Genomic DNA, 65,558 nt, shown 5'->3' with positions numbered 1-65,558 from the left:
CCTCTCACTGCCGTGGACTCTCCCACCGCGGAGCACGGGCTTCGGACGCGCAGGCTCAGCGACCATGGCTCACGGGACCAGCCGCTCCGCAGCATGTGGGATCTTCCCGGACCGGGGCATGAACCCGTGTACCCTGCATCGGCAGGCGGACTCTTAACCACTGCGCCACCAGGGAAGCCCTGTTTGTTTGTTTTTATACACTTATTTGGCAAACTAAAAGGTAGTGAAAGCTATGAGTCCTCCCAAATCATTTATTTTATGTAAGAATTTTATTTGGCAGGCAAATAAGTAGTCTAAGTAATAGTCTAATCTAATAGTCTATGAATCCCTGATCTACAGATTTTTCTTTTCTTCCTAAAACTATAACTCAATAATTCTGTTCTGGAAAAAAAAAAGCTGAAGAAATCATTTAATTATTTAATTAAATTATGTTAGCCCTTGCCTTGGCGCAGACAGCTGTGCATTAACTTAAAGTAAAATGTAAGTTTCATGGGGGAGGAGATTTTATGTTTTGTTCACTGCTAGCTTTAGGGTACCTACCATAGTGCCTGGCACACAGTAGGCAATAAATATTTGTTGACGGAATGGTACTAGACATTATCTGTGTATTTAATTAGTGATAAATGTTTTACCCTATGTTGATATAAATCAATATTTTCAACAGTTTACATCTCTTTATTCTCAAAACAAGATCACAAGACATTCGTTATAAGTTACTGGGTAGATTAGTTCTTAAAGTAGTTATAGATACCTCCCCTTCTGCCTTTGGGAACTGCCTCCTTTGGGAGGAAGGCACCCCACCCAGTGAAGGCTGGAAGACTGGTTACATTGTACTGATTAAGCAAAGGATAGGGACCTGATCCAAGGTAGGCCAATCAGGTTCTCCCAAGATTTTGCTCTTGAAACAGAGACAATGAGTCCCTGCTTGTGGCTGGACTTGCAGTGAACTCAGAAGCTGTAGGAAAGCCATCAATTACCATGTCAATTCAGGAGCTGAGAAAGCTAGTCTGTGTAGAAGGAGAGAAGGGTGAAGCAGATGTGCTAGAAAGCAGAAGAGGACAAAAAGAATAGCATATGGGATTCTTGTGCGTTTCCCGGTTCCTATTCTCAACTCTTCTTAAAGCAGGACTGCACTCCTGTCTGTGGGTTCCCTTAGATACCCCCAGAATCCTTAGAATAAATGTTTTTTGTTTTTTGCGGTACGCAGGCCTCTGACTGTTGTGGCCTCTCCCGTTGCAGAGCACAGGCTCCAGACGCGCAGGCTCAGCGGCCATGGCTCACGGGCCCAGCCGCTCCGCGGCATATGGGATCTTCCCGGACCGGGACACGAACCCGTATCCCTTGCATTGGCAGGCGGCCTCTCAACCACTGCGCCACGAGGGAAGTCCCTTAGCTTTTAATTAATGGAAATAAACTTGAACTACTTTAAGCAAACATGCACACAAACAAAACATCATCAACGACAAAACAAAACAAAACAAAAAGACAGGGCTTCCCTGGTGGCGCAGTGGTTGAGAGTCCGCCTGCCAGTGCTAAGGGATACGGGTTCGTGCCCCGGTCCGGGAAGATCCCACATGCCGCGGAGCGGCTGGGCCCGTGAGCTATGGCCGCTGAGCCTGCGCGGCCAAAGCCCGTGCTCCGCAACGGAAGAGGCTACAACAGTCAGAGGCCCGCGTACCGCAAAAAAAAAAAAGCTAAGAACACTAGGACCAAAGAGTTCTAACGAAATAAACAAGAGTTATTTTAATTTTGTAGTAATGGTAATTTTATCCAACTTAATAACTCTTCAGTTATAGCTTTTGTGCAGAGAGATTTTCTTTCTTCCTTTATTTTTCTTTTTTAAAGATATTCATAGAGGTATGCTCACTGACATTTAAGCAGTGGGTTAAAGTGAGGAAAGCTCTTTACCTTGCAAATATATAGTTGTTGTAAGTAAAGAGAGACAGGTATCTCCATCCAGAGCAGGTAAATGGTCCTCTTAAAAATGTTAGAAAATTTCTATATTCTTTGTCTCAAACTGCATTTAGCCATTGTATCTAATTCAGTAAGATTATCTTTTCAGTCAAACCATGATTATTGATGGGATCCAGATTTAAAAGTCAGACTTTTAAAAGTTAAAAAAAATTTTTTTTTGCCATATTAGTATCCCCAGTGGAAAGCCACTCAACTTTTATAAATGTATTGGCAATTCAACTGTAATGGCTATTCCTTACATTTTCTGAAATGACAGTTTCTTCAACAAAAAGAAAGAAATTTCTCTTCATCGAAATTTAGAGTAACATAAAAGTAAACGATGTTTTATTTCCTTGCATGGAAATACTGAATTTATTCAGTATTTTTAAAATACATCTTCTACTTAGACCGGGTAATTCTATTATCATCCATTCATTCAACAATACTTATTGAGCATCTGCTATGGTCTGGGCACTATGCTAGGCAATAGGAATCAATATGAACAAGGCAGATGTGTTGTTATAATGAACAAGAAAGGTGTGTTCTTTCGCCTTCTGGATCTTTAGTCAGGTGCTGAAGACAGATAATAAAACACGTAAAAAGCCAAAAATTTATTACAATTGCAGTTAATATTATGAAGTCAATAGGATATTATAATGCAAAAACCACAGATATAAAATCATAAATTTCAATTTGATTCATTTTTTTCTTTTGTGCCAATGGCCATTTAATTATTTATTTTAAAAGATTTGTTTATTATTTACTTAATTTATTTTTGGCTGAATCAGGTCTTAGTTGCGGCACGCGGGATCTTTCGTTGAGGCGCGTGGGCTCTTCGTTGTAGTGCTCGGCCTTCTCTCTAGTTGTGGTGCACGGGTTCCAAAGCGCGTGGGCTCTGCAGTTCGCGGCACCCGGGCTCTAGTTGAGGTTCGTGAGCTTAGTTGCCCCGCAGCATGTAGGATCTTATTTCCCCAACCAGGGATCGAACCCTCGTCCCTGCATTGGCAGGTGGCTTCTTTACCACTGGACCACCAGGGAAGTCCCTGGCCGTTTAAATACCTTCATCATTAGTAAATATGGAAAGATTTCTGAGATTGTGCAGAGCATTTTCCTTCAAGATGATTACAATTAGTAGCTCCAGGATGTCTCTTTTAGTAAACTTTTCTTTGAATATTTCATGCAAAATGAGGAGCAGCTGAAATCATTTTATCTGTTTAGTATTTTATACCTTCTAGTGTTAAAATGTAAAAGAGGGGCTTCCCTGGTGGCACAGTGGTAGAGAGTCCGCCTGCCGATGCAGGGGACGCGGGTTCGTGCCCCGGTCCGGGAGGATCCCACATGTCGCGGAGCGGCTGGGCCCGTGAGCCATAGCCGCTGAGCCTGCGCGTCCGGAGCCTGTGCTCCACAACGGGAGAGGCCACAACAGTGAGAGGCCCGCGTACCGCAAAAAAAAAAAAGTAAAAGAGTATATAATTCATAATCATAGTACCTATATGATATTTATATTACATTCACAATGGACACTTTATGAATACATCTAAGAACTATACAACCAATGCAAAAGCAAAAATAGTGATGCCTCCTTTATGAGAGAACTCACTTAGCTCTGTTGGCTCAATATCATTTGTACAGTACTGTCTTTCCTTCTTGGGGAAAAAGTCAAAAGCAGATACGTTATTAAAGACAACAGAGTTGGGGACTTTCCTGACGCTCCAGTGGGTAAGACTCCACGCTCCCAATGCAGGGGGCCCGGGTTTGATCCCTGGTCAGTGAACTAGATCCCACATGCATGCCACAACTAAGAGTCCCCATGTTGCAACTAAGAAGCCCACATGCTGCAACTAAAAACAAAAACAAAAAGATCCTGCATGCCACAATGAAAATCCCGTGTTCCCCAACTACGACCTGGTGCAGCCAAAATAAATAAATTTAAAAAAAAGACAACAGGGCTTCCCTGGTGGCGCAGTGGTTGAGAGTCCGCCTGCCGATGCAGGGGACACGGGTTCGTGCCCCGGTCCGGGAAGATCCCACATGCCGCGGAGCGGCTGTGCCCGTGAGCCATGGCCGCTGAGCCTGCGCGTCCGGAGCTTGTGCTCCGCAACCGGAGAGGCCACAACAGTGAGAGGCCTGCATACCGAAAAAAAAAAAAAAAAAAAAAAAGAGACAACAGAGTTATAAGTATCTCTTCTGGGTATAAAGACAAAAGAATGTTTTTTTTTTCTGTGTTATTTAGTTTTACTCTAGGGCAGCAAAACTATACAATAAATACACAGTAACATTATAGTATGATTACAGAGGGAAGCATCAAATCAAGCTTTGAATTTTATTTTTAATATTTATTTATTTATCTTTTGGCTGCATTGGGTCTTCGTTGCGGTGCACGGGCTTCTCATTGCGGTGGCTTCTCTTATTGCGGAGCACGGGCTCTAGGCACGTGGGCTCAGTAGTTGTGGCTCTCGGGCTCTAGAGCGCAGGCTCTAGTTGTGGCGTGTGGCCTTAGTTGCTCCGCGGCATGTGGGATCTTTCCGGACCAGGGCTCGAACCTGTATCCCCTGCATTGGCAGGCGGATTCTTAACCACTGCGCCACCAGGAAAGCCCAAGCTTTGGATTTTGGAAAAAACTAAGTTGACTTTAAAAAATAACCTTTGTCTGATTTTAAGAGTACTACCTGTGTTACTACATTTTAGAAATTTAGAAAATGTAGAACAATACAAAGAAGAAAATAAGGATCACTTATAATCTTAACAGTTAATTTTTGGTGAATTTCTTTCCAGAATTGTTTTATGAACATTCACTCATTCATTCTTAGTGGCTTCAACATTCCAGTGCAATATCTACTTGGAGTTAGTTCTCTAACCTCCTGACTCTAGTCCTCCTATCATAATCATTGCATCTTGGACCTCCTCCAAGTTACTAGTGAGTTACAGGGAGTCTTCCCCAGTGAAAGCTTCACTTCCATCCTTCTAGTCTGCTTACTCTACCTCCAGTCCAATGAACCCATGACTTTTCACTGCCCATCCTCTTGCTTCTGCCTTTGTTTCCTTCCTTATCCAGATTGGATTTCATGGGGACAAGATTATAGTCACTCCCTTGCAACAACTTCAACTCCCTTTCCGCCTCCTGCTCTGTTGTACTCACCCAGCAAAACCCTAGTCATAGTTGAGCCAGACTGTGGCCTTCTCTTTATCTGTCCCTGAGTGGCTAATTTTTCCTATTTTCTCTTAAATTAACTACAGACTTCAAATGGACACTAAATACATTATTTTTCTTAGTAATACATTATTTGAATATGCTTCTCAGTTTCAATCAGGCAGATGACGTAGTCAAATAATGTATACGTTTATATGGGATTTTAATAATATAATCAGTGAGCTCAAATACATAGATAGATAGAATTTTATACTCTCCAAACAGAGTCCATTTAATCACCTACATCATCTGTGAGACATTTATAAATATCAGTCATTAACCTGGCTACCAAAAAAAAAAAAAAACCTGAACAAATTCTTCAAAATAGAGATTTTTATAGGGCACGTTTTCCAACAAGAGAAAAAGTTAAATGACAAACCAAATTCAAGAAGTTGAGTGACACTTCCTAATTAAAAAAAAAAAAAAAAGCCTTAACTACTTTGGAATTAATAAACCATCTTCTAAATCTCTGAATCAAAGAGGAAATAAAATATACATTATCTAAAACTCTAGAAATTAATAAAAATGGTATTTCCATATGAACATATATGGTACATAGCTAAAGGGGTACACAGAGAATAATGTATAACTTTAAGTTTATAATTACCAAAGTGAAAACAGAAATAAAGTATTCAGCCTCAGAAATGACAAAGGAAAGAAAAACCCAGCAAAACAATTCAAGAATGTGTGGAGTAGGAATAGTCAAAGATAAAACAGTAATTAATAAATCAGAAAATAATAAAATAAATCCCAGGGCTTCCCTGGTGCCGCAGTGGTTGAGAGTCCGCCTGGCAATGCAGGGGACGCGGGTTCATGCCCCGGTCCGGGAAGATCCCACATGCCGTGGGGCGGCTGGGCCCGTGAGCCATGGCCGCTGAGCCTGCGCGTCCGGAGCCTGTGCTCCGCAACGGGAGAGGCCACAACAGTGAGAGGCCCGCGTACTGCGCAAGAAAAATAAAAAATAAAGAAAATAAATCCCCAAACATAGGAATTACAAGGAAAAACCCAAGCTTAATTAAGGAAGAATACAGAACACACATACATATCCCCACAACTTTACATATAACCAGACACGAGGAAGAGCCGAATTAATTATAAGAAAATGTGCTACGGAGCCCAGTGACAATACATTTGAAATTCTACAGAAAATGTGTATTCTAGCAAAATACAAATTTCACAACTGACTTAAGAAGAACCTAATAGCTCTTAGCAAACCAATAAGCAAAGAAGAAGCAGGAAAGACTTTAAGAGGTAAATCGACTTTGAATTAAAGATGTGGGAATAACCATAGGTTTTTATCATTTCCTTCTCCCATCACTCCAACGAAACAATGGCAAAGGCTTAAAATGTGTAAACATATGGCAATGAAGAGAACATGAGAGAGTCATCTGCAACTTAGGGATTTCAACAAATTTATCTATCTAGTATTTTTAATGTTCCCTTGGTCAGTTTGCTTTCCCATACCAGGAGATTATTATGTACCTGTTCTCAAGCCCTTCATGCTATCCCCAACTAATAACTACATAATTCTTTACTGAAAAGAGAGAATCATCAGAGGGAACCACATCTACAAACCAACTTGTATCTGTACTCCTCTTCCTTGCCTCCACTCATGAAAATGAAAAACGTGGCCTTCTCCCTATCAAAGATGAGTTCATCAACTTGTGCTCAGAATTCTATCCCCTTAAAGCCTTCACTCTTTTGGCCTTCCTGTCTTCTGCCTCATCAACACTTTGTACTGTGTCATGTCCACCAGCATGCCCACTATATTAGTAAGTCCATCCTAAAATTTCTTTTGATCACTCTTTCCAACCACTGCTCTGTTTCTCTGGTCTCCTTCACAGCCAGACTTCTCCATACATATACCTTCACTAACTCCAGCCCTTTTTCATGTCCCATTCATTCCTCAAACCTCTCCAATCTGACTTCTGTCCTTACAACTTCACTAACACTTCCATTATTGAGGTCACCAATGACTTACCTCTTGCAAAGCCAGAGGACCCTCCTATGTTCACCTTATTTGACCCATCAACAGCCTTCAACAGAACTGACCCCACTGTCCTACTTAAAACACTGTCCTCTCTATGGTGTGCTAGGGCTGGCTCGTCTAGCTTACAGAGCTGATTCTGCACATCTCCCAACTTCAAGTTCAGTGATGCCACATTGTAGCTTGAAATTGGCCATGGTAGGAGTATTTACACCATGGAAACCAGCAAATGCCTCAAATTGGACTTCTTTTTCCTTGAGAGCTGATTATTAAACGTTTACCAGAACACCATTCCTTCAAAAACACCCCAGCTCATGTTATTTCCTTCCTCACTAACCTTGTCAACCCTTTATTGGCTCTCCTCTAAGTGGTCCCTAAGTATTCAGGTGCTTTATTGTTTGATCCTGGGCCCTCTTTTTCACTCTCTTGTTAGGTGACCAAACTAAGTCCTGTGGCTTTAAATACTCTTATAGTAAGGATAATCTTAGGCCTGTGACCAGTATGTATCAGGTAATAAGCTGAAGTTGAATTCAATTAAATGACAAATAAGTATTCTCCTTTTGAGAAATTGCTCCTGGCTTGAGTAAGCCCTAATAGAGATTGAATATTTAACCATGGGACACCAAGTGACCGTATGATCTTAGCTGCCCCAAATAAACTGAAGTTATCTGATCTGCTAAAAATATAATGATGGGCATGAAAACAGCCCTCTATACATGACTGGAAGTCATATATATGTGACTGGATGCTAGTGGTCTTGAAGACACAAGCAAGTTGAAAGAGTACTTACCTGTTCCCTGTGCTTTGTTGCTCTTACTCTTTTTTTTTTTTTTTTGCGGTATGCAGGCCTCTCACTGTTGTGGCCTCTCCCGTTGCGGAGCACAGGCTCCGGACGCGCAGGCTCAGCGGCCATGGCTCACGGGCCCAGCCGCTCCGCGGCACGTGGGATCTTCCCGGACCGGGGCACGAACCCATGTCCCCTGCATCGGCAGGCGGACTCTCAACCACTGCGCCACCAGGGAAGCCCCGCTCTTACTCTTGATGCATTGCTCACTGTCCCTTGAGCCATACCTATGGCCAACTGATTAAGGAAGAAAAAGTTCAAGTCTAGAGCACATATGGTTCCACACAATGTGCTGGCATCATCTGAAGTGGGCTCAGTAGCATTATAGCCCCAATCGGGCATAGGCATGAGGGAAATAGTGAAGGGAAACCTTCCCAGCAGAAGAACACCAAGCAGTGCATCTGGTTGTCTGCTTTGCCTGGAAAGAACATGGGTAGAACTACAGATCTATTCTGACTCATTAGTAGTAATTAATGGCTTGGCTGGATCACCACTTCTCAACTGGGGTTCCTAGAGACAATTAGCCTTAATGTCCTAAGGTATCCATTTTACGTAATAAATTAACTTATCTTGTATGCATCTAGGCATGTTCCATCTTGGGAGAGTTGAGAGAATCATCATTCAAATCATTTTCTATCTGATTTACTTCTCTCACAAAACCCAGAGGAAGAAAGGCTGGGGTGAATGTTACAGGACTTGGAAGGAATAAGACAAGGAGATGTGGGGAAGAGTTACAAGGACAGACTCAGAATAAGCACAGGTAAGAGGACGTTTGTGTCTATGTGAATACTCCAAAGTGCCCCCACGAAAAAGGGTGCTCACAATATAAGGTGGATGAGATGACTCATTCTATAGATACCAGTCTACCTCTTTCCCTAGCTATTCCTGTGCTTACCCAATGGGCTCATGAACAAAGTAGCCACGGTGTCAGGGGTGAAGGTTCTGTATGGATTCAAATGGACTTCTGATCTGTTTAGCATCCAACCTTGATCCCCCAATATGGAACACTCCCTGGGAGGATGAGCCAGTTTCATTATACTAGACCCTTTCCCTCATGAAGGGGACAGCAGTTTGTTCTCACTAGATAAAACGGACGCTTATTCTACGGAGTTGCCTTTTCCTGTTTGTGCCAGTTAATTTTATGTGTCAACTTGACTGGGCCAAGTGATGCTCAGACAGCTGATAAAACATTATTTCTGGGTGTGTCTGTGAGGGTGTCTGGTAGAGATAAGATCACCCTCACCAGTGCGGATGGGCATCATCCAATCCTTTGAGGGCCTGAATATAACCAAAAGTCAGAGAAAGAGAAATTTACTCTCTATGCTCGAGCTGAGACGTCTATCTTCTCCTGCCCCTTTTTTTGTCCATGCCGCACAGCATGCAGGATCTTAGTTCCCCAACCAGGAATCAAACCCGCACCCCATGCAGTGGAAGCACGGGAGTCTTAACCACTGGACCACCAGGAAAGTCCCATTCTCCTGTCTTTTATAGCTGTTGGTTTTTCCCCAATTCAGGATCCAATGAAGATTGCACGTTATATTTAGTTGTCATGACTGGTTAGTCTCCTTCATTCTAGAACAGCTCATCCCTTTTTTTAAACTTTCATGACACTGATATTTTTGCAAAGTCCAGGCCAGTTTTTTTGGTTTGCTTATTTGTTGGTTTGCTTATTTGCTTATCCTCAATTTGGATTTGGGTTAGATGCAGGTTTAACATTTTAGGCAAGAATACTTCATAGTTAATGTGTCCTTCTCAGGTGTATCACATCAGGCAGCCCATGATGCCAATTTGTCCCATTAAGTTCAGTCACTCATTTAGGGACCTTTCTCCATCATAAAGGTACCATTTGTGGTTTACAAATACTCTGCAGGATGATAATACTTTTAGACATATTTCATCCAATCATTTTAGCATCCATTAATGATTCTTTTCAGAATTAATTATTATGGTGGTGTTTGCAAAATGGTGATTTTGTATTTCTATTACTCCTTCTATATGTATTTGTTGCCATTCTTCTGTAAAGTAGTACTTTCCCTTCCCCATTCCCACTTCTTTCTTTTTCTCCCTCCCTCCCTCTCTCCCTCCCTCCCTCCCTCCCTCCCTCCCTCCCTCCCTCCCTCCCTCCCTTCCTTCCTTCCTTCCTTCCTTCCTTCCTTCCTTTGTTTTGACAGTACTAACTCATGGAATTTTTTTCAAGTCAATATGCTAAAATCCACTCTGGTAATTGATCATATTGATGCTCAGATGGTCCCTTTGTGACCGGTGGAATTCTTTAAGCTGACTTCTATATTTTTTTATATGTCCCCATCAATTTATTGAGCTTTTCTTACTTTCTGTCACATTAAGATGTTCCAGGCTCACCCTTAAATTTTTGCTGCCCTAGCCCTGTGCAATCAGTTATTTCTTCAAGGCCCTATTCTCTTTTTAAAAATTTTTATTTATTTATTTATTTAGGCTGTACCAGGTCTTAGTTGCGGCCTGCGGGATCTTTTAGTTGTGGTATGCAGACTTAGTTGCAGCATGCGGGATCTAGTTCTCCGACCACAGATCGAACACGGGCTCCCTGCGTTGAAGTCCCGGGGTCCTATTTTCTTTGTTGTTGTTGTTTTGTTTGTTTTAATGCGGAATGGTTTTGAGGAACCAAAATGTAGGTATCGATGTGCTTTTTGCTACAGGAGTGTCGTTGCTTCTTGGCCCTCTCAGTGGATAAAGCTAAGAAATATGTCTTTAAAATGTCTTTTAAAACACTACATATCAGGGTTTTACTTATTGTTTTGTTGAGTGTGATGGGAAAAATGTTAACAGTGCAGACTAAACGTAAAAATGTATCATGTCTGTAGCCCTTACATTGTGACTAGTCCCCTAAATTGAGGAAAATTTCCTCCAGTATTTGCAACCAATTATTTGATTCAGCAAAGAAGTTGCTTACATCATTGACTAACAAGTGGCATTCCCACATACATCTTTATTGTTTAACTTTCCTCTTACTCCTAACATAAATGAAAATATCAACCAACACTTACGCCAGAATTATACTTGCTCATCAATTGGCGCCCTAGGTTGGCTTTGGATACAAGATTTTGGCAAAAATCAACTAAAGCATTCTTTGAGAGTTAATTGCGTACAGAGTTTATAATAAAGAGCATTACACGTTTTATTATCATTCGTAAATTGTGTGTTACACATCCTTTCTATCAATAAAATTTATAATAAACGTAGGCACATTTATATCTACACACAGACTTTTGGTGGGAGAGCTGACGGTTAAACTTTCCCTAGCACACCACTGATCAGAGGCAACAAATGGCTAGTCCCAGACTCCACGGGGACCACTGACGTAGTTTGACCCACACAGTGGTATTTAAAGCAACAAACAAAAAAGCAGAATAATGTGCCAACGTTTACAAATCACCTGGAGTTCCTAATTCCCTTGAAGGATCAGGTCTGGCCCTGCTGTATTCTCCCATGGCAGTGACACTCAGCCAGCTTGCATTGCTGTGGACCCTTCAGGTGGATGTGCATGCCCAGCTCGCCACAATCCCCACCGCTCCCTATTGTCCTCCCAACCCTGTGACTGAGCGCCAGATGCCATGTTTCCCCATGTATATGCCTATTTGTCCTCTGTCAGCACAACCTGAACCGCATTTCAGTCTAGAAACCTGGCAACCTCAGGCTTGATTTATAACTTAATTAGCTTTCCTCCTCTATTGATTTAAGTCCCATTGACCCACAATTATTTCTTATAAGAATCACTTAAAACACATGTGAAAGGGCTCTGAAACTATTAAAAGCCACCAAATGGAAGATATGCACATTAAGATGCTCATAATGTCTAACATCAGTTAAGTTTATACTTTATTAATAAAAATCTATTAAAATTCAATTTGTTACATTTTCAGTAACTAATGATAGTAAATATATTTATTATTAATCTTTTCACTTGTATCCTTCTTGCCAGTTTTTCTCCCTCTTTTTTTCTTCTTTGTCTTTTTCCATCACTTTAATCTTACCTCTCAAATACAATGTCAGTAATGAGGTCATTACATTTTTCTATTAAAATTCATATTTTGGTCTTAGTTTTGGCCTAATTTAAACACTGACATTATAGATGCATGCTAATTAGCCCTAATGGCCAAATCCCCCACCAATTACGCAAATGTAGACATTTCAGGTTATTTCAGTCACCCTGTGTTAAGGTTAAGAGAAAAATGTGATGAATGTGATATAAAGTCATCAATTCCAAGACAGCCTGTCATTTCATAATAGAACTATTTCTTATTATGATATCATAAATTCAGTAATGTTTCAAATTCTTTGCACTCTGAATTTAGACATTTATACCATAATTGCCACAGATTCTTTATATTCCACTTTAATGGTAAGTTGGGTCTCTGGGAGAGAAGATTTTCTTCGTACAATGATGAGTCAGTTTAATTAATTAATTTTTAAATGTATTTATTTATTTATTTTTTGGCTGTGCCACATGGCTTGCAGGATCCTACTTCCCCAACCAGGGATTGAACCCGGGCCCTCAGGCGTGAGACTGCGGCATCCTGACCTGGACCACCAGGGAATCCCCAAGTCAATTTAATTAAAAAAGAAATATGTTGTGTTAGTTCCTTGTATCAATGCACATAAAACCATTTTGTGTTAACCCCATGAAACAAAGTATCTTGACTTTCGTTAAGTTCTTTCGTTAATTATTAGTTATTATCTATTAGTAATCTGGGCATATTTACCCATGGGAGTAATGTTATAAGGGACTGTTACATTCCCAGGCTAGTCCCTAGTGTAGTCAAACATAGTTCTCCTAGTATTAATCTAAGTTCCGATTTCTGGAGCAGGAGAAGGAGGTGGGGGATGAAGACAATGAGAGGAGAAAGGGGGAAGTGGTACAGCGGGGCCGAAGATAGTAGGCAAGACAAGAGAGGGACATGAAGGGCTAGAAGAGGAAAACTTTCCCTGGGTTTAGGCCTTGCTCTAAGGAAAAAACCCAATGCAGTTGGCCTTTGTGACTTCCAATTTTGATTTCTGTATCCCTTCCTCAGGACCCTAGTGCCCTCATTCAGTCCTAAGGTCCCACCCTATCCTCCAAGCTTCAAACCTCCCTCACTAAACACACTCACAAGATTCCCCTTTCTCAATGTGAATATTCTTAAGATATTTGGAAAATACCAGTCTAAGAGAGCCTAATCATTCTGTGGCAATCACAGTCTCAAAATGCTGAAGTCTATCATTCTCTACTTAGGGGAATTCCAACCTATCTAACAAAATGTAGCAAAAAAAAAAAAAAAAAAATTAAGGCAATGTTTTGAAGGAAGGCGCCTTTCTTGGGGGTCACCCCCTCTGCTGAGCTCCACTAAGCAGTTCCTGGGGTGCACTGGTCTCTCCATTTCTGATCTGACATTTCTCCACCTGCCCCCAGTAGCAAGGACCTAGCCTCTAGTTGGCCCTCAAGGCTCGTTTCTGGACTGAATCAAGTAGGTTTTTTGGCTCTTTTTATTTTGTTTTACCATGGATGGGCATGGGCAGAGCAGAGGGGGCCGGCAGAATGGGGGCTGGGGGTGAAGTGAAGTTGAGGATAGGAATACCCATGACCTTGTTCACAGATTCCTTGTTGAAATGATCCATAATGTGCCCGAGGTCCCAAAGGTTGGACACAGCTACAATGTTAGTAAATGAATGTGACAACATAGCTTTTGTTGCTTAGAACTGGGAAGGTTTTAAAGTAGGAAAAGTAGGGGAAGTTGCTGGCCATGCTGGCAGAGTTTGCAATACTGTATGATTTTAAGGATGACTCCCTGTTGAAAAGTGCCATGTCTAAGAAGGAGATATACATACAGGTTTGCCAGCCTTGGTGTAACAACATGGGCTTCTCTCTGGATTCTCTCTCCCCACCATCGTGGATGAGTAAACTCTGCTCTGGGGAGGGATGCTTGGCCTCGGTGCTGATGCGAAGCCTCTTCAGACCGCAAATAGCCAGGTACTCAGTGGGGAGAACGTTGGCACTGCACAGAGAAAGCTTCAGGTCCCGGACCAGCGTGAAGTTCAACAGGGGTCCCAGTGCAGATGTGTCTGTGAACCAGATGGTCAGATGGTCATTGTAGCTGGTTTGCTCGACTGCAAAAGGCAGGACGGTTTTACAGCTGCACATCAGGTTGGCCAAACTGTAGTCACAGTCCCGGATGTCTGCAGAGCAGCTGCACTTCCGAATGGTGTTTTCCTTCGTGAAAATTAGCGTGCCGTTCTTCTGAGCTCTCGCGAAGCAGCCAAGTGCAAAGACGCCCAGTGCACCGAGCACAAGGAGGCTGCACCCAGAGGGTGGTACCATTCTTGTCTCAGGGTGGACCAGCGAGCTTCCCCTTCATGAGCCGATTCACTGGAACTCACCTGAAAGACAATGTGCAGCTCTGCGATCACAGCCTCTCATTAGAAACGTGCAGCTTCCGGAAAAGGAGCCCCCTACATAACCCGTCTTAAACTTTCTCTCTTGCAGTTTCTAGCAAAGGCAGGCAATGCTAGGAGCCCAAGTGCAGGCAACGCTCTTTTCTCAGAACCTCCTGGGAGGCCTCAGCCAATCCCATGAACTCTGCTCACCTGAGGGGTAAAACTCCCCGTGATGTCTGTTGGTAGTGAGACCAACATGCCAACAAGTAAGCAAGAGCAGATGCCGGACAGGAGACCTACCGCAGCCTGTCTGTGGGCAGGGATTTGGAGTGTTCTAAGCGCGTACTTCCAAACTTCCTCCAAACTTCCCGTTGCCAGTACTGAATACCTGACTACTCTCTAAACAGGCACATATCCCCACCCCCCCTCAATATCTGACTTCCTGGAATTCAGGAGACAAACAGTTCCTTGTCGGAATCAGCTACCCACGTGCTACCTGTTAACACAGCATGAATACCGGTGAAACATTTAGTTAATGGTAAACTTCAATTTCTAACTAGACAAACATGCTCCCCTCGATCATATTAATCTGTTTGTAGGACCATTCATACTTTTCCTGGTCTCCTAGTCCAGAATTAGAATCCACTTTAACTGTGTTACTCGACAATGAAAAGATTAATCACACACCAGTTAATCACAATGATCCTGATTTATCTACTCCTTTCCCCGAACAAATTTTATAAATTGACTTTATTCAATAACTTACTATAGGGCTCCAAAAGGAAGCAATGTATAAGCACTGTTAAATGACCTAAATAAGGTAGGAATGCTTGTTTAATTTAAAGAGCAACCCTGATGTCCAATTTGGGGGCAAATGCCTTGCAGTGCCTGGCGTATAATAGACCTATGGTCTTCTTTTATGGTGTGCTTGGAATAAGACATTACGAAATAGGGCACCAGATTTCAGTTTTGCAAAACTAAGGAAATTTCTCCTGAGTTAGCTGATGACTGAACAGACAGACCAAACAATACAGTTCAGTGCATCTATACCTATGGTGGTAGGCATGGCAAGATGCTGGGGATAAGACCTCTGAATAGGAGAGTCCAGAGCTAGTGATGGCCCCCTGCAGGAAGCGTGGCAAGGAAGGATTGATGGAAGGTCACTCCAGGGAGTTACACATGTGTTCAAAGAGGATGGTGACAGCAGGAAAGAAGCTAGGCAGACCTGCATCCCTCGGGGAGTAAGATGAGGCTACAAGATGGCAGAGTAAGTCAATGTGAAATCTAAGGTGGGGGGCAGAGCTAAAAACGCTGGGGTCAGGTACACAGGCAGGCAGCACAAGTCCATCAACAGGTTGGTGGCGTGAGTGCTGGGAGATTAAAAATCAGCTCAGTCAAGTAAACTTGAATGGATGGTAAGACATTGGTTCACAGCAATCCTAATACATCCATTCATTCAACAAATGCCCATTGGGAGTTTACTAGGTGGCAGGTACTTTGCTAGCCCAGGGGATACAGCCCAGAATAAGACAATGAGCTTATGTTCTAAAGGACTTGATTCTGCTTCCAGAGCCCAAGGTGGGTCAGGCCTACGTGTGAGGACCAGAGGCTATGAGAGTAGGGAAGGGAAGGGAGGCAAAGGCAGGAGTCAGGTAAGGCCAAGCAGAAGAAACAAAAATGGGCAAGAGCCGGACCCTGCCCCAAGGGCTCATCTGCAAAAGAGGAAGACCAGGAAGGCTGAACCGAGAAAGCTCTCCTGAATGTACACACAAATAGAGGATCATAGGAGAGAGGTAGGCTAAAATCCAGTCGGGAGACTGGATAAGGCGTCTGATAGTGTTTGTGTTTATCTTGAAGTTGGCACAGGGTTTTCTTCTTTTTTTTTTTTTTAAGTATAAGTAGTGTTTTTATTCTTTCTAAAAATGGATTTTTCAAATAGCTTTTTAAATTAATTTTTATTGGAGTATAGTTGATTTACAATGTTGTGTTAGTTTCAGGTGTACAGCAAAGTGAATCAGTTATACATATACATATATCCACTCTTTTTGAGATTCTATTCCCATATGGGTCATTACAGAGTACTGAGTAGAGTTCCCTGCGCTATGCAGTAGGTTCTTATTAGTTATCTATTTTACATATAGTAGTGTGTATACATCAATCCCAATCTCCCACTTTATCCCTCCCCCACCTTTCCCCTTGGTAACTGTAAGTTTGTTTTCTACATCCGTAACTCTATTTCTGTTTTGTAAATAGGTTCATTTGTACCATTTTTTTAGATTCCACATACGAGCGATATCATATGATATTTGTCTTTCTGTGTCTGACTTACTTCACTCAGTATGACAATTTCTAGGTCCATGGCACAGGGTTTTCTTAAAGGATTTATTCATTAGTTCATTTTGTAGTAAAAGAAAGGGCTTTGAGAAACATGTAGATCCAGAATTCTCCCTGAACGAGAGGCTTAACAGTTTTAAATTGTGTTAGAATGTGGTGGCAAATACCCCACTTAGTAAGGAACAGTGCATAATTTACTAAATACAGATAATTTTAGATGATCACCTGTCCCAGATTCCACAGGAGGTTTCTAGGACTTCATGTCCCAGTAACCCCAGCATCCCAGAACTAGGAATGCTGTCATCGTATCAATGGCCTGCTCTGACCCCAGCCTTAGAGGGAAAGGGAGGGATGGGCATCTATACATCAGCTGGAACCTGGTGACCAAAGTGTCTACCTCATTCTTTTAGGTGCTGTTACCATTCAGAGGCGTGCATGGAAGAAGACAAGCGGTAAGAAGGGAAAAAGATATGGATTTCCTGGAGCTCTCCAGTGGAGCTGGAGATCCCCAAAGGGATTTGTGAGCAACTTCCTAGCAGTCAAGGCCCTGGCTGGGCCTCAGCAGTGAGGGCGCTGCCTTCCGGACATCAGGGAACTTGAAGGCCAGAACAAGGAGGCCAGATGCCTGAAGCCTCATGAAGGGTTACAGAGGGGGACAAGTATCCCTGGTAACCAATTGATGGGGTTTCCACAGAGATGCTAGTTGGCCATTTTTCTCCTTCAGTTTTTTTTTTTTAATTTTTATTGGAGTATAGTTGATTTACAATGTTGTGTTAGTTTCAGGTATACAGCAAACTGAATCAGCTATACATATACATATATCCACTCTTTTTTTAGATTCTTTTCCCATATAGACCATTACAGAGTATTGAGTAGAGTTCCCTGTGCTATACAGTAGGTTCTTATTAGTCATCTATTTTATATATAGTAGTGTGTATATGTCAATCCCAAACTTCCAATTTATCCCCCCCCCCGCTTATCCCCTGGTAACCGTAAGTTTATTTTCTATATCTGTGACTCTACTTCTGTTTTGTAAATAAGTTCATTTGTACCCTTTTTTTTAGATTCCACATATAAGTGATATCATATGCTATTTGTCTTTGTCTGACTTACTTTACTCAGTATGACAATCTCTAGGTCCATCCATGTTCCTGCAAATGGCATTACTTCGTTCTTTTTTATGGCTGAGTAATGTTCCATTGTATATATGTACCACATCTTCTTTATCCACTCCTCTGTCAATGGACATTTAGGTTACTTCTATGTCCTGGCTATTGTAAATAGTGCTGCAGTGAACATTGGGGTGCATGTATCTTTTCGAATTATGGTTTTCTCCAGATATATGCCTAGGAGTGGGATTGCTGGATCATACAGTAGCTTTATTTTTAGTTGTTTTTTTTTTTTTTTTTGTGGTACGCGGGCCTCTCACTGTTGTGGCCTCTCCCTTTGCAGAGCACAGGCTCCGGACGCGCAGGCTCAGCGGCCATGGCTCACGGGCCCAGCTGCTCCGCAGCATGTGGGATCTTCCCGGACCGGGGCACGAACCCGTGTCCCCTGCATCGGCAGGCGGACTCTCAACCACTGCGCCACCAGGGAAGCCCTATTTTTAGTTTTTTAAGGATCTCCTTCAGCTTTATCATGGATTTCTTTCTTTAGGTTTGTTGAACGTGGATTATGAACACCCTACTTTCACTATGTATCTCTTCATCTGTGGGCAAATTCCAGCCTGGCATAAGCAGAGCGAGCACAGATACATCACATTGCCCCCGCCCCTTGACCTGCTCCTGCCCATGGTAGCGGGGGCACTGTTGGGAAAGACACTCTTTTCTCTGGGGGTTGCTCAGCTTGTAGAAGGGAAATACGAATCTATCGGTAACTGCCTTGTGTCCAGAATGGGTGAGCTTGAGAATGAAGCCAACACAGAGGAAAACAGAGACAAGAAGTAGAGAGACATTCCTAACAGTCTTTTTCTCAGTGCCCAGATCAAGCCACGCCTGACATTCTTCCTTGATTTTTTTTTTTTATTTCTTCCTTGATTTTTTAAAAATATATGAGCCAAGTTGTTTTCCCTACTCAAGCCAATCTGAACTGGGATATCTATAAGAAGCGATTAAAAGTGTCTTGGTACGCTGACATTTGGCGAACTATGATTTTTCAGTCACTCGGTAAACATTTGTTGAGCGCTTGCTTTGTGCTAGGCACTGTGCTAGAAGATAAAGCTAGTAGGAGCTTCGTCAAGGGCTTATACCCCAGTCAAAGACACACTGGAACCAATGATCACACAGTAATGTGGTAATAATTATAATAACAATTTGTATGGGATATTAAGTCTGTACCTAGGACTGCCTGGGAGTGGCTAAGTTCATAATATCTGCTTAGAGAAATATTTCTTGAGTGAGAAACATAAAAGGAAAATTACCTACGTAATTAGCATAGAGTGACCAGAATTTTTCAAATCAAAAGTAGGATAGAGAGATTGACAGGATATGAGGTTGGCAGAGGTGGTAGTGGGAAGGGGCAGTCGAGGGGTCCTGTGGGGCTGGAATCCTCTGACTTCCTCTGACAGATCATTTCTCAGCATCCCAGTTTTTTGTGGGCTCCATCATTGAGATTTACAGACTGTGTCCTAATATAAGCCCCCTCCACACCCCTAGGGTTGGGGCATAGGGAGGGCCAGGGGCATAGGGAGGGGCAGGGGGCGTGGGTTTTATGTGTGGCCATTCTGCTTATGTCATGCTGGAGTCTGCCCACTAATGAACAAATGCACAGTGAAACTAGGGCAAAGGTTCATTCCTCCCTTACATACAGCCTAATGCCATTAAAGGGGGGTGGAGGTAGGGAGGGTGTGCTCCGCTCCACAGTCATTCAGCGACTCAGGCTTTATGTATGTATGTATGTATGTATGTATTTAGGCCAACTTCTAGGGCCCTCAGCTCCTCCACAGTATTTTTTTTCTTTTTTTTTTGGCCGTACTGTGCGGCATGCGGGATCTTAGTTTCCTGACCAGGGATCGAACCTGCGCACTCTGCAGGGGAAGCGGGGAGTCTTAACCACTGGATTAGCAGGGGAGTCCCCTCCACAGTATTTTCTGCCCACATTTCATGGGCCGGAACTCAGCCACATGGCACCACGTGGCTGCAAGCAGCTTGGAAATGAAGCCCAGCACTTTGCCAGGAGAGGAGAGGAGAATGTGGGTATTGGTGGGCACTAGAAGTTTCTGACGTACCTAGGTTGTGAGATACAATGAACAGCTTTATGCAACCATGACAAAAGAAGCTCAGGTGGTGTGAGTCCACCTAAAGTTTTCAGGCAAGATGCTGAAAACCATGTATGGCCGTTAAATCTTTGATCATTGAATCACTGAACATGTTTAGAAACCAGAGTTCCTATTCAGACTCATTTGAAATATTTTTATATCTCAGTTGGAGAAATCCTGAGAGCAATTAATACTAGCAGCTAGCTGCATGAAAGCAAAGACTCCTGAATTGAGCAGATACAGACATCAGTTACTTCAAAACAAATTCCACACAGATTCCTTCTCAATCTAGGATTACACCCCAAATGTAGATAATGTTTATACTTGGCTCCAAAAGGAATGTTTCAAACTGGACTAGTTTTGTTTATAAGAAGGTATTACTAGTAAGGAGATATTGTGTCAGCGGGAGGATAGCATTTGGACCATTTGCCTGAAACTGATTTGAAATGTCATGAAGAATGATCCTTTGAATTCGATAGTCTTAACACAAAAGACAAGACATAACGATTGTGGGAAAATAGAGCGACACTCTCCAAATCCTTACAGCAATCAAAAATTGAGTGATTTCAAATTTTAATTCAGATGTAAGTTGAATTTGAAATTAGAAGTGATTTGTTTTTAAGTGCAAAGACAATTAAGGGAAAGACTCAATTGAAGAAACTGGAGAAGAGAAGCAGACGCGGATGAGATGCTCCAGCAAGAAGCAGACAGTCTGAAATATAAATCTGAACGCAGCACGGGGAAGAAAGGGAGAAGAAATCCAGCGTCTGGGCATCCCAAGAAACCCACTTTGAAGCAGGACTTGCGGAGCTAAGTGAGGATGTCTCTCGCAAATGTAATCCCCAGAGTGTGTCCCTGCAAAAATCCTTAAAGATTTGGAGGTGCTGAAAATGAGAGGAATTCCTGAAAAGGAGACAATTTGGAATCTTAGGTGTACCCACAAAGTGAGATGCGTATCCATACTCTTGGAGTGTATTTTGTCAAAAGGGCACACACTGCCTGCTGACATGGACAGCAGTTAAGATGGCCTCGCTCACTGCTGGAGTCTAATGGGTTGCTCAAGGAACATCGCATGTACTCTGGGAACAAACAACTGGGCAACCAACTCTAAGGTGATGTGCATGGTGAGTGCTTATTAAAGACACAGACCAAGTGTTGGGCAGGGAGAAATGGGAAAGACTCCCAGAGATGGTGCTATGGGACTGAGGAGAGAGGGGATGGGGTGAGGAAAGCTGAGGTGCTGCATATAGAGGACTTGCTTGAGCAAAATCTCAAACTAGAGTACTTGGCATGTCTTGGGGCCATGAGGCTGGGACTGTGCCAGCCAAGCTAAGCGGTTTGATGTCCAAACGCTTCTGATCTTCACCCCACCAATAGAACCCCTCCCCAGTAGATATAATTTTTAATTTAAAGGTATTAGAAATACCGTAATTATACTGTACACGAAGAGTAGAATTTTAAATACTTCAGATGAAAAATAAAAATGGAAGTTTGAGTATTGTCAGCTCTACCCCACTGGCTCGTGTACCCCCTTTGATGTACACCCTCCCTTTGGAGGCCCCTGCTAGAGGCAAAAGTGAGGCGCTGAAGGCTTGTAAGCAGGGGAGACCCGTGTAGATCTGTGCTTAAGGAAGTTCATGCAGATGCCAGGTGGAGATTGAATCAGAGGGGCAGAGACCAGAAAACAATGAGTTCTAAGTGAGAAAATGCTTTTCTTTTGTATTTTCTTTGAACGTTTATCTCTCTCCACTTGCTGACTCCTAACTCCAGGCTCTCCAGATAAACTTATTTCACTATCTGGAATCCTTGAGGGGGTAGAGGGCACAAGAGAGTGGGATTGAGGAGGTGGGAATGAGGTCGAGGCTCCTGCCCTGCTGTCCCCTTGCTGTGCCTTCCTCTTAATTCCTTGGTCATCCCCTCATCCACTCTTTTCAGATGCCTGGTGCTAAAAGCCCACTCATACAGGGGTCTAATATCACGTGGTTAAGCCTTAGTACAGACTTAAGTAAACACATTCTTGCCCAAGGGGATTGCGCTTTAAGCCTTATCCCTACCTTGCCCCTTGTTAGAGGGATAGCGAGGGTTAAATAGAAATACAGGAGAAGTGTGGGGTGAGACTCCTTTCTAGGACCCAGAATTGTGTGGCCACCTGTTCTCAGGCCCAGTTCCCACTCATTTGTGGCTGTGCAATCACCCTTCCCATGGAGGTCAGGGAGGAAATGTTGGCTACTCTGTTCTGTGGGTGAGGAGCTCGCAGAGCTGCTGGATGAAGGCTTTAGGTGGAGGATCTTGAGAAGGATTTCTTGAAAAAAAAAGATTTTTAGCGTTTTCTTTTTCCTTGGCTCTGCTCCACAAGGGCACTTCAGGGGACAGTTTAGAGAGAAGCACGACATAAGATGATATTGGAAAGAGGAATAATGTTCTTATTGCTTAATATTTCAAAGCTTATAATGTTGAAAGCGAATTTGGGTTTCTCCCCCATGTTTTCTTACTAGGATAAGTGTTGTCTTTTCTTTCTTCTTCACATTCCACAACGGCACACTCCCCATCCCTGGTACGAGCCACTGAATTTTCACACACCCTTCCAAGTCATTCTGAAGTCACCACCTTGTAAAGTCTCTGTCGACAAAAATCACTTCCCCTTCATCGAAGTTCACATGGTTCATCATGAGAGGCAGGAAACGGGGTTTGCTGTGATTCTGATGGGATCAATTTCTCATTTGATTTATACAGTAAGACCTACACTATTTGCTATCATCTGATAGATTTCCTCATCTAGAAAAAGAGGAGATACAAGTTCATGTCTCCATAAGTTGGAATTTAGGCCAAATTAGCTTCAAGCATCCAATTTGGGTCTTCAGGGGACACAATTTAAAGCATTTTTGTGATTGTTAAACTCACTGAATATTTTTGGGCCAAAGAGCTTTTCTGAGTCATTTTTCTCAATATGGCATGGGAATGATAATACCTACCACACAAGGTTATAATAAGAGTAAAGCAAGGTGCATGTCATAATATATAGTCTATTAATGCTGTTCGTAAGTACTATTACCACTACTCATAAGCAACTATAATACACAGAGTACTATAGTACTATTCATAAACTACGGCATTTTGTAATGTCAGCATTATAGTGATAATAGGAATATATATATATTTGGGATATTAGAACATCCCAAAAGCCACCTTCCCCAAAATCCAAAGTAATGCTTAATTTAATGCACTGCTTGCATTGAAAATTTGAACAGAGAACAGGCTCAGCATAAAACAAAAAGATCTTCCTGTATCATTTTTTCTTGAACGTAATTTACAAATGCCCTCTTGTAAATTCTGAGGAATACGAGGCCTTGAAATTATTAGTAAGCAAGTCTGGTAAATGGAAATAACTGTCCAATTCCCATTTCTACTCATTTAAATGTGTGTAAAATGTTTACAGAGACAGCAAGAGCATGGGATATGATCAAAACACTTTCTTTCTGGTCTTCTACTGTGTTTGCTGGATATTGTGGTGTCTGAATAGCAGCCCCTAAAGATATCCATGTCCTTATTTATCCTTAGAACCTGTGAATATTACCTTACAAAGCAAGGAGGATTTTACATACGTGATTGAGTTAAAGATCTTGAGATGGGGAAATTATCCTGGATTATCTGGGTAGGCCCAACGAAATCACAAAGGTCCTTCTAAGAGGGATACAGGAAGAGAGAGAGAAGAAAAAGTGACAACAGAAGCAGAGACTGGAGTGATGTGGCCATAATCCAAGGAATGCCAGCAGCCTCTAGAAGCTGGGAGAGGCAAGAAATGGATTCTCCTTTGGAGTCTCCAGAAGGATTAGCCCTGCCAGTACCTTGAATTTAGCGGAGTCAGACTGATTTTGGACCTCTGACCTCCAGAAATGTGAAAGAATAAATTTGTGTTGTTTTAAGCCACTAAGTTTGTGGGAATTTGTTAGAATGGTGATAGGAAAGGAATATGGAAATTATGAGGAAACAAAACCACCCAATCAAACCACTTTTGGATCAAGCACACTAGCTCCTCTTTATTCACAGCCCTGCAGTATTCACTAGTTGTGTCATGTGTCTTATTACTCTCACTAGACTGGATCATAAGCTCTTAGGGTAACAATGTCCTAAACTCTTTTCCATTCTTCTGTAGTGCCAAGCTCGGAGCTGTCATAGAGTAGCCGCCCTGTATTGGACCCAGCCCAGTCTGAACAGATGCATCTGGACACGTCTCATGAGTTCAGAGGGTGACCGTATCCAGGTGGTTATTTGTATATGTGGAATTGTTGAGAAAAAAGAAGGAAGAGTAAAGATGATGTGTGAGGGTCTGGGGCAGGACTGGGTGGAGGGACGGGACAGCACTTGCCTCTTCTTAACCCAGACTAATTAAAGCCTTGGGCTGAGTCCAGTGGAGTTGTAGGCAGATACTGTATGGACGGCTCTCAAGAACTCGGAGATTCGGGGCACAGTGGCCCCTGCCCAGGTGAGAAAGTGTGACACTGAGCAGGGGACAGAGTCATTCTCCCCACTTCTGCACTGAGGGCAGCTCAGCTCTGAAACAGCGAGGGATAAGGGGCAGATAGCATCATTTGGCCTCTCCTGGAGGACAGACTGGGATGTCCCCAGACACTGCTCTCCGGGCAACAAGTTAACAGGGAGCCCCATGGCAGTGGCATGGGGGGGCAGTCGACATCCAATGGTGGCTGGGGACAGAGGCACATGAAAGGATCGTTTGTGAATACAGGTGAGGCACTCCTGGGGACCCCAAGAAATGATTAGAGGAGACTCTATTGTGTAGACATGGGGGTGGGAAGGAGGCAAGGACCTGTATCAGGTAGATGGGAGCACAAACCAACCAGATACAAGCGATTAGTGTTAATTAAACCTTATTTGTGTCCACTGGTTGGTGAAGCCAGGATCTCTTCAAGTATCAATTGGATTACTGCTTTCAGATTAAACGTAGTTAATGATAGAAATGAACTAAAGTGTTCAAAAGCGTCTAGACTAAGATAATTAAGAACTAACTGGGGACTTTCCTGGTGGTCCAGTGGTAAAGAATCCGCCTTCCAATGCAGGGGACGCAGGTTCGATTCCTGGCTGGGGAACTAAGATCCCACATGCTGCAGGGCACCTAAGCCCTCGCGCCACAGCTACTGAGTTCGTGTGCCACAACTAGAGAGAAACCCGAGCACCACAACAAAGATCCCGCGTGCCACAACTCAGACCTGATGCAGCCAAGAAAATAGTTTTTAAAAATAGCTATATATATATATATATAAAGCTATTTTTTAAAAGAACGAACTGAAAAGCAGACGTTTTATGTTTTGAAAGCATTCAGCTTAATTGAATGTTGATTTCACCCACGAGTTTGTCTATTGGATGCTGGAACAATTGCTGCTGGTATGCTGTGTCAGCCAGATTTCTATTGTGACAGACCCCTGGTCTTCAAGTTGACCATGGTTTCCCCAGTCCTTAGCGCCTGACTCATAGAAGCACTCCGTAAATATTTATATTATCCAAATAAATCCCTATATTAGCTAAGTCAGAGAGACATGTTATTGATCCTTTACTTCCTCTTTTACCTTTTACCTCCTGGAATTGTGGAGTGTATCATATCAAATTAGCAAGCAAAATCTATCTTCTTCTTTAGCAGGAATTTCAGCGTGTGGTTCAGCCATGACAGAAGAAGTATAAGGAGATTTTGTGTACTGGTGAGAGGGTGGCAATTTAAACTCAACATCTTACGCCTTGCTTGTGAGTCTCCTTGAAGGTCACCGAATGACATCTGGCAAAAGACCCATGAGGCATCCGCAACCTCTTGTGACTTTACCAGTGAGCATCGACTAAGTTTGCAGTTGCCTTGGAACTTTTCTGTGAATCTGATGGGGACAAAGGGTGAAACACACTCACCTAGGATAGGGACCATGAGACCCGAGTCAGGACCCCAGATCACCGTCCTTCTACCTCACTCCACGTGGCTTCCCCAGGCTTCAGGGAGGCATGAGTTGAGTTAGTATATATTGATCTCACAGATATTTGTGGGCATCAGAAGCCATTGCCTTAATTGCTCTCCGTTGAGGGATTATAATAACCCCTGCTGCAAACTTCCCCACAATCTAACATTTAAGCATCCAGTCTTGTGAAACTAATTCAGGGAGAGCTTTGCTCAAATTACTGGGCCTGTATTATATGAGTGTGAGGTTGCCAAGGAAAATAAGTCTGAGTAATCCCTTTGCTAGGAGATGAGAAACAAAAAAATGCTGGCAGACCTTTAATATTTTAATTACCTGCTTCCAGAACAATAAAAAGGGACTCAGGCCTTCCACTTACAGTTGTACATTATTACAGCCCATAAAATACCTTAAACTATTTCCTTAAGATGTAAGCCTTAAGCTTTTTCCTTTCATCTGTATTCAACCATTAGATTTTAGACAAGTAAGAGTTAAATTTTTCCTTTAGTGGTTTTAGTTACAAGTATTGGAACCAAAGGTAATTTGAACCTTGTTGCTTTCTTGGAAGATTTTTTAGGGTTTTTACGTGCCTACAACTAAAGGTAATATGGGATCCTGGAACAGAAAAAGGACATTAGGTATCTAAGAAAATCTGAATAAAATATAGATATTAGTTAAAATAATAATAATGTATCAATATTGATTCATTAATTGTGACAAATGTATAATACAGTAATGTAAGTTGTTAATAATAGAGGAGACTGGGTGCGGGGTATATGGGAACTCTCTGTGCTAACTTCACAACTTTTTTGTAAGTCTAAAACTATTCTAACATAAGAATTTTATTTGAAAAGAATGCCTCCTGACCTCATTGATGACTCATTGAAGGTTATTTTTGTGACAAGAGCAGAACTCTAGTGGATAATATGGGCAACACAATTTGGGCTAAACTGAATACCCATGAAATGGTGACTAGGCATGACTCCAAAGGAATCCTGTAAAGCTCCTGGACACAGAGAAGATCCTGGCTTCCTAATGACCTTGGAGCCCAGGCAGTTCAGAAATGCAAATGAGAAGTGATCATTTTATGGGAAATGGATCAAAACTGGAATGGAAAGGCATCAGGGAATATTGTTAGAACAAGTCCTGATGGATGTGTGTGTGTGTGTGTGTGTGTGTGTGTGTGTGTGTGTATTGTCTTCTTTTGTGTGTGTGTGATGCCTCCCTCATGCTGCTTATGTTGCCCCCTGTGTCAGGAGTGTTTTCTATTTCTCTTCTGCTAAGAAACCACCCTCATCTCTTAAACTGTCTTCACATCTTTCACGGATCTTTATTGGCTAGATTCATGGATGACAGTGCTTGCCTACCTCAGACCTCTCATAGGTCCACATCAGTTAACCATAAAAGAAATTTAAAACCAAGCTTTTGCAAGCAAATCTATAATTATACTGAGAGCCCAGTGCCTGTTTTATGTTAGATTTTTTAAGCCACTCTAAGCCGGCTGTTCTTAGGGTCATTCCACTGGAATGATTGTTATCGGATTCCCAGTGACTCCCACCCCCCAAATGTGCCAAAACCAATGGTTAATGTCCTCGTCTCATTTTGCTTGACTTCTCACCAGCATTCAACATGGTTGCCAGCTCCCTCCTTCCTGAGCAAAGGCCTTTCTGTTCTTCCTTGACACCACATGCTCCTGTTTCTCTTGCTACCTCAATGCCAACTCCTTCTTAGTATCCGGCTGACGTCTGCTCGTCTTCCCTGAGTGTTGCATGCTCCTGGCTTGGCGCCTGGCTCTCTTCTCTGTGTATATCCACTCCCTTGGTGATTGCATGCTAACCCCTGGATTTCAGTATTATCTACATGCTGATGACTAACCGCTCCCACACCCTTCCCTGAGCTTCGTGCTCATGTATCCAACATCTCACTTGAATAGCTCTACCTGAATAGCTAACAGACACCTCAGACTTAACTCGTCAAATATACAACTCTTGACTCCCAAGAGAGTTCAGACCACTAGATAGAGAACAGATGTTATTGTACTAACATTTTACTACACACACCTTTATTGCCCCTCAGCCCTGTGTTCCCAGGGCTAAACTAGCTAAATACAGAAAATGGTCGTCGATAGGAGGCAACGTACTTTCACATAAGAAATGTGGGAGTTCCATGTGTGTTGAAAAATGACTGAAATCAGCAACTACACATATTTTTCAAAGATGAATAATATTTAATAAGTGCTTCTTTTGTACCAGGTACTGTTTGAAGTATTTTACATGTTTTATTTCATTTCATCCTTACAATAATCGTAAAGGTAGATATTATGGCCCCATTTTCTTATCAGAAAATGAAGACACAGAGAGGTTAAATAGCTTGGTCAAAGTCACAGAGCCAGAAAGAAACAACTGAGATTTGAACCCAGACAGCCAAATATACTCTAAGGCGTCATGGTGGAAATTACAGTTTCATTTCCCACCCCAGGGTCAAGTTCCTACTCACATGACGTTCTGTGCCTCGGATTCTATTACTAGAGTCCGTGGCCTCTAACCTCAAGTGTGCATAGAAACCTCACGCTACATGAACGGGAAATAAAAGGAATGAAGTGCGTTCTATCAGGCACAAGCATCAGAACGCTTTTTTTTTTAAAAAAAGAAATGGCTTATACATTAGATTTTAAAATAAGGACAACATTGGTTGAATGCTGCTGCTGTTAACATAGTCATGGAATGTGGGACAAAGATTCTCAGAGAGCAAGCCAGTGGGAAGTCTTAACTAAAATATGTGGCTACTGCACCCTTCTACTCAACACAGGTTCTTGTGAGAGTTTATTAACCAATGGTTGCAAACCCTTCAAGCATTTCCTGTGAATGGCTTGCTATACGTTGAGCTAATTAGATCATTGGTGCTCCAACCCCCATCTCGGCAGGTCTGGCCCCCTTAATCCCACACCCCTGGAACTGTGTGCTTTGTCTCTTCTCTCCATTGACACAGAGACACGAGGCACTGGACCCTGAATTTTTTTTCTTTTTTTTTGGCTGCACTGTGTGGCTTATGAGATCTTAGTTCCCTGACCAGGGATCGAACCCGGGCCCCTGGCAGTGAGAGTGCCAAATCCTAACCACTGGACTGCCAGGGAATTCCATAGACCCTGAATTTTAAAAGTGGATCATACACTAGGTTCAAGCAATAAAAATATTGATGCGAAAAAGAAAATTGGGAAGTGCTGTGTCAACTGTTGAAAAGTATTCATTTCCATAGATACTGTATTGAATCTGTTATTTTCAGAAAATGCCCAATTTCTGTCAAAAAACATGATGAGAAATCTTTATTTCCTTTCAAGCATTATGTTTAAATAATGCATTACATTGAATTGTTTGGTATAAAAATAAAAGTAAAAAACTTGCGAAATATCATCCTTTTCATTAAAAAACATTTCAAGCAAATGAGGTCTGATATTTTTGGTAGTTTTTAAGGACAGGTTTTTATAAATGTTATGCACAATTCTTTTGAAACATTTCCTTTCCTCAATATACACCAACACACTTATTGCTAAAAAACTGCCCCAAAACATATTTATTAAACAATGAATATATGCAGAACTGTGTAAGGATTACTGGTTTTGATTAAAACATCCCCATCACTGTTTTACTACAGTATTTATCGTGTTTGTTTCACTTTTGAATGCAAGAACCAAGTTTTTAAAAAGTTAACCAATCCAAATGTTGATGCTCATCTAAATTTGGTTTCTTCTTGTCTTCCTATGTTTTCTTACGAATAGTGTGTAAATAAACAGTAAATATAATACCATTAGATAAAATCAGAGTGAAGAAACAATAAAAGCCAATGTTTTGAGAGTTCCTAGTTTTGCTGGTGATCACGGTAAGGAAAAGAGATATGACACAAATCTCTTTCATTTAATTGTTATTTAGCATTAAAGACCAACAGGGTAATATAGCCGGATTTTTTTTTTGTTTTCTTTTTTTAATTTTATTTTAGCCAGATTTAAAAATAGAAACAGGAAGCTCAGATTCCACGGCGATATTTGTTATATAATATTAACCTAAGTGAGTTTATCTATTTAGGGACTGAGAAGACCATTTCATTCTTTGCTTAATGTACTGAAAACATTTCCTTTTAAAGGCAGAATCTCAGTAAAGAGCAACTCGTATGCCTGGAAGCTTAAAGGAGTGTTTCCCGGTGAAAGTGACTTATAAGTACGTGTTATATTCAGGAAATGCAAACACTACAAGAAGAAGGTGGTGCCGATGGTGATTCTTCAAACCATCCCAGCACTTTCCTGCCATGCAGCAGAAATTGTGAAGCTATTAAAAACTGTTAAGCTAGACATGCTTTTCAAAAAAGAACAGAGAAATGACTTACATCTCAGGCTCCACTGCAAGGCTGGCTCCGCCACTCCCAGATCTCTGCCTGATGCTCCACTCTGGCTTGACAGCTGCTATAATCTGCAAGTCAGGACGGACGGAATGCCTGTTCTTGCACTTGCTGTTCTTTTCCGTTTTCAGAGAGCCAGTGGCCCTGGTCGTTTCCATGGCAACCAGAAGGAAGCTGCCCACCTACCGGTTTCATGAACCACACAGTGGGAGACAACCCACCTTGGAGACTGCTGGCTACTCTTTTGGGGGTTCCAAAGTGGAAAGTTTCCGGAAGGAATGAAGGAGACTGCTGTTCTATGCTGACCTGAAGGGCTAACAGTAATGCAAGAAATTCTACTGTAGCAGGAAATTGAATGAATTAAGTGTAGAGCATGGAGGCTCCTTGATGCTTTCACTATCATGATTTGTTCCACTCATTTTGGTCCAATGAATTGTTACTTATGGCAAATGCCTGAACTAGTATAAAAATTGTCCTATTGTGGTTTTTCCAGAGAGAAAGTGAACTCATTTCAACTCCAAAGCTGTAGTCCTAGAGTTTATTACACTATGTGAAGTAAGTCAGACAGAGAAAGACAAAGATCATATGATATCACTTATCTGTGGAATCTAAAATATGATACAATTTTAGTATATGTGCTGCCAAAGCCAGCCCTAAAATATGATACAAATGAACTTATTTACAAAACAGAAACAGACTCACGCACACAGAAAATAAACTTATGGTTACCAGGGATTTCCCTGGTGGTCCAGTGATTAAGACTCCACGCTTCCAATGCAGGGGGCGCAGGTTCGATCCTCGGTTGGGAAACTAAGATCCCGCAACCCCCCCCAACCCCCAGATAGCATCATACAACTATGGTTACCAAAGGGGAAAGGGGAGGGGGAGGGATAAATTAGGAGTTTGTGATTAGCAGATACAAACTACTATATTTAAAACAGATGAAGAACAAGGTCTTACTGTATAACACAGGGAGCTGTACCCAATATCTTGTAATAACATATAATGGAAAAGAATATGAAAAAGAACATACGTGTGTGTGTGTGTGTGTGTGTGTGTATAATTGAATCACTTTGCTCTACACCAGAAACTAATACAACATTGTAAATCAACTATACTTCAACAATAACGAACAACAAACGTGTTGTCCTGTTCTCTCTTTTTTTAGTTCCTTTTATAAAAATGTTAAAATCAAATAAATATGTAAAAAACATTTTATGACATTAATTGGTGAGGGCTCACTATGGAAGAAATCAGGTGAATGATGGTGATGGAGAAAAATTTTTCTACTTAAAAACATTAGAAAACTAGAGTAATTGATTTATAATTACCCAGATACAGATTATCCAATACATTAAAGCAGAGAGCACCTCCCTAGGGAAATTTATTCATTTCTTTATTATTCATCCGGTGAACCCTTTCTACACTCCTGCATTGTGCCAGAAGTTTTAAAGGACAATAGAGGTAAATGTCGTCATTCTTGTTTTCAAGGAAGTTATAATGTGAAAGGGGTGATTATATATGTTGAATGTGGGAAATGTTTGAAGGGAGGTACAAAGAAAACATGTAGGAGATTCGGAAAATGCAGGACTACATTTTGGCAGGGAGACTGGAGAAGTCTCTGTGGAAAGGTGCTTGATCTGGGCCTGGAAGGCTGGCTGGATATGAGTAGTCGGATATGGGAGAAAAAGGGCAATAATGCCTCATGGGATGATTCTCTGGCCAATGGAGGATGTGAGCTGATGGATGTTTCCTCCTTTCTCACCTCATACAGTCCTGACACATACATCATCAAGCTTCTCAGGTGGTCCATGGGATCAAGCAACACAGGCAATTAAGAAACTTGCTGGAGCAAAGGTTTTGAGATGGGAGAGCACCTACGAGTATTCTTTGAAAGCCAGTGATTCATATTTAGAAGCAAAGGAATTAAGAATAGAGAGAATCCATTATTGTTGGTGTTTAGTTTCAGCAAAGCAAACATATTAATTTTACCACATGAGGATGGTGGAACATGGACTTCAGTTCAAATCTCGATTCTGCTACCTTCTAGAACATTATTACCTTTTAATTTTTTATTTATTGCAGTTAGTTGATTTACAGTATTGCATTAGTTTCAGGGGTATAACATAGTGATCCAGTTATTATTTTTTGCAGATTATATTCCACTGAGGTTATGAAAGGATATTGAACATTATTATTTAAATTTTATAAGCCTCAGTTTCCTCATCTATAAAGTGGGGATAGCAATATGTCATTGAGAGGTTGAGGTGAGAATTAAATGAGATGATATGTGTGGCTGGGATGCCTAGGATGGAAGAAGGGAAGGATGACTGTCCATACACCAGCTTTCCCAACTTTTCAGAAAAATTGTGGCTAATACAATGGCTTGGCGCACTCAACCTCTGTGCCAACGCTTTTCTCTCTCGCTTGCCTCTGCTACAGAGAATGGAAAACCAAAATAGTCAATTTGCAGAGTCCTCAACTGCCATGGCAGCTGGGGCTCCACACGTGATTTAAGTTTTATTGATCCTTTATCCTTGAGTCGGAACTGAGTCACAAGGAGAGAAGACCATGAGCGTTTGTTTGGGAACTGAGTTCAGTGGAGAGCAAGAGAAGGGTTGTGAGCATCTCTGTTGCTGGCCTGGGTCTCGGCAGAACTGGCCTAGTCTGGGAGCTAGTGCTGTGGGGGGTGTTTTCTGATTGACTTGCTTCCAGGTTGTGGCAGATGCCTTGGAGCCGATGACTGTGGCACTGGCTTCCTGTAGGAGAAAACGGCCTCTTAATTCAGCAACTGCCTGATGATGGAAGAGGCAGCAGCTCCCTTGATGACCCGATTCTACGGTGGCATTCTGAGTTCAACTAAAGTCTTTTCAGCCCTCCCCAATGATTTAAGAACTCTCTGTATATCTTAAGGAACTCTTTGTGTTTAAACCAGCTAAAGTGGACTCTGTTGTCTCTAATCGACATGATCCCTGAATGAAACACTAGTTCTGGCCAATACAAGGTAAGTTTGCTGGTACTGCCTCTTCTGCTGCTTCTTCCTGCTTGAACACAGACACAGATTGGGGGAGTAATTCCTATCACTGAGGACAGAGCAGGAACGTGAAGGAGCCTGGTACCCTGAGGACATTGCTGAATCCCTACAGCAGCTCTGTACCACCCAGTCTTCAAGATAGAGTTAATATAACCTGCTCACAGTTATTTTAATGACTAACTGGGATAAACTACACACAGTATTGAGCCTAAACTGTGCACAGAGGAGGCATTCAATCATGGTAGCTATTATAATCATTACTCTTTGTCACCATCTCTGTTTATGACATGGATGCTTTCCAGGACCTCTTGCCGAGTCAGGGGCTGGAATGAAGGCACAGAGAATGTAGGGGTGGGTTCCTCCCTGGAAACTTGAAGTCCAAAAAAAAAAAAAAAAAGACAGCTGCCGATGAAATATGGCTGGATCTCTGTGTGTGGCATGTTAAACATTTACCACAGGTTATATATCTCTCCATCTTTCTGAAACACTCACTTCCATTTGCTCTTTGTGTTAATGAGGTCACATGGTTTAAGTTGATTTAGCAAAGATAAGTGTTCGGAAGACTAAAGAAACCATTCCACTGCCTGTTCTGTTCAGCTGCAGAGTCAAGGGGGTGGTGGAAAAGTATTTGTTCCCTGTGGGCTTGAATCCTACTTTTGTCGTTGACTAATTTTGCTTCTTTCATTTTTTTCTCATCACAAGAGCAATGCAGGCTCCTGCTAGCACATTCAAATGATACCCAGTGTATTAAGTAAGAGTGAAAATCTACACCTACCTCTCCAACACGTCCTGGAGAAATAGTGCTCGTGTAAGTCTTTATTGAAGCAAATCTTGCTTTGTCTTTAAACCTCAGCAGCTGCTTTGATTGTTCATTAACATGCTGGCTCCTTAAACTCTTCTATGATGAGGTCATACCCCACCGCTTTCAACAGGCTTTCTTCTAGTTATTGTCATCTGAGGACTCTACTACCACTGGCTTAGCCACCTCCAAATCATCACCAGTATCATCTAATACTGTTTATTCTGTCCTGGACCACTTCAGGAACCATGTCAGTTTCCTTCTTTCCTTCTCAACTCCTTCTTGGCGATGTCAACAACCCTATTACTCAATTCACTGCAGGATACAGACACTTATGTCTTCACCTGGTAGCACTGAGTGTGCTGTAGACTTTGTCATCGGTGTACGGCTCTGTTCCACCTTCCAGATGCCACTGCTTCCTTTTTTATTCTTTCTCCCATGCTCCTGCTCTGCTCCTATTGTCACAGAAACCTCTATACATTGGGGCCTTGGTTTTACTTTGTCTGTTGTACCTACTCTTGATTCTCTGATCAGCTGCTTCCATGCTGCCCTCCCTGCCACTCTGATGACCTTCCCACCCAACCATTGCTAGATGCCCCATACCACTCCACCCGACCCACAGAGTCTGCTTTCTCAGTTCCTACTCTTAGGGTGAAGGCACTCATGGAGAAAATGCAAAGAATTAAAAGTTCATGATGCTTGGCCTCAGATGGACCCCTACCACTATCCCATCATCCTTTCAGTCTGCTCTTCCCAGTGGTTTTGACAACTCTTCTCTACTTATAGCGAATGCTCATTCCTAACACAGCATCCTCATTCCTGTAAGAGTGCCTGGCATCTTTTTGCCTTGAGAGGAGCCAGGACTTGGTCTGAGTTTCCTTATCATCCTATTCACACCAACACACGTCTTCTTAAACCACAAACATCTTGGATCAGGCATCTCTCACGTACCACTTCAGATCCTTTCAGGCACACTTATCTTTTGTTCCAGCCACCCAACCAACTGCACATGGAGGCATTCTGCCAGCACCTCCTGCCTCCCATCCTAGGACTTATCTGTTTTCACCGTGGCTTGGGACTCTGCAGGCACCCCTCGGTATCCTCATAAGTACAACCCAGAAGTGCTGGAGAGCTAATGCTTCCTGGAATGTTCTTTGACTAGTGAGGGATGCAAGCTGCTGGATAAATGCTTCCTCCTTTCTCATCCCAGACTGGCAGTCCTGAGACGATGTCATATGGCTTCTCAAGAGGTCCATGGGATCAAGCAACTCAGTAACATATCTTGTGCAGCTTCTCACTGCTTCACTCTCTTTTACTCTTTCTTGAGATCACATGCAGATACAATAAAGGACATGCAGATACAATTTTTCTGAGGTCTGCTCTCTGGGGAAATAGTCTGAGACACATCCTTTATTCTTCTTTCCAAATTCTTCCTTCTTTGAGCTAAAAACCAGCCCTTCCCATTTCCTGAGAGAGCTTTCTTCTACAGTGATAGCCTCACCTCTTCCAGTAAGTAGAATCTTAATAATTTTAAGAGATGTGTCCTGAGAGCTTCAAAAATCGCACTGTGTTGAGTATCTCTCATGTATGATTCCCCCCAGAAAATGGAGAGAATATCCAAGACATCATGGTGATGTTTTCAGGCACTTCGGTGGCTTTGTAAAGTACAGTTCATCCTTAAACAACATGGTTTGAACAGTGTGGGTCCACTTACATGCGGATTCTTTTTCATTAGTAAATATTATAGCACTACACGATCCATGGTTGGTTGAATCTATGGGCGGAACTGTGGAGGAGGAGCCGTGGATGGAAGATATGGAGGAACTGTGGATGCCGAGGGTCCACTTAAATTACATTAGGATTTTCTACTTCGAGGAGGGTCGGTGCCCCTAAACCCCACATTGGTCAAGCGTCACCTGGACTAAAGTAATTTGTCATAGTACATCACCATAATAGCAACATGATCCATGAGCTTGTCTGGATCTATGAAGAAGTAGAGTTCCTACCACTTCATGACAGTTACAGCCTATTCAGAGATTAGTAGAGAATAACAAAGCCATGATATGATACAGATGTTGGGCAGCTGGCTAGGCTCGCTCTCCAAAAAAGTGACTCACTCCTGCACAGCACTTTCGCAGCAGACATGATTCCAGTGTGTGCTTTGGCAACATTTAAAAATTACTACTTGCCTTGGATCGTGGGGTCATTGACAAACAGTAAGAACCATGAGTATCAAAGTTACAAATGCCAGGGTCTATTGTACTTTCTATCTCTAAATCTGTACTGTCTGGACTTTGAACTTCGGATGTGCACAACCTCTTCAACAGGAAAAAATAAACCTTCACTTGACTTTACAGTGTCACTCAATTATGACTCTATTGTCAAATAGATCTACTGGACCTTCACTCGCCGGGTTGTCCTATGACTTTATTTTTGAATCTAGTGACTCTTCTAAGCTTTACTAGAAAGTAAATCTTACTACTTTACTTTCTAAGCCTCTCTGTTGTATTTGACTATTAGCCAGCCTTTCCTTGGTCCTCCATTATCATCCATGGGTCTGTAATTTTTCTCTAGTGTTTACTTCGTCATTCGAATCATCTCTTTCTCTTCTTTTTTTTTTTTTTTTTTTTTTTTGCGGTACGCGGGCCTCTCACTGTTGTGGCCTCTCCCACTGCGGAGCACAGGCTCCAGACGCGCAGGCTCAGTGGCCATGGCTCACGGGCCCAGCCGCTCTGCGGCACATGGGATCCTCCCAGACTGGGGCACGAACCCGTGTCCCCTGCATCGGCAGGCAGACTCTCAACCACTGCGCCACCAGGGAAGCCCTCTTTCTCTTCTTTTATCTCTTCTTTCTCCTTCCTTTGAGCACTACCCAAAGCCCATCCTTGACTCTGATCTTCTTTTACGTTTCTTCTTCATAAATTCCAGTTCCTTGTTTCAATTATACTAAGGCCATTTGGAGAACAAGCAGTCAGCACAGACGGTTAGAAATAGGAGGGCTGTCATCTTGATACTTGGTAATCCATCTTCATTTGAATGCCTCCAGAAATGAAGGGTTTACCTTCTCACACAACGGTTTTGTTTTTTTTTTCATTTTTGGAGAGCTCTACTATGTAAAATGGTTTAGTATGTTTGGTCGAATCTATCTCCTCATAATTTTGAGACATTGACTGTTTTTCTGTCCTCCAAAGTAACATTGAAAACATTTCCCTCTTCTTTCTGATAGCCCTTAGCAATACTCTGTCGGCTTGTATTAAGGTCCTCTTAGTCACTCAGACCCCGAATCTCAGAAGCATTTTTTTTTTCAGAAGCATTTTTGATTCTTCTTTTTCCTTTATTTCATAGAGGAAACAAGTCACTAAGTACTCAAGACTTGTTCTGAAGTTTCTCCTGCAGAAATTGTATGTTTCAAGGTAGAAGACTTAAATATTGTAAAAATAATAACATCTCAAATTAACTTAAAGAGCTAATGCAATAGTGATAAAATCCCGTTGGTTTTTTTTTTCAAAGGAGTAAATACAAATTTTCTGAAGTTCAAACGACATAATAAACAAAGAATATTCCAAAAATGTAGAGTGATAAGGAACGATTAGTAACATGCATTATTAAAAAAAAAAGTTACAGTCTTTAAAATAATGTGGTATTGACTTGGACTGATCAATGGGACAGCATGAACAACTCAGAATTATCATTTATTAAATATAAAAATGTGATATATAAAAGAAGAGAATACATATCAAAGAGGAGATTAAAGATTACTCAGCAATGATTCTGGAATCACTGGTGAGGAATTTGGAGGAAAATCCAAACTTCACATCTACTGAATGCAGCCCATATGCGATTAGTGAATTTAAAATATAATATCATAGAAAAATAAGGAGAAAATTAATTGGATAGTGTGATTAAATCTCTGGAGCACTGAGAAACTTTTTAGATACGAAGTAATGGATGGTGCAGCCGCCTTGGAAGACAGTCTGAAAGTTCCTTGAAAGATAAAATGCAGAGTTACCATATGACCCAACAATTTCACTGTTAGGTGTGTACCAAAGAAAGATAAAAACACACATTCACACAAAAACGTGTACACAGAGGTTCACAGAAGCATTATTCATAATACCCCCAACGTGAAGACAACCCACGTTGTCTTCATCCATCAACTGACAAATGGATAAATAAAATGTGGTATATTTATACCATGGAGTATTATTTGGCAATTAAAGGAAGGAAGTACTGACACATGTTGCAATATGGGTAAACCTTACCTAAGTGAAAGAAGCCAGTCTGAAAATATTACATATGGTATGGTATTTATATAAATTTATAGATGGTATTTATATGGTATTTATACCATATTTATATATGGTATTTATATAAAATACCCAGAGTAGGCAAATCTATAGAGACATAAAGTAGATTGGTGGTTGCCTAGGGCTGGGGGCTTGAGGTTAAATAGGGATGAATGCTAATGCGTGTGGGGTTTCTCTTTGGGGTGACGAAAAGTTTCTAAAATTGACTATGGTGATGGACGCACAGTTCTGTGAAGATACCAAAACCATTGAATTTTGCACTTTAAACAAGGGTATTGTATACCATATGAATTATATTTCAATAAAGCTGTTAAAAAAGTAAGAAAAGATCAACCTATTATACTACATTCCAAAAATATTAACCTTATCCTAAATCCTTTCTCAAATGAGATAGGAGTATATGGTATTCAAAAGGACAGAGAGATTAAATGAAGTAAGAGCTGAAAGTTTTTCATTGGATTTCTTTTTTCCCTCTTATTAATGGTGGTAAAAGTCATTAAAATGTTCTGTAACCAGATTTTGCTGTAGCTTACTTCAATTCAGTCTTGGCATTTCTCTATGAAGTCTCCACCTCATAACACATCCTCCCCAGAAATCATCGTTTACCAGGAGCACAAAGGAGAGCTCCCAAGATCAACCTCTTCATTTCTGAGGTGAACCCACTAGATGTTAATACTGTGCTGTAAGGAAAATGATCCCAACTCAAACTAATTGGAAAATAAATAACACTGCTGCAAAGGGCACTTTAAGAAGTGCTTTTTGCTCATGGAAAGAAACCAGCAAGTCCTCTAAGTATAATAAAGGAGAGTGTTTTACAGTTAAGCACGATTTGGAGCGAAGCATTCAGATGTTGCTGCTTTGCTGGTCCAGGCTGTTAATGCTCTGCTGGTCCTTCCCATGGGGCCCCTTCCTTAGGAATCACAAAGCTTCATCTGTGGTACAGAGATGCCACACTCCCAATACAGGGCAATCTTCTTCCTCATTCTCCTGGCAAGCAGTTCAAAGTTCCTTAGCTTTCCAAAGTAGAAATCCTTTGCTTCTCCTACTTGTCAGCTGTTTCAATACATTCACCTGCGACGTTAACCTCACTGCTTCATAATACCCATTGCCTAAGGCAAGATCTTTTCTCCCAGCCAGAACCTGTATTAGTATTTGAGTCTAACTGGCCTCCAAGGAGCTGTACTGCTGGTTTGTTCAAACCCTAACAACAGGGAAAATGCTCCTGATATATCTTGACCTTGTCTAGCAGCTACAGTAGGGTCATAGTCTTTTCCATAGTATTTGCATAAAAGTTTTCTTGAACCACTGAGCAAATTAAAATAGACTTGAAACTTTCCTTTCAATGATTTGTCCACAAGAATTATTTTGTCAACATCCATTCTCTTAAAACATGCTTGTAATATTTTAAAATTCTGGATATATTCATGATTTGGCTTAGTTTGGAATTTCCTTTTCTTCAAGGCAGTATAACCAGGGAACAGCATATCCATTAATTGACAGTCAGCAGCCCCCATGCATAACTGTTCCATCTTTTTTTGCGGCCGATTGCAGGAATCATTCATTAAAACCAGTATCACCTCTTTTTACTGGAAGCGGACTTAAAATTGGAATATGATAATGGAAGGACACCCTTTATGCTGTGAACATAGAGATATTTTAGAGATGCCGCAGAAGTGGATGGCTGGTCATTTAGAAGGTGATCATGGCTCAGGATCTAGTCTAATTTTGAGGCAACAGAAATTCCATTTTTTTTCAGTGAACTGGGAAGTGATCGTGCTCTGAGGAACTGGCTCAAGCTACCTAAAGTCTTAGGAGACTGAAGTATAAACCTGGTGGGCATTTGACTGTCTGGGGCAGGGTACAGCTAAGGAAGGGCAGGGGAAGGAAGGGGAAGGGAATGGACACCTATTAGCTTTTTTATTAACTTTGTACAGAGAGCCCAGCTAGCAAAATCTACATCCATGAGGGAGGCAACTCTTAGGAGACCTGGATTTAAACAGCCAGTGTAATGGTATCTGTAGGTTCATGTATCCCAGATGCGGGAACCTGCTGGGCCCAGTTCCTGAATCCCCACCAAGCCTGTGCCTTCAGCTAAGCTGGGGATCTACTGGCTGCCTGCTGAAGGGCAGGTGGCTGGAATCCACCGACAGCTAGATGGAGAGAGTCCTGGCCAGAGGACCAGAGACTGGGGCTCCATCACCCAAGAGAGAGCGCCTGTAGCACTCAAAGTGGAGGGTTGCTCCAGCTTAGTGGTGCTATCCTTCACTTACATCCTACACTATCGGTTACTATTGTGCCTCAGTTATTAAATACCCACTTCCTGATATTTGCTAGTCTATCTGGGCCATGAGCATCTCTTCAGTTTCTGCTTCCAACGTTTGTAGCTGTCTGTAACCTCCATACATCCCCACAGCCTATGGATTTCTGACCAGGTACGCCACCTACTGGTGACACTGGATTCTCACAGAATCGGCCCTTAAACCCTGCTGTCCCAAAGGTTTACCAGCAACACTTACCCTAACAAACGCTCTGTTAGAGGAGGTGCTCGCACTCGCTGGATCTCATTTCTTCTAGAAGTGTCAAACTATTGACAAAAAGGTAATGTCTGTTAGAGATGCTATCCACAAAGCAATGAGAGATTAATTTAGTTATAAACCAGACACTGATATGATGAAACCAGAAACAAAAATCAGCTTCTTGTTTTGATGGGAGGGGGAGGGGGGCCCAGCTAGTCAAGAGGATGGGAAGAAAGGCCTACTGCACTAGTTATTCAACTTTGTACTAATTCTGATTGATTTCTCCTAATATGTAGCTCTCAAATGGTGATTTGGGTGTCTATTATAAACCCTTAAAGTTTATTGGGAAGGAATTAGTAAACACTGGATATTTCAGATCATAGAACTATCATTTGTGGGACTTGCACAAAATAATGTTTTTATAAACTCATGGAATCTAACTGGCTTTAGGTGACAAAGCAATGTTACTATTTGGTCAGTTAGAAATGAAATTAAATATTATGGTTCACAGAATTTTAAAAAAATCAGTTTTTCAGTATTTTAAGTGTCACTTGCAAAAGCAGGAAATGCTGTGTTCAACTGGCTGATAAAATTAGGATGACGGTAATAAATCTTTTAATAAAAAGCATGGTATAACAGTAAAATTACTGCAGAAAAAACACACCCTTATAGCGGCAAAATTACAAAACGTTGTATCTGTGTAATGTCATTTGTTGGGGCAGGTGAGTCATAATTCTGTACATTGCAGTTTTTCTATGTTTTATGAACATGTAGTAAAAATACTGTGAAATTAAAGAACTATTTAAAACACTGTAGGTAGTCATAAATATTTACTTGTTATAATAGATGAGCATAAAAGACTTACTGCAATCTACTGGACCTCCAAGATGATTCTGTTTTGCTATGTTTCTGATTTCTGCAGCAACTTACCACAAAATGTGCCTCCAAATAGACAAAGAACACATTGTCCGGTTCGTGTTTGCACCATCAAGGTTGGAGATTCTGTCTCCTTGATCAAATGATTTTTATTGGATTTCCACGATGCACCGTGCATTTCAGAATGTGGAAGTAGACAGAAAGAAGACAAAAATACACCCCCATGGAGCTTATTCTTGGTGGGGGCAGTTTGGGGGTAAGTAGCAGGGATGCACACAGATACAGATTAAATGAAATGATGACTAGAGTAATTCAATCCATTTACATATGTTTGGCTTTTGATAGGAGTGGATCAAAAATTCTTAATTTGTCCTTTCTTTATTATGTTTTTCTGTTGCTTTTCCGTCTTCTTTGCTACCCTCCACTATTGAATATCATTTTCTTCCCTTAGTTACTAAAATTTCTGAACGTTGTTAGGCATAGATCTGCCAGGTTGAGAATGCCTGTCCCTTGTAACTGAGTGTAACTACTTCTACAGCAACAACAAATAATAATAACGACAAAAGCAAGAACCTATATACCACTTAATAAGTGTCGGGCAGTGTTTTCAACACTTTTTGCGTATTCCTCATGGAAACCTCTCAACAACTCTGTGTGGTGGGTGCTACAAATATCCTTACTTTTCAGATGTGGAAACTAAAGAACAGGGAGTAACTTGCCCAGGATCTCACAGCCAGTGAATCCTAGGGCTGGGATCCCTAGGGGCCCTTCCCTAATCTGAAGTTTTAAAGATATTTCTTAATATTTTCTTCTGAACATTTTAAAGTTTTGCTTTTCACATTTGAGTTATTAATCTATCTATAATGAATTTTGAGCATGATATGATGTAAGTATCCATTTTTATGGGAATAACTCATTTTCCCAGTTCCATTTATTGGTATGCAAACATAAAATTTCTATCTATGTCTGAGATTGTTTCTGCTTTCTATACTATTCTCCCGGCAAATTTGTGTATCCCTGTGCCGATATCAAATTGCCTTAATTGATTTAAATCCCAGTAAATTCCTTATACCAATTTATTCCTCTTCTCCAGGAGTGTACTGTACTGGTTACTCTAGACCCATGCTCCTCTCTAAAAATTTTAGATCCAGCTTTTCACACTTCCCAGAAAACCCCCTAAGGATTTTTAAAAATCAGGCTTGCAATAAAGCTGTAGATAAATTTGTAGAGAATTTGAATTTTGTGATAGTGACGTTCCCTCTCTGTGAATATGACATACACTTCCATTATTTGAATATTCTTTAATGTCTTTTAATAGAGTTTGAGACATTTCCATAGAGATCTTGCACATTGTTCGTTAGATTGATTAAGCAAATTTTTATTGGAATAAAACCTCTTTGCAACAGAGTTCACAGGTCTTAATTGTGCATAAGCTCCATGAATTCTCACAAATTGAATATGCTTTTGTCACCAGCACTCAGGTCAAGGAAGAGACCTTTACCAGACTCAGAAGTCCCCTTCCAGTCTTTCCGCCTCCCCCAGATAACCACTACTCTGACTTAGAACACCCTAGATTGATTTTATACCAGTTTTTGGACCTTATATATATGGAAACATTATTTTTGTATTTTGTTTGTTTCTTGCACTCCACGTGATGGTTATAAGATCTATTCATTTGACTCATTCTCACTGACTGCTTTATATTATTCCACTGTGTGAATATAACACAATATATTTACCCATTCCCTCTCTCTTTTTTTTTTTTTTGCGGTGCTCGGGGCTCTCACTGCTGTGGCCTGTCCCGTTGCGGGCATTTGGCTTATATGACGATTTCGGCTATTACAAATAATGAGGCCATGAACATTCTTACGAATGTCTTCTGGTGACCATTTGTATATATCGCTGTTGAATACATGCCTAGGGGTGGAACTGCTGGGTCATAGAGTACGCAAGTGTTTCAGCTTTAGTACATCTTGTGAAGCAATTTCCGAAGATGGTTTACATTTTACACTCCCACGAGGAGTATATGAAGGTTCCAGGTTTTCCTTATCCTATCCATACTTGGTAATGTCTTATTTATTTTTGTCATTCTAGTGGGTATATAGCGGTATCGAATTGTGGGCTTAGTTGACCTTTTTTCTTTCAAATTAAAAAAAAAACCTTTTTATTTTATATTGGAGTATAGCCGATTGACGATGTTGTGATAGTTTCAGGTGCACAGCAAAGCAACTCAGCCATGCATATACATGTAGCCATTCTCCCCCAAACTGCCCCCATCCAGGCTGCCACATATTAGTTGACCTTTTCTTGATAACTATTTGATGGATATCTTCTTTGTGAAATGAATAATTGTCCATAATTTTGCCCATTTTTCTATTGGGTTTTCTAGCTTCTAAAAAATCACTTTATAGGAGGTCTTTACTAATCTACATATAAGTCCTTTGTTAAGTACATGTATTTTAAATATATTTTCGCACACTGTGGCTTACCTCTTCACACTAAATGGTGTCTTTCTTTTTTTTTTTTTAATAAGTGTTTTGGACTAGCACTCAATGATCTTATTTATTTATTTATTTTTTATTATTTTTTAAATTAATTTATTTTTGGCTGTGTTGGGTCTTTTTTGCTGTGTGTGCGTGGGCTTTCTCTAGTTGCAGCGAGAAGGGGCTACTCTTCGTTGCAGTGTGCAGGCTTCTCATTGCTGTGGCTTCTCCTTTTGCGGAGCACGGGCTCTAGGCACGCAGGCTTCAGTAGCTGTGGCACGCGGGCTCAGTAGTTGTGGCTTGTGGGCTCTAGAGCTCAGGCTCAGTAGTTGTGGCTTACAGGCCTATTTGCTCCGCAGCATGTGGGATTTTCCCAGACCAGGGATCGAACACGTGTCCCTTGCACTGAGCCACCAGGGAAGCCCATAAATCTTAAGTCTTTACTCTGAGCTTTGGATCATCAGTTCATCTGTATTTTTTAAATTAATTTTTATTGGAGTATAGTTGCTTTACAATGTTGTGTTAGTTCATCTCTATTTTGAAAGTCATTTCTTAATAGCATATTCCCAAAACGAGATTACCAAAGCAGACTATCACATCAGGAAGTTTTGCTGACATGACCACATATGTAATCTTGAGTCCATGGGACTGGGTTAGGTGAAGCTTTTGACAAAGAATCAAAATATGTACACAAACAAGCAAAAGTAGTAGTAATAATGAGGGAAACAGCAAATTAATCATGAACTAAAGATACCTCTATTCTCTCCTCATTCCCTTTCCTGTCTAGCTCAGGTTTCTGGTGATTTCTATAGGAAAGAATCACCCAATTACGTGTTTTTTCTTTCTTTTTAAATAGATTTATTTATTTAATTTTTGGCCGCGTTGGGTCTTCGTTGCTGCTACTCTTTGTTGTGGTGCACAGGCTTCTCATTGCGGTGGCTTCTCCTGTTGTGGAGCACAGGCTCTAGGCACGTGGACTGCAGTAGCTGTGGCACGTGGGCTCAGTAGTTGTTGCTCGCGGGGTCTAGAGCGCAGGCTCAGTAGTTGTGGCCCATGGGCTTAGTTGCTCCGCGGCATGTGGGATCTTCCCGGACCAGGGCTTAGAACCCGTGTCCCCTGCATTGGCAGGCAGATTCTTAACCGCTGTGCCACCAGGGAAGTCCCACGTGTTTTTTCAATTCACTGAAATATACGTTTTACGGTAGAAAGAAGTTCAGACATTTTCCTGGGAAAGCTTAAATGTGATTCAGCCTAAAAGTGAGATTGTGCTATAAATATTTTATCCACCATTAGCTCAAGAAAATGAATGGAAGCATTGCTTTTTCTTGCACTAGATGGCAGTGTTTCTCTGCAAACCAAACCAGATTGACAGGCTAGCCAGCTTCCTCTAGGAGGTGCCCAAGCTCTCTCAGTAGCTTTCCTGACTCAGGAAGTCAATTTAGAAGTGGTACAAGCTTCTATTTTTGAGGAAGGAGTGACACTAACAGTCCCCTGAGGACTGAGACTGAGTTAGAAGTAGGGAAGGGAAGAGAATGAGTGAAAGAGAAGAGAGGGCATGCTTAATTACAGCAAACGCTTCAGTGAAAACACAGCAGGAAGCAGATATTTTTCTGAGGAAGTGTCTTTGGACCTAACTCTGGATTTGAGAATGAATCTTGCTTTCCTTCTTTCTGATGTTCTATATTCACAAGCTTTCTTTATCCGATTGTCTTGGAAAGAATCTGAATAATAGGCAGTGCAGCTTTAGGTCTTAATATGACTCAGCTAGGAATCAATTCACCTTATAAGATGCTTACTTTATGTTATTGTGCCTATTAATTTAAAAAAAATTTTTTTTCCAGAACATTTCTTTTAGTATTGCCACTTTTCATCAATAGACATTTATGGAGATAATTCTATGTTCAAAATATTGTGCTAGCCAGGGAACTATATTCAATATCCTGTAATAAACCATAATGGAAAAGAATATGAAAAAGTATATATATCTGAATCACTTTGCTGTACACCAGAAACTCACATAATATTTTACATCAACTATACTTCAATAAAAAATAAATTTACAAAATTTAAAAAAAGAGAGATAAGGGAAAGTAATAAAAAACAACTGCGCTAGCACTTTGGTATATACAAAGAAGTACTTGGTAGGTACTGAAAAAGTGCTATTATCTTGCTGTATAAGTATATTGAGTTGTCAAAAATGGCACAGTCAGCCACCTCTCTATGAAGGGGCTGTATTTTCAAATTTTTTGGAACTCAAAATATACTTTCTAATTAAAATGTTCCTACTGCATGGCTGTCAGTTTTCTGAGTTAACCCATAATATTAATACTTCATATTTTTTTATCATTTTCCTTTATCATCAGAGTAATCTATGATTATTTTTAAAAATATAAATATAAATAAAAATATTGTAATCATCCCAAATTCCATCCCCAGAGATAACCGCTGCTAACATTTTGATGTCAATATTTTTCTCTGTTCATTACAAAAAAATTGTCATAATATTTAATTATCAGGAGCATTTCGCTTCATCAATTAAAATTCTTCAAACGTGCGCTCTGGAGAGAGACTGCCTGATTTGATTTCTGGAGCTAACACTGAGTTTGATCTCTTTATCTGTAAAGTGGAAGTAATGAGAATCCCTCCAACACAGGAGTATCTATAAATGAGATAATACAGGTAATGTGCCTGGCATGTAAGAAATGCCCAATAAACGTTAGCTTTTATGTTGCTATTACCATTATTACATAAAATTTTCTCCTATTATAAAATCGATTCAAAGTTTAGAAAAGTCAAAGGAGTATAAATAAGAACATAAAAATCACGTATAGTCTCACTACACAGAGATGATCATTGTTAATCTTCCAATTCTTTTTTAACGGTTTTCTTAAAAAAAATCCAAATAGGGATCCAACTGTATGGTTTTGTTTGCTGCTATTTGACTTATTATTATCTCACCAAAAAGAAATCCTGATTTTATTGGCTGCAAGATAGTCTATTGTACGGAAGTATTGTAATGTAATTAACTATTTCCCTATTACTGGATGTTTGAGTGGCTTCCAGTGTTTTGCTATTATAAACAATGATGTGATGAATAGTTTAGATAAAGCTTTGTTTGCATTCGGCTTATTTATCTAGATTAATGTCATAGAACTGGAATTATTAAGTTGATGTATATGAACTGTTTTTTGTTGTTTTTTTTTATTGTTTGGCTGCGTTGGGTCTTGGTTGCTGGGCGCGGGCTTTCTCTAGTTGAGGCAAGCGAGGGCTACTCTTCATTGTGGTGCGTGGGCTTCTCACTGCGGTGGCTTCTCTTCTCTTGTTGCGGAGCACGGGCTCTAGGAGCGCAGGCTCAGTAGGTGTGGCGCACAGGCTCAGCAGTTGGGGCTCACGGGCTCTAGAGCACAGGCTCAGTAGTTGTGGTGCATGGGCTTAGTTGCTCCGCAGCATGTGGGATCTTCCCAGACCAGGGCTTGAACCCGTGTCCTCTGCATTGGCAGGCGGATTCTTAACCACTGCGCCACCAGGGAAGTCCTATGAACTGTTTTTCAATTCTTGATGTACACTGGCTAAATTCTTTTTAGAGCATTTCAACTGATTTATATTTCCTCCAGCCTCAGTGAGGCTGCCTGTTACTTTAAGTACTCTCTCATTTCAAATTTTGGCTAATTTGAAAAGTACAAAGTGCAATCTCGTCTCACTTGGCATGACTGATGAATGATGCAGCAAGATTTTTTTTTCCCTATTATCATATGTTCTGTGAAATATCTTTTTCCTTTGTCCATTTTCCTATTGTGATCTTATTTTTTAAAAGGCAATTTGTGTCAGTTTTTTATATAATACATACGCTAACTCATTACCATATTCATAGTAGTTATTCTTTGAAATTTGAAGATTACTTTTTCTTAGGTTTACAGTGGAATTTTCTTGAGGGAAAGAAAATTTGAATTTGTGTGCAATCAGACCTGTTTAATTTGTATGTGTGTCAGTGGGGGGGTGGATTTTGTCTTTTGTTTTTATGCTTGAAAACATCCTTCCTCACCCAGAGATCAGGTTAAATTTTCTTCCACAATTAAAAAGTAATCTGTGGGGTGAAGCTTTGAGACTGTGTGACTCTCTTGTTCCCCCAAAAAACTCTCACTACTTGCTTTTTAAATCCATTGATAGCTCTTGCTTGAATCAATTATTTCATTGATGATTGCAATATATAATTAATTCTTAAAAATGTAACAATTTTAATCCATCTGGACTTTGGTTTGAATACACTATGAGAGGAAAAGTTAAACTGACTTTATTCTTTCCAAGTGTGCATATTTACTTTTTATTAATTAGTTTTTTTTAACTGAAAAAGTAACACCGTGTGATAAAAATGCAAACAGTAAAAAAGGAAATACAATAAAAGTAAGTTCTCCTCTTACAGTCTTGGTGGGAATGTAAATTGGTGGAACCTCTATGGAGAACAGTATGGAGGTTCCTTAAAAAACTTAAAATAGAGTTACCATATGATCCAGCAGTCCTACTCCTGGGCATATATCTGGAGAAAACCATAATTCGAAAAGATATATACATCCAGTGTTCATTGCAGCACTGTTTACAATAGCCAAGACATGGAAGCAACCTAAATGTCCATCAAAAGATGAATGGATAAAGAAGATGAGGTGTATATATATATATATATATATATATATATATATATATATATATTATATTTATATTTATATTACTCAACCATAAAAAAGAAAGAAATGATGCCATTTGCAGCCACATGGATGGACCTAAAGATTATCATACTAAGTGAAGTAAGTCAGACAGAGAAAGACAAATATCATATGATAATCACGTATATGGAATCTAAAGTATGATACAAATGAACTTATTTACAAAATGGAAACAGACTCACAGACATAGAGAACAAACTTATGGTTACCAAAGGGGATAGCTGGGGTGGGGGGATAAATTAGGGGTTTGGGATTAGCAGATCCAGACTCATATATGAAATAGATAAACAACAAGGTCCTACTGTATAGCACAGGGAACTATATCCAATATCTTGTAATAAACTATAATGGAAAAGAATAGATATATACATATAACTGAATCACTTTGCTGTACACCTGAAACTAACACATTGTAAGTCAACTATACTCCAATTTAAAAAAGTTAAGTTCTCTTCTCACCCTGGTCCTTCAGTTCCCCTCTTCAGAGTCAGTGTTGCCTGTTTCTTGTATACCTTTCCAGAATTATTCTAATACACAAGTTCGTGTGTGTGTAAGTCCAAGTGTGTGTGTATGTTCGCCCATTTTTACACAATGGAAGCATACTACACACACTGTTGTGTCCCTGGATTCTTTCTTAACATTTTTGACATTCATTTCTTATTAGTTCATAAAGGGCTACCTTAGTCTTTTTTTTTTTTTTTTTTTTTTTGATGACTGCAAGAGAGCTGTATTTGAAAATGTATGGTTTATTTGACCCATTTCTAACTTCAAAATAGACTTTCATGAGCTGGACTGGGAATGTGCCTTATTTTGACTTTTCTGTGGGAATAGATGTACTGTCACCAGTGGCCCCTGGAGCATTTGCAACCCCTACTAGTAGGTAAGCTCACTGAGGGCACTGGGTTTCTTCTTCTTTGCTGTGCCCCCAGTGTAAGTTAGCTCCCTGTGCTCCCCTAACCTTCTGTTTTACAGGCTTCATCCTCACCTTGTAGCCCTGAATCGAGGAGCCCTTTGACAGATCTCCTTTCCCTTGCCCCGCTGGAGGCTACTAAGTACTGAATAGTGAATGTGATAACTTGGAGGTGCCGGAACAACTGGGACAATTCGAAAATTGTTAACAACTAGCCTCTGAGAGATTGATCATAAGTGCAACTTAAAGTGCCAGTTGAAGAGCAAACCACTGGATGTGACCCCTTGTCATGACTGCCTCTCCTGTTCATCCCAATCTCCCACTATGACCACTTATCTTTGGAACTCCCAACTCCCACAAGTTTTGACCCAACTTGGACCTGTAATCCATTGCTGCTATCGATTTGACACTACTTTTTTTTTATTGTGGCTGTGCTGTGCAGCATGCGATCTTAGCTCCCCAATCAGGGATCAAATCCGCATCCCCTGCAGTGGAAACGAGCTTGGAGCCCTAACCACTGGACTGCCAGTGAAGTCCCTGTCACTACTTCTTATCACTATCACATCCTCGTGTCTTTCCTTGCCCAGCTGAACTCTCAATAGTTCCATCATGATATTCAGAGAAAGGGGAGAACAGGATAGACAAGAGAAGTCAGAGAATGTGGGACTCAAACGGATCCTTTGGTGAGTGGGTGATACTGATGCGTGAGTTCTGGGGCTGTGTAACAAAGTACCAGAGACTGGTGGGCATCGACATCAGATATTATTTCCTTACAATTCTGGAGACTAGGTCTTGGAGCTCCAAGATCAAGGTATCAGCAAAATGGTTGTCTTCTGAGGCCTCTCTCCTTGGCTTGTAGGTGGCTGTCTTCTCCTCATATCCTCACATGCTCTCCCCTCCGTGCACGTCTGTGTCCTCGTCTCCTCTTCTTATGAAGACACCAGTCATATTGGATTAGCCCCACCCATATGACCTCATTTTAACTTAATTATTCCTTTAAAACACAATCTCCAAGTAGAGTCAGATTCTGAGGTTCTGGGGTTAGGACTTTGGCATATGAATTTCGAGGGAACAGTTAAGCCCATAACACTTGGAAGGGTTGGGGAAGGAGAAGGATTTCTCAGGAAAAGAAACAGTGTGAACAAACAGCTGATCAAGAGTGAGCAGGGTGTAGTGAGCTAGAGAGTGGAGTCCTGGAGGAGAGGGTTGATTGACATCAGGGAGGCAATAAGGAGTACAAGTGGGCAGGGGCATAGGCCAGAACATGGGGAGGGGCGGTGCTCTGTGGATCAGAGCAGTGACGTGATGGAAGTGACATTTTAGGCAGGGAAATCTCGTCTCACATTAAGCACCTAAGAGTGGCCCAGATGTGTGGGGGAGGTGATAGGATACGTGTGCAATAATATAACTGGAAGGAGAAGCTAAAGACTTGAGAAACAATTTGAAGAAGGAAATAATAAGACTTGGAGACAAGGGGCATAAGGGCTGGAGGTGGGGATGGGGGATGGGGTGGGGAAGCAGAGAATTTTCTAGCTAAGAAATTGGAATGTAGGAGGTACCAGGGAGCAGGAAGCTAGATGGTGTTCTCGATTTAAAAGCAGGAAAAGACAACCCTCAGACTGGGAGAAAGTAGTTGCAAATGAAGCAACTGACAAAGGATTAATCTCCAAAACATACAGGCAACTCATGCAGCTCAATATCCAAAAAACAAACAACCCAATCCAAAAATGGGCAGAAGACCTAAATAGACATTTCTCCAAAGAATATATACAGATTGCCAACACACACATGAAAGAATGCTCAACATCATTAATCATTAGAGAAATGCGAGTCAGAACTACAATGAGGTATCATCTCACACCAGTCAGAATGGCCATCATCAAAAAATCTACAAACCATAAATGCTGGAGAGGGTGTGGAGAAAAGGGAACCCTCTTGCACTGCTGGTAGGAATGTAAATTGATGCAGCCACTATGGAGAACAGTATGGAAGTTCCTTAAAAAACTAAAAATAGAGCTACCATGTGACCCAGCAATCCCACTACTGGGCATATACCCTGAGAAAACCATAATTCAAAAGAGTCATGTACCAAAATGTTCATTGCAGCTCTATTTACAATAGCCAGGACATGGAAGCAACCTAAGTGTCCATCATTGGATGAATGGATAAAGAAGATGTGGCACATATATACAATGGAATATTACTCAGCCATAAAAGGAACGAAACTGGGTTATTTGTAGTGAGGTGGATGGACCTAGAGACTGTCATACAGAGTGAAGGAAGTCAGAAAGAGAAAAACAAATACCGTATGCTAACACATATATATGGAATCCAAAAAAAAAGAAGAAAACAAAGAAAAATAAATGGTCAGAAGAACCTAGGGGTAAGACAGGAATAAAGATGCAGACCTACTAGAGAATGGACTTGAGGATATGGTGGGGGAGGGTAAGCTGGGACAAAGCGAGAGAGTGGCATGAACATAGATACACTACCAAACGTAAAATAGATAGCTAGTGGGAGGCAGCCGCATAGCACAGGGAGATCAGCTCGGTGCTTTGTGACCGCCTGGAGGGGTGGGATGGGGAGGGTGGGAGGGAGGGAGATGCAAGAGGGAGGAGATATGGGGACATATGTATATGTATAACTGATTCACTTTGTTATAAAGCAGAAACTAACACACCATTGTAAAGCAATTATACTCCAATAAAGATGTTAAAAAAATTAAAGCAGTCTTTGCCATAGAGAACAGACTTGGGGTTGCCAAGTGGAGGGGGGCAGGGAGAGGGTTGGACTGGGAGTTTGGGGTTAACAGAGGCAAACTATTACATATAGAATGGATAAACAGCAAGGTCCTACTGTATAGCACAGGGAACTATATTCAACCTCCTGTGATAAACCATAATGGAAAAGAATATTAAAAAAAAGAATGTCTGCATGTGTATGACTGAGTCACTTTGCTGTACAGCAGAGACTGGCACAACATTGTAAATCAACTACACTTTAATAAAAAAGAAAAAAAACCAGCCTTTGCCCTAATTGTTTTGAGTCTCAGAACTGGAGGGCTCAGAAGGACCTGAGAAGTCGTTTAATCCATGCTCTTCATTTTGTCTACAAGGGCCTGGCCTGTTTGATTACAGCCTGTATGTAATCACCTGCTATTTCACTGTTTCCTCTCAGTGCCGCCACGGAAATTCTAGTCTTCACGAAACCCACAGAAAGTGAGTGCTGTGTAGCTCATTACAGGGAGGAGCTCACTCCACCAGGGGGTGGGGCCGGTGTCGGGGGTGCTGGCATTGCCCCAGCGCTACTGCCCTGGTGGACTGACAAACCTAGGCAGTCACCAGGCCCATCACCTTACCTGCCTCAAGGCTGAAAGCTGAAGGCCCAACCAGATGGCCCCTGGAGGCCTTTGCAGCTTTGAGACCTGGGACGTTAGCAGGCTTGGTCACCAGGGCCCATGGCTCTGCTACCCCATCTGTGTTCTCACAGTTTCATGAGTGAACTTTAACTTCAACCCCCTCTGTCTATTTAAGAGATGAGTTTTCAGATTTAAATAGAAGAAGCAACCCAACTACTTAAAATGACAGGGAGGCATAAATGTGGATATCAGATCTTTAACCAAGAGCTGGGACTAAGAAGGGGTGCAAAGGATGAGAAAAGAGGCCATGGGCATTCAAGATAAACGGGAGAACTCACCCATGTTTGCCTGCTGCACGTGGTCTTTCAGCCCTGTGTTCCCAGCTCTGGAGCTGAACCATGAAAGGTGGGCAAAGCCAAGTCCCCCCTGGCAGATGGGTGAAGGGCTCCAGGCCGAGGTTCCTAATGAACCTGGCAGAGCTGGGGCCTGGCGCTGGGAAATTACCCTTCCTCGGACTCTGATTTCTCCCCAGAGGGTTGCATAGCGCTCTTGTATTTTAATTATGTCACCAGCGTTATGCTCTAATGCTGTCAATGTGGTTACAGGTAGCAAACAATCACAAATCATTACTCACTTTATTTTTCCTTCAGAACATACTCATCAGCCACACATGCGCACCATAAACTGAGCCCAGCTAGTTAAATCTGACTGTAAAGTTTTTAAAAACGGTGTTCATACAAAAACCACACTTCTTTGCAGAATATTGTTATTATTCTCTTTGTAATTTCACGGCTGTTGAAATATGGGAAAAATATTTTGAAACTCAAGAAATCAATTGTTTCAAAAATCTAAAATATTTCTGTGCTTGTTCAATGGATTTGCAAGGGTGCTAACTAAAACTTACAAAGGCCCACAGTTTGCAGCTCCAGAGACCACAGTCCTATCCTCTGTGATTCATACAAATCCTCGCCTGCTTGTAGTTGAAAATGCAGGAAATCTGTTTTAAAATCGTGCCTTTAACATGTTTTTCCCAGGGCAAACTTAATTCTGTAAACTGTTCTCCACCACATTCAACATACGCTAATCATCTACAGTTCAAGGTCAAACTGTGTTCTGTAACTTGCTCTATTAATGAAACCATGAAACACATTTTTGTTTCAATTTATTTCAAAATCATCTCTGGTTTTAACAGACTTTAAAAAAATTTTTTTTTGCATAAAATTCAACTAATGATAGACATGGAGAAATAGCACAATTAAAAAAATTTCATCAAAGTATAGTTGATTCACCACGTTGTGTTAGTTTCAGGTGTACAGCAATGGCATAATTTTTTTTTTAACATCTTTATTGGAGTATAATTGCTTTACAATGGTGTGTTCGTTTCTGCTTTATAACAAAGTGAAACAGTTATACATGTACATATGTTCCCATATCTCTTCCCTCTTGAGTCTCCCTCCCTCCCACCCTCCCTATCCCACCCTTCTAGGTGGTCACAAAGCACCGAGTTGATCTCCCTGTGCTACGCAGCTGCCTCCCACTAGCTATCTATTTTACGTTTGGTAGTGTATATATGTCCATGCCTCTCTCTTGCTTTGTCCCAGCTTACCCTTCCCCCTCCCCATATCCTCAAGTCAACTCTCTAGTAGGTCTGCATCTTTATTCCCATCTTGCCCCTAGGTTCTTCATGACAATTTTTTTTTTTAGATTCCATACATATGTGTTAGCATACGGTATTTGTTTTTCTTTTTTTGACTTACTTCACTCAACATGACAGTCTCTTAAGTCCAGCCACCTCACTACAAATAACTCAGTTTTGTTCATTTTTATGGCTGAGTAATATTCCATTGTATATATGTGCCACATCTTTATCCATTCATCTGTTGATGGACACTTAGGTTGCTTCCATGTCCTGGCTATTGTAAATAGAGCTGCAGTGAACATTGTGGTACGTGACCCTTTTTGAATTATGGTTTTCTCAGGGTATATGCCCAGTAGTGGGATTGCTGGGTCATATGGTAGCTCTATTTTTAGTTTTTTAAGGAACATCCATACTGTTCTCCATAGTGGCTGTATCAATTTACATTCCCACCAACTCTGCAAGAGGGTTCCCTTTTCTCCATACCCTCTCCAGCACTTATTGTTTGTAGATTTTTTGATGATGGCCATTTTGACTGGTGTGAGGTGATATCTCATTGTAGTTTTGATTTGCATTTCTCTGATGATTAATGATGTTGAGCGTTCTTTCATGTGTCTGTTGGCGGCATAATTTTTTAAAGCCATCAAATTGTAAATAAAATGAAAACTGATAATATAAATAGATTTCAAGTTAATTTGCTATAATATGATATTAATTTAATATGAATTCCATTTCCCTTTGTAACTATTATATTTAATAGCATCTGTTTTAATATGGGAGGACTAACAGTTTAGCTGTATTTTTTTAAAAAAGAAACCTTATGAAAAGATTTTGTTTTTAAAATATTAAATGTTTACCTACAGTCATTTGCAATGATCATAACTCAAGCATGGCCTTTCTAATATTTGTACTGGATGCTAAGGAATGAAATGAAAATCAATAACAAGGCATATTATATTTAATTCATATGATTAATACAATCACAATGTTGTTACATCTCCTGAAAAAGGAAGGAATGCAAATTAACATGGAATTTTGTGAGAATAATACAAAAATCCTCCTTAATAAACCACACGGGTTTTTTTATTAAAAAAAATTTTTTTAAATAAATTTATTTATTGGCTGCGTTGGGTCTCCATTTCTGCGCATGGGCTTTCTCTAGTTGCAGCGAGTGGGGGCTACTCTTCATTGCGGTGCACGGGCTTCTCACTGCGGTGGCTTCTCTTGTTGCGGAGCACGGGCTCTAGACATGCAGGCTTCAGTAGTTGTGGCATGCAGGCTCAGTAGTTGTGGCATAAGGGCTCAGTAGTTGTGGCACATTGGCTTAGTTGCTCAGTGGCATGTGGGATCTTCCCTGACCAGGGATCGTACCCGTGTCCCCTGCATTAGGCAGGTGGATTCTTAACCACTGCGCCACCAGGGAAGTCCTAAGCCACACACTTTAAAAAGCAGAACCCTAAACCTGAAGAATAATTTTTCTCTATTTAAATGAGGTGAGAAGAACATTTTCATTTTTACTCGAAAACTTTTTACTCCGTTAATTGTTACTTTACTTTGTTGGAGTTTTACAAAGTACACCATAATCAGAAGGCAAAAACCAAAGAAATAGAAACTTGCATTAAACCTATTTAACAACAAGCTAATAATGATAGTGTATTGTTTATTTGTGTGTGTCTTAAGGTTTAGGAAAAGAAAGAGATTCGTTACCTTGAGCGAGCAAACAGTCTGTTTTCAGTGATTAGCTCAAATGGCAAAGGATTGTTTGCTCACGTTTCATCTTCTTTGTCCATCCCAAACGAAATAATAAGTAGCGGGATTTTGGCTTCGTTTTCAGTGATGTGCTATGAAGATGGGAGCACACATGTGAGAACCAACCTGTTGGTTGGTTGAGCTATAGATAAAAGCTGTTGGCCTCTGTGGTCCCCAACCCACACAGCGTTTCTGCAGAAAGTCACAGTGCCCCTGCCTCATGTGGGTCCAGCAGCCTCCTGACTCTCTCCCCCAGCCAAGATGCATCATCTCCCGGGGAGGCTGGATGTGCCGTGGAATAAGCACAGCCTTTGGAGTCAGATAGACCACAGCTCAACCTGCTCTGCCATCAACTCCCTGGGCGATTACATCTCCCTGAGCCTCAGTGTCATTCTATGGGCCAGGGCTAAGTAGGACTGACCACTCATCTGGAGAGGCTGGAGGGTTGCACGAGACAACATAAGTAAATATAAGCTTGCCACATACTTAGGAGATACAAAATAAAATACCATTTGATGTAGACGTCTAGGCCTGGGTTTAATCTGGCTCCTGTAACCTTAGGCAATTCACATGACTTCTCTGAACCTCCGTGTTTTCATCTGTAAAATGAGTCCATAAGGTTCAATCAAGACAGGGTCATGAGAGTGCTTTGTAAATGGTAAAGCATTAAATAATATTACAAACGTATCTTTCAACACACATTTTTCTCATGTTACCTTGAGAAAAAATATCTTCCCACAGATGAGGAAATTGAAGCTCAAGTACATTAACGTGAAGTCCTCCAGCTAGGATATAGCCCAAATAATATAATTGTAATGCTATTCTTAAACATTATACTCAAATGTTATAATATTAATATTACACTCAAATACTAATACTCAAATGTTATAAGATTAATACCATACTCAAAGAATATACTATAGGACCAGTATTCACATATTATAATGCCATACTCAGATATTCTAATATACTAATACTCAAATATTGTAATTAAAACACCGTACTTAAATATTATACCATTATATTTACACTCACATATTGTGATTATAATACTATCGTTTGAGTTTTCTTATAGTTATCTCTTTGTTTTGTGTTTTGCCATTTATTTCCAAGTTTTGACTCTGTGAACACCCATCTCCTGGATGGAGTGGAAGTTCCCCTTAGACAAGATAGCGGAGCACTAAATGCTTTAGGTAGACCAGCTCCTCACATCTGTGTTTTGCAGCTGTTGATCCAAGGCAGGACAATTTTGCCTCCTCTCTCAAGATTTTTCCTGCTTGTTCTTTAAAAAACTAAAAATAGAATTACCATATGACCCAGAAATCTCACTACTGGGCATATACCCTGAGAAAACCATAACTCAAAAAGAGTCATGTACCACAATGTTCATTGCAGCTCTATTTACAATAGCCAGGACATGGAAGCAACCTAAGTGTCCATCGACAGATGAGTGGATAAAGAAGATGTGGCACATGTATACAATGGAATATTACTCAGCCATAAAAAGAAAGGAAATTGAATTATTTGTAGTGAGGTGGATGGACCTAGAGACTGTCATACAGAAAAAAATTGGTCAGAAGAACCTAGGGGCCAGATGGGAATAAAGATGCAGGCCTAGTAGAGAATGGACTTGAGGACACGGGGAGGGGGAAGGGTAAGCTGGGACAAAGTGAGAGAGTGGCATGGACATATATACACTACCAAACGTAAAATAGATAGCTAGTGGGAAGCAGCTACATAGCACAGGAAGATCAGCCTGGTGCTTTGTGACCACATAGAAGGGTGGGATAGGGAGGGTGGGAGGGACATGCAAGAGGGAGGAGATATGTGGATATATGTATATGTATAGCTGATTCACTCTGTTATAAAGCAGAAACTAACACACCATTGTAAAGCAATTATACTCCAATAAAGATGTTAAAAAAAAAAAAAAAGACTTTCCCACTCAATCCAGGCTGCATGGTCTCCCAATTTCCTGATCTGGGATGCACAGAGGCAACACCATTTGATTACACCACACTGCAGAAAAGGACCAAAGATTCAGGGTCAGGCATCAGATGTGGATAAACCATAGTGGAGGGAGGCATTTCAAGAAAAAAGTTGAGACTTGGGTTCTTGGTTTTTGAGAGCTCATTGACTACAGAATCCTGCAAGTATGTACACAAGTGATGTTTTAAAGCTCAAGTTGGTTTCTCTACATGCTGTAGTCTCTTTCTGGCTACCTTGGGGAATTTGCATTCTTTAAAAAATGGTCTTAATACTGCATAAAAGCTCACTTAGTGACAAATAGATAAGCAATCACACGCAAAAGGAATTCTTTTTCATAAAGGAAGACATGAAAAATATTCAGACTTCACCAGCACTCCAGCAATGGAAATGGCAGCAACTTATGTGATTAGCCAACATGTTTTAGGATGAAAATTTGCTGTGTCCATGAGGTCTTGGCAAAAGGCTACATAGCCAGTTACCATGTAAATTGGTTCAAAGCATTTGAAAATCAGGCAGCAATTCGGATCTAAGATCTAATAACATGAAATACACGTTCGTAATATTTGATCCAGTAATCAGACTTCTTGGAATCTGTCTTAGGCAAAGAATTCAAAAGAAGTTGAATACTATGTGTTTGAAAATGTTCACTATAACCTTTACTGTTCAGGTTGAACATTTGGAAACAAGCTAATAATAACTACCACTTGTATGGGCTCTGCAGCTCAGAAACAGCTCTCATGCACATCATCTCTGATTTTATGGTGGCCCTGGGAGGTACAGTGCTGTTACCCTCACTTCATAGACGAAGAAACTCATGTTCAGAGTGGTTAAGGTACACAGATCACACTGTTGGAAAAAGGCAGCCCAGGACTGAAGCTGTCTCGCCTATAGTATAACATCCCTTTATATATATATATATATATCTCCAGCAGTAGGGTACAGGTTAACTATATGAGCTTGATGAAATAAATATCTAGACACTAAAACAATCGTTACAAAAGCAGCATAGCAATATTCAACAACACATGGCTGAAAAAACGCAAAATACAAATATCCCATCTTTGCTGCAATTATATAGAATTACATAGCCATAGCAGTTAAGGACTTAGAAGGGAAAGGAAGAGATTAAAATCACTGAGAAGTTTCCTTTTATTTTAGTGCCACTGGGTTTATAATTTCATATTGCTATGAACCACCTGGCACCCTTAACTCTTCAGTGGAATCGTAATTTTCTTAGGAAAAATAATGTATGTCGAAAATAACTCCACTGGGTTGTACTTGCTTTGAGAACTTTAAATACAAAGGTGACTGGAAATCAAAATAAAGCTTTTCAGGGAATTATGGATCCATAGAGTAACAAAGGCCTGTGAAGGATGGGCTGGGGCTGGTCGCAGAGGCTGGGCCCCGCAGTCCTAAGTCCCATGGACTGGCTGTTTCATCTCAATGACACTTGTGAAGCGAATCTTGTGTGGAGCGTGGGGAGGTGGGGCCTCCTTGGGAGGCTGACGAAAGAGGGCTGGTCTTGGCAAATGGAATTGGACTCTGGGAGGCTGGAGGAGCCTCCATTGTCCTCAGCTCCAGTGATTAAATGCCGGATTAAAGAGGAAGCACTCCTTCCAACCCTCCCTGCCCCCCAACCTCGGCTCATCAGGCCCATTCACAAGGCTCCTTCCAAAAAATATTGACAGGGTTGCCTTCTATTCATCGCCCTCACAGCTGACACTGCCACCCAGACAAAGGGGCTTCAGGAGGTTAATTAAAACCAGGTAATAGAAGGTATCAAGGACCAACACTTCAAAAATGCCACAGGGGCTCTGGGGCAGGGGAAAAGACATATGGTGTGAAAGCCACCTCCTGGCCACGGCTCCACGCTCAAGCTTTGTTTGGAACTTGCACTCAGTGATTTTCCTGTGCTGATGGATGTGAGGACGTACTTTCTCCCGACCAAGCACGCTGTGTCTACGGCACATCTTAGCCTAGCTAGTTTTCTGCCTTTTCCAGACAAGACGTGTTGTGTCTGGCAGCATCACCTGCAGCCTCTTTATCAAACTGATATTTGATGACAGTTGGTATTTAGTTCTCCCTTGTCACCATGGGCACCCACCCAGGATCTGCCAGGATGCCATCAGACTAAGCTAGTATCTTGGGCTAAACTTAGTATTCCCTCAGTCTACATACTGGGTCTCAGTAGGCGGGACAGAAATATTAAAAGGTTGGGGAGAAAGATTTATGGAAATACTGCCTGGACTAAAGGGATATAGATATTAGATTCATTACATAGGCCTAAATATTCATTTGCTTATTTAAAGGCAAATGTATTGTGCAGTGCCTTCAAAATAGTAGGCACTCAGTAAGTACATGTTGCAGTTGAATAAATGAGTGACTTAGGGAATCAAAGCATAAACTTTCATGGTAAATTGCCTGGACTTTGTCACTTACTACCTGTGTGACGTTGGACATGTTACTTAAGCTCAGTTTCCTCATCTGAAAAACAAAGATGATGATGATGATGATAGTACTTTCTTTACAGGCTGCTCTGAGGATTGAAGGTATTAATACATGCAAAGCTGTTAGATTAGCATCTGTCACAGAATACATGCTATATAAGTGTGAACTACAATTATTATTATTATTTGCTTTCAGCAAAAATTTCTAGAGGTGTGTTAACAGCATCCCCCTTCCTACAGTGCCAAAGAGAATAGAAACATCAGTGTGGAGAGGGATAATACTATTTCTTTATTGTATATCCTTAGGTACAATTCTAAAAGAAAATATTAGCATATAAGATTCAGGAGTTTATTAAAATGCAAAAGTCGGGCTTCCCTGGTGGCGCAGTGGTTGAGAGTCCACTTGCCAATGCAGGGGACGCGGGTTCGTGCCTCAGTCCGGGATGATTCCACATGCCGCGGAACGGCTGGGCCCGTGAGCCATGGCCACTGAGCCTGCGCGTCTGGAGCCTGTGCTCCGCAACGGGAGAGGCCACAACAGTGAGAGGCCCACATACCGCAAAAAAAAAATAATAAAAAAATTAAAAAATGCAAAAGTCATAGGAATGAAAGGATAGTTTGACAGTATGAAATCTGATATCAAAATTCACTATATTAATAGGTCACAGGGCAAAAACCCCATAAGTATATTTTTGATGGCCAAAAGAACTTTTTATCAAAATTTAACAGCCATTTTTTATTTAAAAAGTTTTAATTAGGAATAGATCCTAGACACAATGGGAAAAACATTTTCCTATTATCAAAGATAAGACAATATTGACCACTATGAAAACTATTATTTAATATTATTCTGGAAGTACTAGCCAATGCAATAAGAAAAGAGAAGACAAAAGAGAAGAGAAACAAACAAACAAAAAACTCCTGTACATATGGGGTTAGGAATTATTTGCAGATGATATTATTATATATTTCTAAAATTCATAAAAGTCTATTGAAAAGCTGTTAGAAATAAGATAATTAACTAAAGTGCCTGGTTACAAAGTTAGTTATACATAGGTTAATAGGTTTTTCTATAAGTAGGTAAACTGGGATGAAATTGAACACTTCCAAGTCTGATAGGCTATATTATTATTTGCCTCAGCAAACCAGGCTTCATTCTGCCTCTGAGCAGTGGGCTGTGACATGATGAATTTCTGTTGGATAAACTGAAGTAGTGCCTTGGACAACAAGGCAATTCCTCATCAAGAGACACTTTTTGTTGCCTCTGATTACCTGCTGGCAGGAACTAAGTTTGTCTGTTATATGTGTGCCATGTGTTTTAAATCAGAGTCTTTGAAGTTGTTCACATAAAGAGGATTAGTCATAGTTCTAGGGAGATATAAAGACTAAGCCAAAAGAAGCAGAGTTCATATGGCTTCATGCATCTGTTAACCTGGCTTTGACACATTTCCTTGTTGTAGTATGGGTATTTCATGCACTGTTTGCCTTGAAATGGTCACAGATTTAATCAATTCTTTATGGTACTAGACCTCTTGTATCCACAAAGAAAGAAGATGTTCCATCAGTATCTTAATAGCACATCTAAAACAGAGTGGCAGTGCAATCCAATGAGAAAGTTATTTCTCAGACCATTACATTTGTACAGAAACTCCAAACACCATATATTGCTTTTAAGCTTACTTTCTGATCTCCTGCCATCAAACCTGACTTATTGCTTTATTATGATTAACTCTGTATAAGAGTTTACTTTTTCCTCTAAAATGTGTTTTAAGGGCTGAGGCTATTTTAATAACATTTTTGAAGTTATGTGATTTATTCTTATTTACTTGACACTGTCAAATATACATTTCAAAGACGTGTTATCATTTTCAAATGCTAACTATTTAGGGAACATAGAACTTGGTTAGTGATATAAAGCTTCATTCATAAATCCCAAACCCTAATTTTGCATACCCACTTCATCCACAGTATCAGAGGAAACCTATATATAACATATATGCTGAAAAAACAGAAGTGCTTGTGTATGTTTGTAGAAATTTCTAATTTTAAAAATGTTAATCATTTAGAAAAGATCTGAAGATTTACTTTAAAAATCAGCTTGAAAAATCTGGTTTATTTATTATTGTTTTGACAGTAGATACTTGATAAATAGGCAAAAGGCAAAAATAATTATAAAATATCACACCATTCATCTTTGTGCTCCCTATGTATATATCACCATATAAACAAAGGGAAGTGAGACTTAACTTTACCATAAAATTTCGTTTCTTTTTCATTATATGATCCCCACACACATAAAAAAATTGAGTCATTTAAATAGCAATCTCCTTTAGTATAACTAAAATAGGTAATTTACAAAAATTAAAAATATACACATTTATTTAAGAGCCCATCCAATAATTTTTTGAGTAAATTTTTTCTGGCAGATATATTTTTGCTTCCCTAATTTCTACTTCCTCCTCTGTTGAGCTTGTAATCAACTTTGAATATGCTATAAAATAAAAATGTATAGCAAAAGTATTTAACTTTTCTATATGTCTAATTTTGAATTTCTTTCATTCATTCAACAAAGATGTACTGAAGACCTACTATGTGCCAGGTATATATGTTATAGCAGTGAACAAAATTCTTGCCCTCATTGAGTTTATATTCTGATTCTGGTAGAGATAAGAAACTGATGACATAAAAAATTTTTTAAGTCTATCAGATACTGAGTTTCTCAGAGAAGAAAAGAAGAGAAAAGAAATGAAAGCTCAGGTCAATACGTGTATCCTGCTAAGCTAAATCCTTCTTGGAAGTAGCAAGGTACTTATCCCTCAGTTATCAACCATTTGGGCATTCTGTGATGATTGGGTTACCTCTGTGATTGCAGTGAACAAACAGAAAAGAATTCTTTTCCAACAGTCGTTCCTATTTGATGAGTCGTTTGGTGGGAGCAATGGGCTGTCGGAATTTCCCTGCAGTTTCGTACCAGTTAAGTGTCATTCTGGGGAGGATATTTACTTTGATGTCAAAACAGCCCACCTTCAAATCTCCCCTCTTACTATGACATTAGGCTAATTACTTGATTTCTCTGAATCCAATTTTTCATCTGGTAAATGGATAGATTAATCCTCCCTCAAAGGACTATCGTTCAGATTCTGAAATAATCTGTGGAGAGTGCTTGGCAGGTGGGAATTATCTTATCCAAGGTCCCCATTTAGCGGCAGCACCGGGATTAGAACCCACCTTCCTTTGAGCCTGTCCTTTGTTTTGGTGCCATATTTGCGTTTAGTAATCTCTGATGATTTTACCCACGTGACAAGACAGTAGATCTATTCATCCTTTATTAAAAAGACCTGAGCCCCATGTTGTGCTGCTCATGGACCCCACAGGGCCTCGGTTTCCCCTTATATAAGATGGAGTTGGATGAGATTGTCTTTGGGGTCCCTGTCCACTATGCACTTCTGTGACTCCAGGAAGGTGACCAGTTGTCCTGGTCTGGGGCTGAGAGGTTTCCCTGGGCACTGGACTTCTAGTGCTGAAGCTGGCAGAGTTTCAGCTGAAACTGACAAACAGGGATGAGTTCACCCCAAATTCAGGCTTCCTCTCCCCTTGGTTTCCACCATCACCCATCCCCATATTCCACTGCACACCTAAAATTGAACCTAATCCTACAAAAGAACTCAAGCATAAAGTTAGCAAACCAACCATGCTGCAGCCACACGGCCTCTCCACCTCTTCACTCATCCTTTCTTCTCCCTTAGCAGTTTCCTAGCTGAAAGCTGGTTTGCAAACCTGTTTTTCATCATCTTCAGCTGTGGCTTTAGTTTTGGTAGTTAGTAGCTCTAAAGCGGCTGACCGGTTATCTCAGCTGACTAAGGAACACTCCAAGAGACTTTCTACTCTGCTAGGCTGATGTCCCCATTTACCTTGGGGGCAAGAAACCAGTATTTCCAAAATCCCACCACCTGACCTCATCAGAAATGTTCCCTAGTGAGTGTAAATGCAAGCTTTGTCTCCTGCTCTTCCCCTTCTTCTTTCTTTTTATTCTCCTCAGTATTACTATCATTACTACCAAAAGGCAGTCACCTCTATGGGAACCACACCAGAAAGGGAGCGCTCAGAGCACGATGTTTTGATTCTGCACAGAGGCTGCACACCTTTCTGCTATTCCCTGGTAGGGACGCTGGCTCTGCCAGCCCCAGCTGAGATATCACTTAACAGTGAGAGCCTTCAGGGGCCGGGTCCACTCAACATGTTTACAAGACGTGTAGCTATTAGCAACATCTTAGAGCTCACGCTAATTAATGGGGAGAGCGGCTGATGCAGGCTGGCTCTAAAGAGGCCAAATTGCATCAGTGTTTGGGCTTTAAACTGATACCGAAAAATAACTCATCACAGGTGCGTTTTGAGTCGCGCCTTCTCCCAGCAGGTTGCTTGCTTGCTACGCTTCAGCTACAGCA

General features: G+C 40.9%; 1 protein-coding gene across 1 annotated transcript; it reads right to left on the bottom strand.

Moving 5' to 3' along the window:
• Positions 1-11,092: 11,092 nt before the first annotated feature.
• On the bottom strand, positions 11,093-30,415 carry EPCIP (exosomal polycystin 1 interacting protein). Its single transcript, XM_030880782.2, has 2 exons — positions 30,280-30,415; positions 11,093-14,364 (listed from the first exon to the last, which is right to left on the bottom strand). The coding sequence occupies exon 2, from the start codon at positions 14,303-14,305 to the stop codon at positions 13,646-13,648; it is 660 nt and encodes a 219-aa protein (XP_030736642.1). The 5' UTR covers positions 14,306-14,364; positions 30,280-30,415; the 3' UTR covers positions 11,093-13,645.
• Between the last annotated feature and the right edge of the window lie 35,143 nt (positions 30,416-65,558).

The sequence above is a fragment of the Globicephala melas genome, chromosome 4, assembly GCF_963455315.2.
Source record: "Globicephala melas chromosome 4, mGloMel1.2, whole genome shotgun sequence".
NCBI classification, from domain to species: domain Eukaryota; kingdom Metazoa; phylum Chordata; class Mammalia; order Artiodactyla; family Delphinidae; genus Globicephala; species Globicephala melas.
This window is presented reverse-complemented; position numbering and strand designations above follow the sequence as displayed.

Coding starts and splice junctions, on each gene's coding strand:
- EPCIP (XM_030880782.2), bottom strand. CDS start 14,305: ATGGTACCACCCTCTGGGTGCAGCCTCCTTGTGCTCGGTGCACTGGGC.